At 39.2% G+C, this 72,089-nt stretch overlaps 1 protein-coding gene across 2 annotated transcripts; it reads right to left on the bottom strand.

Moving 5' to 3' along the window:
• Nucleotides 1–20,612: 20,612 nt before the first annotated feature.
• Tnfsf11 (TNF superfamily member 11) lies at nt 20,613–52,455 on the bottom strand. Of its 2 annotated transcripts, none has more exons than XM_076872666.1 (5): nt 52,225–52,455; nt 45,204–45,371; nt 26,892–26,937; nt 26,716–26,814; nt 20,613–21,034 (listed from the first exon to the last, which is right to left on the bottom strand). In XM_076872666.1, the coding sequence occupies exons 1-5, from the start codon at nt 52,453–52,455 to the stop codon at nt 20,613–20,615; spliced, it is 966 nt and encodes a 321-aa protein (XP_076728781.1). The 2 variants fall into 2 exon arrangements, with proteins under 2 accessions (XP_076728781.1, XP_076728782.1); XM_076872667.1 differs by having other exon boundaries at nt 26,716–26,832; nt 26,910–26,937.
• Between the last annotated feature and the right edge of the window lie 19,634 nt (nt 52,456–72,089).

Below are 72,089 nucleotides of genomic sequence, written 5' to 3'. Positions count from 1 at the left end.
TTTAAAGGACTCATCTTGTTTTAAGGAATTATTTGTGGGGACTGGGTGAGAATGGAAAAATTAGGCCAGAGTCCTTTAAAAGAATTTTAAGCCATATGTGTTTGTGTGTGGAACTTGTTTTTTAATTTAAAAAATAAATACAGTCTCCTGGGAAATTTGGAAAAAAAAAGAATAATAAAAAGGAGATTAGAATCACCCCTAATTATACTAGAATAGAAAATCACCTTGTACCATTTCATCATATGTTTGCCTACTCTTCTTATTAACTATGTATATTTACATTTATATTTATTTTTTATAAAATTGTTTTCTTGTTAAATATATATATATATATATCATTTCATATTCTTTCTTCTTCACTTAAAAATATATTTCTCATGAAATCCCTCAAAAATCTGTTTTAATGACTATATTATATGGCTACAATATAATCTAACGTTATTAAACACTTATTAAAATAGCAGCAGTTGAATTTAGTCCTTTTAAACACAATATAAGGTCAATATTATAACTTCTATGGTGGCAGATTTCATTATTGTACTTAATTCTTCATACACACACACACACACACACACACAGAGTGAGAGAGAGAGAGAGGGAGAGAGAGAGAGAGAGAGAGAGAGAGAAGAGTAGGGATCAATTCTTTGGAGCAAAGAATTTGTCAATGCCTAGAGATATCTTTGATTGTCACACTGCAGGGATGCTACTGACATCTGGTGTATAGAGAGAGGCCAGGGATGCTGCTAATGCACCGGACAGTTCCCCACCCCCACAATAAAGAATTCTCTAGATTCAGGGTCAAGAGTGCCAAGGTTGATAAACCCAGCTGCAGATCATGCCCTTTACCTGTGTACTTTCTCTTCTTTTTCTTTCACTCCTTGGCTTGGAGATTGGCCAGTGTGACTTTCTTCATCCAGTAAAATAAGGTGGAAATTTCAAAGTAACATTTTCTTATACATTTTCACTACACTCTTCTGGCTTTTCTATTACTGTGTAAAGAAGATGCTCATTCCACTCTCTAGCGTAAGAGAGGAGGGTGATTGACACATGAAGCAGGGCCACCCCTGCAGACACACAGTGTCTCTGCAATGAGATGCAAAGCTGCCCAGTTAACTTACACATGTATGATATATGATAATGATTGTTTTTTAGGCTAATGAATTTTGGAACAGGTTGTGTGTGTGTGTGTGTGTGTGTGTCTATGTGTGTAACTGATACATTCTATGTGAAAACCAACTTGTCCCACATCACAAAATTAGTAAGTAAAAGAGTTAGTTTTCAAGCTCAGACCTGGTTGATTAGAAAGCCTACTCTTAACCTTTGGACCATACAGTCAGCTCTGTATCCACAAGTTCTGCATTCTCAGATTCAACCAACTGCAACCAACTGAAAATATTCTGGGGGGAAAAATTGTGTCTGTACTGTGTCTATACATGCTCAGAATTTTTCTCTTGTCATTATTTCCTAAATAATATAGTATAGCAACTAATTGCATAGCATTTTTATTATATTAGATGATATAAGTCATCTAGAGATGATTTAAAGTATACAGAACAATGTGCATAGGTTAAATGCAAATATCATGCCATTTTCTACCAGGGATTGAGTATCTAGAAATTTCAGTATCTTAGTATCTGTTGAGGAGTGGGGATGAATCCAATAAGATGGAAATTTCAAAGTAACATTTTCTTATGTATTTTCACTACACTCTTCTGGAACCAATCCCACAGAGATAACAAGGGACAACTGTACTGTCTTTCTAACATCATCATTTAGGTAGCTCTTCTTCTGTTGAATACCTAAGGTGTTGCCTGCGTTTTGTCACCACGAATAAAGCGTTGGTAAACATTTTTTATGTAAGTGTTTATCTCCCATTCTGATTTTTCTAGGTTAGAATTTCTCCACCAAAGGGTATGGACTTTTTTAAAAAAATACATATTTTTTAAGAGAATTAATTATTCAAATAGTTTTACTAATTAACAAAAACTCAATTAGTTAATTAAGAGTTTAATGTGTCCTATAGTCAACATTATAATTTTATATAAGATAGACAATGTATCATAAATGTGCTCTTAGGCAATGTTCATAAAATTTAAACTGCATGTAGAAACTTTCTTACAGATAGCCAAGGGATTTTATGTAACATGCAATGTTTTGTGCTTCTGTAGTGTATGTCATTGGCTGCACTTATATTCAGTTATAAGTTATTTCTTAAAGAACACAGCCCACTTCTATAGCAATTCCTTTGGGGAAGCTATTTTTAGGAAGGAATCAGGTCCTAAAAAGTGAACCTGTCTAAACAAGAGACTTGCTGAAGGTGACAGGGTTAGCAGCTATTGTGTAGCAGTGGACAAGTTAAAGCTGGCTGGGGGGTGATGGTTTTTAGAGGGCCTATATCTAGTAAAAGGCATGTCTAACAGTGACATGTGAATAATGTTTTCACCTCAGTAAGCCTCAGTAAAAAAGAGAGAGAGAGATGCAAATGGCTCCCCAAAGCCAAGACCCCACTGCAGAAGGCAGGATTTATTTGTGTTGATTTTCACTTAGCATAACCACTTCAGCCCACAGAACATCACTGTCAAAACCCTCCTCCCAATGGGTGATGGTTAGCAGAAAACAATCCAGAGACCATCTATATTTTCCTAAAGGGAGGGTGAATGGAGAGGTAGACCTGAGGCAAGGAACCTAACCAGGACATTACTGTTGATGTTGCCCTTAGAAGACAACAGGTCTGAGCCAACACCAACTCCACCTCCAAGCCCCTTACCCTGGAGTATCAAACACTGGGACTCGCTGAGACCAGTGTGGTCACAGAGGGCCCTGCAAACAGAATGTCCCTGCGCTTGAAGATTAAGGCTCTGTCTTAGCTTACCTAAAATTCTCAGAAATTTGATATTTTAATTTGTGTTTTACAACTGAAGGCTGATAGGACAATGAAGCATTCACAGGGTTCTTGGCATAGGCTCCGCTCCTGGGATGAGTGCAGCCACAAACCTGAGGTGCTCACCCATCTCTCCTTTGGTCCATCCTTCCTTCTCCTCTTTTCAATATTCCTTGGGTAGCCCTTAGTAACTGCTCACTGTCCTGGGTACCATGAACACAAAGATGAATAAGACACCGTCCTCACACTAGTAAGGGAACAACAGGAAAATAAATACAACGGATGAGGCTGAACCAAAGTGCCACAGATGCCCAGAGGAGGGACTGACTGACAATAGCCATGAGAGTAAAGAAAGCTTTACAGGAAAGTCAATGCAGGAATGCAGGGGAGTACCTCAGATAAGAAGCAGAGAAAGGGGAAAGGCTGTCTGACTGGTATGCAGAATTATGGAGGTGTGCAATTGTACATGTGGTCCCTGAGGCAACAGGTGGCCCTGTGACATGACTGGGGCACAGTACACAGAGCTCTGCCAGGGGACAGAAATTTCAGGGAAAAAAAATTGCAAAAAGAGGCTGATGTTTTGCACTCAATCTGCTGGCATCAAGAAATGATGTGAGGTTCTGAAGAGAGTGAGTGACAAGCCAGTAACCCTATTTTAGAAAATTGTCCTGCTGAATGCAGTGAAGGCAGATTTCAGGAGCCTCACAGAGGCAAGAGTAAGGTGGGAAGAGCAGACTTGGGCTCGGCCACATCAACTGGCTGACACAAAATCAACGGTTGCCCAGTTCAAACATGTTTCTCAATCATCTTAACGACCAATTTCTGCAGCCATTTGGCCCAGTTGTACAGTTGATCTAAAGCAGTTGTTAAGTCATCTAGAAACTTGAAATGATTATTGATCTCTTTTTGAATGGTCAAACAAGTGGGGAAAAACAAGCCTTGAATGGGTTCCATCGGGCTAAGAGGGGCTGATATTAAAGAAATGAAAATTTTTTATCCCAGATTCTCAGTATATTGAAAAGGGCAAAAAAAAATTTTTGATTTCAGTAAATTCTACATGGGCTAGAAATTCAGCCCTAGAAGCATTGCTGGTAAGCCAGGTAAGTTGGGGGTGTAGGGGATCATGGAAGTTCACACCTCTGTGAGGGAATTAGTGTCCAGTAGGGTTTTGCTGCAGAGAAACCTCTCATTTATGTTCTGTACACAAAAGTGCCCTCGAAGTCCTTATCAGTATTGTTCTCTATAAGCTAAGCATATAGCTCCCTCTACTCACATTTGAATTCTGGCTGGAGGCAGGTTTGTGGGAATTGCAAAACATTCTTTTTGCCACTGGGAACCCTTCAGGGGTACTGTCCAAGCCTGGGCTAGTTTGTTTATTATCATTGAACAACATAAAGAGGCAACTTTTCAAGTTCAAGAGAAAAGGTAGCCCTCTATGTCTTTCTAGGTTGGTTCAGTTATGCTGCAACAACAGACAGCTCCAAAAAACAAGAGTTTATTTATTAAAAACAAGAGTTTATTTCCTGCTCACTCTACAGTTCCATTTGGGCATCAGTGGGAGTATTTGCCTCACCTGGTCCTTATTTTGCCTGCTACTCAATATGCCAAGCCCTGAAATGATGGGTCTTGCAAAAGAAAAATTTTTATTGATGAGGGGCCAAACATGAAGCGAGGCAGTCCCTGGTTCAAAACTGCCTCCCCAAGGACAGGGCTTAAGAGAATTTGTGAGATTAAGAAAACAAGGTGGTTTGAGGTATGGGGAACGGTGATTGGAAGTAGGGAAAGAGGAGTAAACAATGGTCTGAACATACATAAACAAATTTCATGTCTATAGGATGCATATTTTTTTTTAAAAAAATGTGGTATTAGTATGATCTACGGGTAAAATTTCCAGTCCTATGACATCTAAAGGTCACTCATCAGACAATTAAGCAGGCCCAAATGAAGGGTTCGTGGTTTCAATCAGATTGAGACAGCTTCTGAGTTTATGAAAAAGTAAAAAGTACTTAAACAATTGTTACCATAGTAACCATTCATCAGAGGAGTTACTGATAGCAAAGCTAATGGAAATATAACGCTAAGCAAAGTGACTTCTACCATTTGTGCTAAAAACAAACTAGTAAAAGCAAGTGAGGCTAGAGGGTTGATTCAGGTTTTTTCTCAATTTTACTTACTCTAGAACCCAAGATATTAGAAGATATGCCATATGGAAAGCTACTGATTTTGGTAACAAAGGAAAAAAAAAAAAACAGTAGAGGTTTTTGCACCAGGAATTAAATGCTTCTGTGTAGGTGTCACTTAGCCTGAAAACCATGGTCTAGAACTAGTTATATAAGCCCATCCGGTAATGAGGAGGTAGAGATATGTAATTCACCTTTAAGCTGGAAAGAAGCTAAGTGAATGTACAAGAAGTTTAATAGCTGCTATCACACCTTTCAAACGCAGATGTAGGTGCCTACTGCACTGAGCCCCTGGGAAAGCTTCTCACTGTGTCTTGCATTAAAAGAAACAGGTCTCAGAGGAACTGGGACCCAAAGACCTTGGATGTGACAGCTCCAGTTTGTGACCTGCACCTTCCAGTCCACACTCAGTTTCCACATGAGTATATGTCTTACCTTCTGCCAAAGAAATGAGGCAAGTTACCTTACTGAAGTTCAAAGGAAGCTCTTCTGCAGGGAAATGCATCACAGGACTGTACTTTTGACTATTAGGAAAGATGGAGAACTGCTATGCCCTATTATGGCAAGAATTGGGAAAACACTGCACCCACCATTAGTCCTTATCTCTTGCATCTGTGTTTGCACCCTGTCTTCTCCTCTCCACCTCTGTTGGGGCCTCCTTCCTCTCTTCAACTGCCCAATGGTTTTATATTCCTTCAATGTACTTCTCATCTTGCCAAATCTGTTCTATTTTCCCTGTTTCTCTCTCTGCTCCTTTACCTGATAAACTCATGCCCACACTTCAGGCATTATCTCAGCTCTCATCTCCTGGAAGTCTTCTCCAAACTTCCTGGATGGATACTGTACCTCTCTTCTATATTCCCAAAGCCTCACACGCATATTTTTATATTACCCTATGTGGAAATGTAGTCTCCTATTTAACATTTCTAGAAGTCGGGAATTCTTTTGTTCATCCTTTCCCCCACCACACTGTCTGTTTGGCCCTAATAGATGTTGAATAAATGGAGGACTAAATTGCCACAAAGCCAAGAGGCTCAGGATGGTGCCCACAGATGCCCTGAAGAGGCCCCTCTTGCTGCTTTTCTCTAGATGGAAATTTCAAACACTCCAGAGTCACAAGTTGCAAGCCTGACAAGGTTGTGGCATTTTGAAAATCTGGCAACCCATCTCTAATAACCTAGAGCAAGCAGTGGGCGAGAAGTGGGTATCTACACTAGGAAGACTATTTCTATCATGAGAATTGGGAGTTTCCTGAGCATAGCCAACAATGTTTATCATTCTATCCCAGACCTTTGTTCTGGTGTCAACTCATCATGTGCTAAATAAGAAGGAAAGGGGAAAGGAGCAAGTCGAACCTGGAATCCACTGTCAAAAGGAACTTTAGACTGTTGTGGTTTACATGAGTCCTGCCTGTGCACAGAGTAAGAAAATAACAAGAGGAAAAGAGATGCCTGCTCACAGAAGAGTTGATCTGTCTCAGTTTAAAGCGTGTGTCTCTTGTTGGAACTGTAAAATCAGCCAGAGCCCCAGTCATTAGGGGAGTGAAAGCTGCCCCCATGAGAATTCAGTCTCCTACGTGTCAAAGCTTCCACAGGTTCTTCTCATTAGCTAAGAAAGTCATTGTTGAGTATTTCAAGTCAGCAATAAGCCAATTTGTGGTTCACAGCAGATCCAAAATAACTCTTTGAAATAAGAAGGACATGAAGAAGAGGAGTTAACTCTCTTCTGCAAAACAGGATATATGTCAACTGTTCTAAAGGCAAGAATGTTTCCTACTCTATGATGAGAGAGTCTTGCTAGTCATCCAGACAGCTGGTAATGTGCTTCTGTTCTTCATATTGAACTTATTCTATATACTTCTATGACTTTGTCTTTGGAAGGTGTGTGGTTGATATGTGTGTATGTGTGCATGTGTGTGTTATTTAGTAGTTACTCACTGAAAAACTGATATACTATAGGGGGCTGCCTACAATTCCCCCTATGAAGAGATCTTGAAGGGAATTGGACTTGGTGTCCCATACTCCGGATCTCTCTGTAGAATTCAGAATACAAAGAACTTTCTGCTCATATTCGTGCCTCCACCAACAATTCTAAATTTGATTAAAGGATTTGCAATACCAGAGACTCAGGACTGCCTGGAGATGTGCTGCTTGTAAGCATGTTGCTAGGATGAGAGGTTGGTGTTTTCTTATAATGTGTGGGAGTGTTTCACTTATAAAGACTCAACTAAAAAGACACTCATGCTGAGGTATGCAAAACCCAGTATAGAGAAGTAACATTAGAAGTTGGGATCTTTATGAAAAAGACTTTAAAAAGGCTCAAACCTGAGTGCTTTTGCTTTGAAACATGGTGTATTAGTAGGACAATATTAGCTACGATGACAAAGAAATCCCCAATCATCAGTGGCTTAACACAATAGAAGTTTATTTCTCACTTATTTGGCAGGTTTTACTGACAAGGAACTGATTCTTCTCTACATGAAGACTGAGGGGTCCAGACTCCTCCGATCTTGTTTGCCAGGTTAAGTTCCTTAGACCATCAAAGTCTGCAACTGCCAGCCTACATAGAAAGGAAAGAAGGTTTCTTATCCCTCTTGTCTTGGCTGCTGGTGACATTTTATTTTTACTCAAATTCCACTGGTAAGAACTTGTCATGTGGCTCCATGACATGAGCCTTAGAAAATGGAATCCCTGGCAAGGCATCCACTTCCCAGAAAGAAGAAGCACAAACTTTTGATGGACAGGTAGGTATCTGTAGCCTGTGTCTGCTGGAGAAAATCTAAATATCTAGCCCTTACACAATGCTCTCAATGGTTTGATAAAAGTGTTTAAGGATATCTAGATGCAGGATATAGTGAATATCCTGAATAAATCAGCCAGAGCCCCAGACATTAGGGGAGACACTTAGGAGACTGAATTCTCATGGGGGCAGCTTTCGCTCCCCTAATGACTGAGGCTCTGGCTGATTTTACAGTTCCAACAAGAGACACACGCTTTAAACTGAGACAGATCAACTCTTCTGTGAGCAGGCATCTCTTTGAAATACAAATTGGTCATCAATATTGAGATCTTTTCCTAGAAATAAAGAATTTAAGATGTTGCATCTTGTCCTGTATTTTGAACTCCAGAAGTTTGATTCCTTGCACTAAGAATTTAAGAATGAACCTTTGATCTAAACCATAGCCAATCCTAGAAGGTGACCCATGTGATGCCTGAGGGCGGGGTATCCTTGCTTCTTAGAAAGGACTGAGAAGGGATGGTCCCTTTATTCCTCTGAAACCATCATATCTAGTTTTGATGGATGAAACTGCTATGATCATTTTGCTACCATCATGAAGGTGAAGCCAACACATGAATAAAAACAGAGCAGAGACAAAAATTCAGATCTGGTGCCCTGACACACTTCACCAGTAACCAGAGTTTCTGCAGGGCTTTTTATTATGTGAGAAAACCAACTTACTAATTTTCTCATGTTTGAAGTCACTTTGAGTTTTATATATTACCTAAAGATAAAATCATTCTAATCAATACCTTCCAAATACCTATGGACACACACACATACACACACACACTCACACACACACATGAATACACACACACACACACACACACACACACCATATCTATCTACTCTTACTAATCCTTGCTGTCTAAAATGCTACTCCATAGTGAACCATTTCTTTCACTGGGGAATTTTCTTTTCTACCATGGTGCACATATCACTGGGAGATTCTCTAGAAATGTTTTCTTTAATTTTTTTTTTAAAGTTTAAATTTTGTTCAGTATTTATTGAGTACTTATTAAATATTAGACACTCCAGGATAGGAAAAGTATAGCATAAAAGAAAGGATGTAGATGGTCTTTGAAGATGTCTTTTTTATGAGAAAGGAGGATTATATAGGCCCCCATCTTTTTGGACTCTTCTCACGTTCACCATGAGGCTTCCCACATACCAATCAGCTCCACCAGGCAGAGAACAGAGTATAGACAAGCTCAGCAGAGAGCAGAAAGATGGATTTGGCTCTGAGACTAATTCACTGATGCTTGGAGAACATTTTCACTTTGCCTGCAGGAGGGAGAAGATGATCCATTGCAACTGTGATTCATGAGTACTTCCCTTCCGCCTTTCCCCTTCTCTTCTACTTTAGTAATGGAAACGATGGATGATAGAGATAAAATAATTCTCAAGAAGGTGAGTCCAAAGCTCAACAGGAGAAAAAACATTTGAAATGTCAAATCCAAGTAGAATTAATTTTATTTTGTAGTTTCTTAATTAACTGGCAAAATTGCATGCATTTGTCCTATGCATCATGATGTTTTGAACTATAGGCTCACCTTTGGGGAGGTTAAATTTGGCTAATTAACAAATGCATCAACTCACATAGTTATCATTGTTTTGTGTGTGGTAACAAACCTTAGCAACTACTGTCTTAGCATTTTTCAAGAATACAATTTTTGGTCATTCACTATAGTCATCATACTATCAGTAAATTTCTTGAACTCATTCTTCCTATTTGAGATTGCATATTCTTTGTCCAACAGTCCACTTTGAATATTTGGGTCACTGGAGAAGCCAGGGCAAGAATTGATCACTCTGACTCTTTAAGTCTTCCCTGAAAATGATTGCCGGTCCAGGAAGCGGCATCAAATCCTCAGAAATAATTGCTGGCTCTCAAAGGAGGGGAACAAAGATGAAGAATGAGCAGGTACAGGAAAGCAGCTAAGGAAAGTTGCCAGAGGTCCATCAAGTCATACCATGTAGCTTGTCTTGTTAGGGGACAGACAGATATGAATGGTGGGAACACAGGGTTAAGAGAATAATTCTATAAAATGGGCCCACTGTGCTGACCCCCACATGCTTTCTTTGCCAAGAAGCAATTTGTCTTAATCTCTGCCTGACTTCAGTGGACAGGATATGTCACATCTCTCAGCAAACTACCTATTATCTGCAAGAAAAAGCAGGCAGGAAATAATGTTGTTAAAAGGAACCCAAGTTACTTTGAAGGAAGAGACTTTTGTGACCCTTTTCACAGACCAGATTCCAAAAAAATAAGGATAATTCCTCCTAAACATAAAATCTGTAAAAAATGATTAAGAATCCATTTAGAATCTGTCAGCATAGGTCAAAGTGATCCAGAGTTGTCATGGCAATGAGGACTTGAAAGTCAGATGTCATCTTGCTATCAGTCAAAATTCAAGAGGTGACGGGACTCTCTAAAACTTCCCTGGGATTTCCCAATAAAACTGAAGTGTTAGAGAGACACGTTGTCTCTCTCTTCTCTGAGATGAACTGCTCTCTTCCTTGAGAGTGTCCCCTTTCCCTTTTATTATTCCTGTGATAAACTCATTCCTGTTACTCTGAGCAACATATCTGAAATCTTTCTGACTTGAGAGCAAGAATTAAGGTTTGAAGGGGTTTTTCAGGCTACCTCAATTTCCTGAAAGGCCTAAGCTCTGTAACAGCCTGAGTAGCTTCGCAAATGGAGGCACTCTTCAATTCCCATTACATTGTGTTCTTTATGACATATTTGCACATTTATTATTTTACTTGAACCCTCACAACTCAAAAGGTAGGTGATGTGGTTATTATTTCAATTTTATGAAAAAAGAAGTGAAAGAAAGATTGTCTTATACAAAGTTAGGAAACGATAGGATTATATTTCTGATCTCCCAACAAAATGACTACTCTTTCCACTTGTCATATTTCCCTGTCATGAGATTACAGGTAAGGCACTACACCTGAGAAAGTTCTCAATACAAAAAAGGCCCCCTTGTCTACAGCCTTACCTCCACTATTTATCAAATTTTATTTAGTCCCAGTAAGAATTCCAAGGTGTCACACAACATAAAATGAGCTGTGATCACTCATGGTTGACAACGGATATGGGTGAATTCACCAATTATGTATTCAAGGAGCTTATACTGTGTTCTTCTTATTTGGGACTCAGCATCTTGGGAACACAAAAGAAGTACAGAGGACAGACTCTCCCAGTACTAAAGCAGTTCCTACTCCTCTTGAAAGCAAGAGGAAGACTCAGGAAACAACTATAAGGTGATAGAGATAAGACATGCCTTAGATTGTATGATTAGCTAACACAAACATTAGAATGGTAAGAACCTGGTCAGGTAAGAAGTGGGAAGACATTTCAGATAGAAAGAACTAGACCAATCACTTTGTCTGGATTGCAGGAGGAAACACTATTGTCTTATATTCACACTTCCACACACATTTCAGATGTTTCTTACCTTTTTTGAATCTGTAAAATGGTTTAATAACAGTTGCTGCAAGAAATATAGTGAGAACTAAGAAACATTATGTCTGAGAAGAGCCCTAGTGAAAAGCTCAGTACCTAGGAGTGACATGTCTTTCTTCTCCACAATCCCCAATGTTTAACCATGGACACATGCTGGCACTGATCTCCAAAATGGGAAGAAACAAGCCCAGTTATGCCTTAATCATTGATCCAGGCAAGTGAAAATACATTGCATTGCCGGGTTTCAGTTCTTGCGACTAAAAGGCTCAGGGATCACTCCAGTTAAATTGGGCTAACTGGGCTGCATGAAATAACCACACAAGAGACACAAATACCTTTTTCTTTGGGGTAGCTGTGACGGCTCCTCTGACCTTAAGGGTCTGCAGGAAGAGAGAGAGTGAGAGCACACACTGACCCCTTTTATTGAGGAGAAGCTATTCAAATGAGGCAAGGGGTCAGGTTTCAGGGGGCTGAGTCTATCTTCATGATGTCCACTGTCAGCAGGTTGACTGACACCTGGGTAGGCCACACCCAAAGGCACAGTAAGAGAAGGGGACACAACAAGGCACTTCCATGGAAGATTCTATCCTAAACAGGGCAAAGGGTTACATTACAAAGGAACAGGTGAGCATAGCTTCACCCACGGGGCTGTAGCAAGACACACCCATGCACGAGACTCTGACCCTTGAACCCAAGAAGGGTGGGGAAAGCTCTGCCACATTTCTGTGACTGAGCGCCTCAGCACCCACCTGGAAAGTGTGACTTGGTCAAGTGCAAGGTTGGTCTCCCACATTGCTTAAATCCTTTCTAGTAATAAGAGGAGAAATGTGGGGTCCTCTTGTTGTATGTGTGTGTACCTGTGAATGAAACCAGAATTTTGAGATCAGACTAGATTCCCTGCTTTGCCAATTTTCTTCTGGGTTCTTGTTGCACACATTTTGGAGAACAAAATCCACAGGCAAACACAGAAAGGAAAAGTAAATGCAATAGGATTTATTTAAGCGAGAAGAGAGAACTCAAGCTATGTGGGAGGGGAACTGATAGCAGAAAACCCCATTTTGGTGTGCTAGCTTAAGAGATTTTATAGTTCTGGGTAGAACATGGAGCAAAATCTATGTTAAACAGGCATTGAAAACAGGACCAAAATCATTTTCAAAATCTATGTAAAACAGACATTGAAAATAGTAACAAGACTATTGCCTTTGAGTTTTAACTCTCCCTATCCAACTTTCATCTGGGTTCACCTCCATTCCCTGTTGACTTTCATTCCCATTTTCCTTCCTCCACATTTGGTTTCTGCATTTGAACAAGACCACAATCAGGGCCCATCAATTATGATTGCTGACCTTTGATTATTCATATTCATTAAGACATAGGACAACTTTGCTACCTTTAATAGGGCCAAATTGAGTGGCCCAGAGAGGTGGGCCAGGAACTCAAAATGTAAGAAGTTGGAGATGGAGAAAATATATGCCCTTCTCCATAGGCTGGGAAGGAATTCATTTTTGGCCCTGAAGGGCACCCATAGGGGTCAAGCTCCTGACAGGAAACATAAGGGAGAAACAATAATCTCCATAGGTTCTTAGTTGGAATGAATCTCTGTTATATAAAAAAAAAAAATCATTAACAAGAGAAAAACAAACATAAGCTCATTAACTTGTATATTTTATATACACAAGTATATATACATACCTTGAGAACAAAGAGCTCTGAAAAGACAACTTTGAATTCCAGTTAACATAGCATCTTCCACTACAAAAACAAACAAACAAACAAACAAAAAACAAAACAACAACAACCACACACACACAAAAAAAAAAAAAAAAAAACAGTAAATTTTCACAGAAGTAACAAGGCAAAACCTTTCCTGCATCTTCTTCTTTGCAACTGCCTTCAACTTAACAATCCCCCATATTTTGGGAAGTCATATTCTGATCTCTCAGAGTATTTCCTGTAAAGAAAAGGAAGCTAGTCAACTATGCAGAGGGATTCTGATGAACTTCAGGAATCCTTTTGCTGACTGTGATATGCAAGTTTGGACCAGACCTGAACTGTTCATGACAGCCAAAAGGAGGCTTAATTCTGTTACCAGCAACTTTTTCTCTGCCCTTTCATATACATCATTCTCCTCTCTCCTAAATACATCTTGGACAGATATTTTTAAATATTCATTTAAAGTAGATTAAGCTGGTCTGCTCCATGTGGTTCAGGACCCACAGGCTGATAGACCCAGAACATTGAATGAGTCTTTCCTTTCAGGGATATCAATGACGACAAAAACCGACCTAAGTCCCTTGTTAAGATTGTGTCTGAAAAATTGCTTGATTTAATAATGTAAAGGCTATAGACATTAATAGTAGCAGAGAATTAATTCCAAGGGATTTTATTGTAAGTCACAAATAAAAAAGGTTTTCTAAATCATGTTTTATTCCTTCCCTGTGATGGTTAATTTTAGGTATCAATTTGACTGGATTAAGGATTACCTACCTAGCAAACTGGTAAGGCATTATCTTGGGGTGTGTCTGTAAGCATATTTCCAGGGGACCTTTGTATGTGTGTCTGAGTGGACTAAGCAGAGAAGATCTGCTCTCAATATGGAAGGGAATGACCCAATTGGCTGGGCACCAAGATGGAACAAAAACAGAAAAGGCAGACTGATCTCTTTCTTGGAGCTGAGATACATTCTTTTTCTCCTGCCCTGGCACATCAGAGCTCCAGAGTCTTCAATCTTTGGATTGCAGGACTTAAACTCATAGTCTCCCAGGTTCTCAGGTCTTCAGACTCAGACTGAGCTACCCTATTGGCAACCCAGGGTCTCCAGTTTGCAAATAACTGGTCTTGGGACTTCTCTCTTTCCACAATGGCATGAACCAATTCCTTTAAAAAATCCCCTCCCAGATAGATAGATAAATCCTTTGAGTCTGCCTCTCTGGAAAACCCTGATACATTCCCTTTAACCAGGTTTTTCTGATTAATTTTTTTTTTAATTTTGTAGTCCTGTTGGGCCCAAATCTTTACCATTTTCTTAGGTCAGTAGATACATTGCAGACAATAGCAGCCTGCAGGTCTGGGCTTCTCAGGGACAATATCTCAGGCTTTTATAGGAATCCTTAGGTTTGAGAGGTCAATGTTTCTAATTTAAAAGGAATCCTTTCTTATTATACTGCACATGTACACACACACACACACACACACACACACACACACATAAATATATCTGACTTTGAATTCCTTTCAACAATTCATTAAAAACACACATACCTGGTTAAACAGCTGTGCTGCAAGGATTCCATCTTTACCTAAGCACTTTACGTGCTCAGGGAACATTTCAATTAATTTATCTCTGCATACTCTGTTGTTAATGGCAGAAAACAAGTTATCAAGTCATTTTTTAAAAATTAATTCTGAGACTCTAGGCTTTGTTTAGGTATGCAGGAAAACAGCATACCTAAATGTGCATACCTTTGAAACTGCATTGCATATGATCCTTGGGTATATAAAATATACAAACTTGCGTATATAAAATATGCAATCTTCATCTTGTTTTCTAAAATCTGGAAGAACTGTGAGAAGTCAAGGGTTAGGAGGGAATGGCAGATATCAGATGCTAAACCAGGTTCCTGCAGGTTGCAATCTAAGGCAAAGGCTGTGAACAGCAAAAGGCAGCTCACAGGGAGAAGTCACTTCTCCCCACTCTGAAAAGCTGGCGCCTCATTCTTCCAGCTCATGTGCTTTTCCCAAGCCTCTAGGGCATTCCATTTCAAAAGCACACAGGCCCACTGCCCAGAGCCTACATTCATTCAGTGCCATAAGCTGCAATTTCTTTTATTCACTAAAAAGATCAGTTTCAATGTGCTTTATTATTGAAATCAATGGCAATGTAGCAACAGTAGGAAAATTTTGAAATGTAGAAAACACTCATAATTCCACCTCCCTAACACAACAACATACTCATGTTTATCTACTCCCTCTGGGATTGTCTCCATGTGTTCACACTTTTAGAAATTTGCAGATCTAGGAATTTGCATCATTCTGGATTTTACTTATTCATTGTTCTCCCCATCTCCATCTCTCCCTCCTAGGTTACCTGCCCCTCCCTAGAAGCTATGGCCCCAAAGATTGGATAGCAAGATGACTGGCCCAACAACAGTGGGGCTTAGACAATATCCCTTGGAAAGTATAGTGCACAGACCAGAGATACCCCCAAGAGGTATCTCTGGGTCCTAAACCCCAGAACTTGTGAACATAGTCTCATTTAGAAAAAGGTCTTTGCAGATATAATTCAGAATCTTAAGAGATCATCCAGGATGATCAGGGGGACACTGAATCCAATGACAAGTGTCCTTATGAGAAATAAAAGCAGAAAATGCACCAGGAGAAGAAGGGCAGGTAAGACAGAAGCAGACATTGTGACACAGCTACAAAGAACTCCGAGAGCCGCTGGAGCCTGCAGGAGGCAAAGGGCTGTGCTCCAGAGCCTCCAGAGAAACCATGGCCCTGCCAACGCCTTGATTCCAGACTCCCGACTCCAGGATTGAGAGGACACATTTCTGTTGTTTCAAGCCACCAATTTTGTGGTAATTTGTTATGGCACCCATAGCAAATTAATATGGAGTGCAAAAAGCTTTTCAGTTTCAAGGACAGGATTGCAATGAAGCTTCCAGAATCTGCTCCACAGGGGAACCTGTCTACCTATCTGGACCATTCAGCCAAGGATCATGAGCATCTGGGGTTTCTTCTTACACCCAGGGCTCCCTAGTGTCTTGGCAGAGTTTACCACTTGTAACCCTAGTCACCTGAAGTTCTGGTTCATTTCTGAGAATGTTAGCAGTCTCCTTCCACAACTGAATCCCTGTTTTTGAGCTGTTGCTCACATACTAAAATCATATCCATGTTAATGCCCTCAGGCCTGAATAGACATTGAGCCTCACCCCTTAAAAGATACACTCCCATCTCATTCCCATGGGCCAGGCACTCTCTACCACTCCTGTACTATTGACCTGGGTCTGAACTTAAGTGGGACTTACATTTTGGATTGTGAATCACCTGTGTTGGTGATGCAGAAGATAGAGGAATTGAAGGTGCTACACCTGTCCCTTGTACATATCTGATGTTCTTTAGGGGTTTTTCACCCCTGCTATTCAAGATGTGTCCCTGAACTTTAGACAAACTCATCTAAACTCCTATCCCTGTTTCATGATTTAATATCTAATTTAGATATTTTCAATAAGTCTTATGTATTATTTGTATTTTTCATGGAGTTGCATGTGAACTTTTCTCCTTTCATCTATTTATTTAGGATATTTTCCTTCTAAACTTAAATAAGCTACTTCATAACTGACTCAGATATCCCAGTGCAGCATGATGATCAACTTGACTGGGCTAAGGGATGCCCAGATAGTTGATAAAACATCATTTACGGACATGCCTTATGAAGGTGTTTCCAGAAGAAATTAGCATTTGACTCACCCTTACCAATGTAGGTGGGCATCATCCAACTCACTGAAAGATCTAAATAGTATAAAATATATAGTATAAAAATGTATAAGAAGAGCTTACTCACATTCTTTGCTTGAGCTGGGGCATCCATTTCCTGTCCTTAGACATCAGCACTCCTGGCTTTGTCCATATCTGATAATATCATAGAGATTTTTCCTACAACTATCCAGAATACACATAAGATGCAGTAGCAACAAGCCTCTGCAAAGAAAATGTGTCAACATAAAAAGAGGGGGGAGGGTAATGATTAAAAACTATAATTTTTAAATTACAAAAATGTAGAAGTATCATAAAAATCTTATTAATCAAAAGGGTAGTTTTCTGTTTTATAGATAAAACCCAACACTCACTGTATACATTTTATTATAAAAAGTGACACAAGGCTAAATCATCATAATGTGAATCAATAACTAATTAGCATTTATAAATGCAGCTACTGGGAAACATATTTCAATTTCATTGCAAGGAAGCTGGAGAATCAATTAATAAAGCCAAAGTGAAAGCGAGGACATGTGTGGCCTGCCTCTGCTGGCTCCACAGGCATGGTAGGTTTGCAAGTTGAGTCAATGCTGTGCCCACTAATGTACAAGTATAGCCTGATGCCACTCTCCCAAGCCAAGCCAATAAAATACACACACAAAAAAAAAAGATGAGGTCTGAGACCCTCAGCTTCCCACCAAAGTCATTGCGGAAATGGTCATTTTTCCAGATGGCCTCATGGAGATAAAGGAGACAGAAGGAAAGAGGAAAAGCAAGGACACTACACAAGAACTGCTGCTTACATAGAGTTTTGGAAAAAGGCAACAGTGCAGGGTCTGGTGCAGTCATAAAAAACTGATTCAAGAAGACAGATGGCTTTGAATTTGGCCTGCTTTTCTTCTTTCTTATTTGACATGCATTAAGATTGAAATGAGGAGTTAAAATGAGCAACAATTCAGTTCGCCATTGCAGCCGGTATTTGTTGGTTTCCTGGCATGATTTTGTCACAACTCAATATATTTACTTAGCTGTGGCTGAGTGATGACTTGATCTAGTTCCATCTCAATCAGATGCAGCAGCCTCTTTATACCCCAAAGGCTACCAGAGAGACTAATTGGTCCTCCAGTCAAGAGCCAAGCATAAGGGAGGTGGGGAGGATTGAAACACACACAGAAGAGTAAATGTGGAAAAAGGAATAAACGAAAAGAAAGAGCAGAAATGAAAAGTGGCCAAAGAGTGGGAAAATCAGGGTATTTCTTCCTGCATTTGAGACCCTATTGCTCAGAGCCTGGCATGAACGTGACAGAAAAGAAAAGTCTTTTCCATTCTTTCTGTCATATCCAATTGCTGTAGCTGCCTCCTTCCAGGTCAGGGTAATTCACACCAATATTTCATTAGTCATTATTCCAGCAAAGCTCTAAAACCCTGACCTACCCAGGTGATAATGTACAATAAAGTCTGGCTGAATTCACAAGGTCTACTCTCCAGTCTCTCCATTGGTGTCGCAGACCATCTGCCTTGCTAGCCATTTGGCTAGTGCCCAGAATATCCTGGGTGCTTTCTATTCCTGGACCTTGGGTTTCGTTCATCCTTGAGAGATTGCAAGTTGGTTGCCTCTAAGTTTAAAAAAAAAAATAAGCTAATGGATATTTCATATCCACTTTTGAAGCTTTTTATCCCACTTCCTATCCAACCTGCTTTTATTTTCAGACCTTCAAATTCCCAAGATTGGATTTAAGAGCCTCCATGCAGCCCACACCATGCAGCTTACCATGCCTTCCTAGGCTGGTACCCCACTGGAATGGAAACTCAGAGGCTGGGAGAGTGCCAAGGTGACCACAGTGGCTGATACTACAACTAGCATATAGTTGGTGTTCAATAAATGAGACAAATAAACAAATGGATGGATGTTATACATCTTTGGAAATGATAAATGGATATAAGAGCTACTTAACTAATGAGGCCATAAGAAAATTCTGCCAATGGAAAGTGGAGAAACTGTGATTGTAGCTCATCAAAATTAATTTTTTTCTGAAGCCAGGAAGCAGCGATTGGGGTATGCAACACAGCAGACATATTTTATACCCATCTATCTCAAATTTACTGACAGTCTTAAAGTAATAGGAGTATTTTGGCCAATCAGTGAGTCCCACCATTATGGCTCTGCTATTTAAAATTTGCAATTTCTATTTTGCAGTATCTGCTCTACCTTCTCAGCTTCTATTCTGTCATAACCATCAAGAAACATTGTGCCTTCCCAAGAGAATCATTTTCTCTTCTCTCTCTCACGAGTAGCCACCCTGGTTTAGGTAACCCACCCACATACATTTCCATGAGGACAAGTGTCCAGGCCACTGATCTTTACTGTGTGAAGGTAGAAAACATTTAGTTTTTCCTCCAGGCCAAACAGTTATTTTTCCAGGACATTATGAACTTGTACAAAACACCGTATTTTTCTCCTGAAGTAAACATAACATAAACTTTTCCTTTATGAGTGAAGAACACTGTTTTCTATCTGGCTACATCCTTGCATATAAATCCCTTGCAAATTAATTTTCAAATTCCAAGGTTCATTAATTTAATTGAATCTGTTTCTAGTTTTTAATTAAATCTGCATTTCTCCTAGTAACCTTCAGAAAAAGATAGGAGCCACATTATCATATTGGAGAGAACAGGATCACAGAGCAAGACAGACATAAAAGAGAAAAACAAAATCACAAGGCAGGTTTCATATAAATTTATTTTTGTACCAAAAAAATTAACTTTCAAAAGCAATGTTTTTATTGTACAGTATAAAATAATTCCCACTAACTTAAAACTTGGGTTATTCTTCGCTGATAAACCACTAGTAGCTTTTCTATTTAAAAAAAAATTTACAATTTGCAACGTTTGTAGAAAAAGACACCTGTTCAATAATTATATAAATACTCTTGACAGATTTCAGTAGCCTATTATGTATCCTTTTTGGCAATGTCAGCTTTCTAAAGTCAATTAGCTTCTAAATTTGAAAGGCACCTGGTAGCCAACATACCGCTTGTTATTCAAGGCATCCATTTTAATTTTTTTTTACACAGGTTTGACAAGTCTGAAAAAAATCTATTAAGTTAAAAAGAATGAAGAAATATACTACATTTGATATCAGGAAACAGTATTTTTCCCCCTTAGCTGCAAGTTTTCCCCAAGGGATTTACAAAGTGCACCAGTTAAATATGTCTGTACATTTAAAACATTAAATATGTCAACAGTGAGACATTTTTTAAATATTTTGAATCAAATACTATAGCACAAATATAATTTACAATACTTTGCACAGAAAACATTACATCTGAAATATAACTTTAGATATTATATAAAAATACATATATTTTCTCTCCTCACTAGAAAAAGTATTGTTTGCAGGTTCCAGCATGATGTAACAATTCAAAAGAACTTAACCCTTCAGAAGATCATCTGTTTACAATGAGATGATACCCTCTCCACTCGAGGTGCACAGTGGCCCATAAATCATGGGTTTGATCCAGAGAGCTCACCCCTCTTGGAGCCCAAAGAGCAACCATACTTGCTCCAATCTGGTTTAATTCTAGGAATTCATTACAAAATTGTAAAACCATTGTGTAACACGCCACCATAAGTCCAAGCTCACCCATTGGCTGTACATATGCATATTGTCTACAGGGTTGACAGCATGGAGAATGAGTTTGTACCATTGTGGGCCATGCCTCTTAGTAGTCTTACACACCTATATACATATTTCTTGGCTTGTTTAAGAGAAGTTTCCAAATATCTACGAAATATGTGATAATGCTCCACAGAATAGGTCTCAATCTATATCTCGAACTTTAAAAGCCCCAAAGTATGTTGCATCTTGATCTGGATCCAGTAGGGAAGGGTTGGACACTTCAATGCTTATTTCTTCACCAGACCGTAGCTTAAAAAATCCTCCAACATTTATGGAATAAAAATGGAACTCTGAATTCCCTGACCAGTATTTGGTGCTCCCTCCTTTCATCAGGGTGTGAGAACTCGGGATTTTGATGCTGGTTTTAGTGACATAGACCATCAGCTGAAGATACTCGGTTGCTAGATCTCCCGAGGTTTCATGATGTCGAAAGCAAATGTTGGCATACAGGTAATAGAAGCCATCTTGGTTAACCATTAGTTTTCCATTGCTCAAAGTCATATTGGAGATCTTGGCCCAACCCCGGTCATGGTACCAAGAGGACAGACTCACTTTGTGGGAACCTGTGGAGAGAGAGACGCCTGATTTACAATCCACTCCTGGAATGAGAAAGAGTCTCACAATTCCACGAAGTCAGAGCAGAAAACAGCTTAACTGTCATTGCTCCTAGGGGAGAATAACTTGTTGGAATTTATTTTTCTATACAGGGAGAAATAGATTCAGATGTATTTAGTGCTCTTTGGTAGGCACATTAGAGGGTACAAAGGCCAAAAATCTCACTTTTCCTGCCTCAAGGAAGCTGCGGTACATTAGAGTTAAGTATAAAATGGGCTCAGACAAGAGGCAAGGTGTTAGAACTGAAAGGAGAGGTACAGATAATTGCTTCGGGAATTCAAAGGGGAGAGAGATTATTTCCACCTAGAGGGATCAAAACTGACTTTGTGTTGTTGCTAACTGAGCCTGGGAACTTAAAAAGAGGAATAGGATTCAGCTCCACAGACAAGAGCAGACAGGTCATTCCAGATTGAAGGAAAAGGATTAGAAAGCCAACCACCACAGCAAAGCAAGAAGCTAGCAGAGAAGGAGAATCCTCCTACCTCACATGTTTCTGCCTTTTCTTTTATTCTATGGAGAGGGATATATAGGAGATGAAAATCTGGGTCACAGTAACTTGGAGCAAATGACCAAACTCCAAAAATCTATTCTTATCACCATTTATTTTCCCCACCTCTAAAAGCCCATATGTCTCTCAGGCTCACACAACTAAAAAGCTATTCTCAGAGCAGCTGGAAAAAAAAAACAACACTTCATAATCCATTGTGACCAAAGTATAGTAAAATTTCTCCCCAATGACCAAATGTTCCTTTAGTCCCTCCTCATTCCTGGAATGAGGTGGCAACTAATCCTCATGCTTTTACCAGAGCAGTGAAGAATTTCCAAAGAATATTCTAAATCAGGAGCAAGTCCAGTGCTTTTTTTTTTTTTTCATATTACAAGTCTCTAATGTATTTTTACTGGCTTTAAAAATTGGTAATACCTCTATGACATAATTAATTAATCAAAGATTTATATTTATGTGGATACTTATTATTCTACTGGAAAAGATGATAACTAATGAAACACTAAGTAGAAACACTATAGAAAGTCTAGAAACATTTCTATTTTCCTTCAGGGAATTTTGTACCTACTTAGGCTAACTGAAGGTCATCATCTCTCTGACATCAAAAGTCAAAACAGAGCTGAGTCTCAGATGGGTTGGGATTAGTTTCTGCAGCTCTGAGTTCCTGGCTATTTATTATGACTGCCCAACAACTTAAGTCAGGTCTTGAGACAGTGAGGTAAAGAAATTGGCCCAGGGTCTTAGTGGATCCTCCGGTTAGGTGGATTCTAGGAGATCCCTGCAGACTAAGACACCCACTCAAGGTACTTTCTCAGACTTGCCTCAGTCCTGGAGAACACTGAACATCTCATGCACCTTCCCCCAGAGAGCCACAAGTTGGAGAATGTTCTACTGTCTCTGGGGTATAGCCTGAAACCTCAAAAGCAGTCTATTCCAAAGGCCAAGCAGGAAGTAGGACAAATGGAGGGGAAAAAATGTGACTTGGTCAGTCTACAATGGGGCAACCCATCATTAGAAGACCAAGGACCCAGTGATTCCAATCCCCCGATGCAGAAACAGAAGTGTTCCTGAGCTCTGCAGCTATGCACAGAGGGGCCACCACAGTCACTGCAGCTTCAAGGGTTCTCCACAGCAAGCTCCCTTCTATTTTACATAGGAGGTCTTATTTCATGGTTCACTCCCAATGTACATATCATCCTACAGTCCCAAGGGAGTCATCATGAGACAATAGAACCATATTCACCACATTGTCATAAACACTAGTGAAATAATTCCTCCAGGCTGGTAAATAGCTGCCTAATTCATGGACAGAGTTAATGAAAGATGTTTCCCACCTCAAGCCAGGCATGGTGGTGCATGCCTATGATCCCTAAAGCTGAGGGAAGGTGAGGCAGGAGGATCTCAAGTTCAAAGCCAACCTCAGCAACTTAGCAAGGTCTTAGATAACTCAGTGAGACCCTGTCTCTAAATAAAATACAAAAAAAAGTGGCGGGGTGTGTGTGTGTGTGTGTGTGTGTGTGTGTGTGTGTGTGTGTGTGTGTCTGGGATGTGGCTATGTTATTTAAGCCCCCCTGGATTCCCTCCCCAGTACAAAAAAATAGTTTCCCACCTCAAATTATCCTATACTGCCTCCTACTTGTGTGCTGCATTCAATCCTTCAATTAATTATCTTATATCTCTTAACAGAGAGAAGCAGAATACTGACATGAAGTCTATCCATTCAATAGAAGGGACTAGTTCATGTTAGAGTGGGATATGGCCAGAGAAGGCAAGGAAGAAATCTGAAATAAGAACTTTAACATTATACCACTCTTATGATTAGGGAAGTCAAGTAGAACACGTTGTTCTTTTCTATGCAACATCTCTGTTTTTATCCATCTACTGACTCATGTACTCACAGATTCATTCTGTTGATCCGTCATGAAATAACAATGTGGTGCTTTCTATAGACATTCATTCTGTCCATAATTAAGAATTATATCAAGTCGTACACCATTATGACATGACTAATCATAGAGAAAATAAAAAAATGAACATACAAAACACGACATTTTCATTTCTGCTGTTGCAAAGCACAAGGTTGACATTTAGTGACAAGAAATTTCCAAGCAAAAGCTGCAGCAATTCACAGTGATTGGGAAAGCTGAGCTCAATGAGAGACAGAAGGGCTAGACAACAGGGAGGATTTGGGTCAAATCTGGACTGAGAAAAGGGAGTATATTGGTGAAGAAAAGTGTTTGAGTGTTCACAGCACCAACAGAAGAAAGTCAGGGAAGGTGGATATTAAGAAGAGAGAGCTCACATGTAGACAACAGTGGGGAAAAAACATGAGAAAAATATGCTGTGATTTGATTGGAGGGACTCCATATCACCCTTGGTTTCTGACACCCATGAGGTATGCTGGTAGCCTCCTACCCCAGGCTCCCCAGCTTCTTCAGCCCTATGCTATAGTCCCTGTTGGTAAATGTTACAGAAGAGACTTCTGCAAATAGTTAGCCTGAGCACCCTAAAGAAAGCTACATATTCTGACCCCACAAAATACTTCCCAATGCGTCTCATGCAAAAAGTTTTGAAATTGCACAGACCTTGTAAGGTAGATCCTAATTTCATATGTGTAAATAAATGTGGAAAAAAAAGTCATTAAAATGCAAAATTAAACCATCTTGCTTTGGCCAACACCGGGAGATCAATGGACTTAAGGGGTTGTTGGCCCACCAGAGCAACAAATTCTATTTTCTTACGCAGAAGCATATACTGACACATTTCCCTTAGTCACAAACCCAATAACTGTCAGAAAATAACCAGGAGTTCTTTCTTGTTATTTTGGCAATGGTTTGATTCTAGGTGCCTGCAGAGAGAGAGCGCTTTGCAACTAAAATATGCTTGCTATTGCCAAACAGACTTTGGCACACAGTCTAATGTAATATTTATCATATGCCATTTAAATGAACTGAAAAGATAAATGTAGGGTACATTCATAGCACATATGGCTGATACATAAGTATTAATTTGATTGCCTTTGCTAATGTGCAAAATAGTTTTCCACTCAGGGAAAATTAGTGTAACTCCATCATAAAGGACACACAGACAAAGAGACAAAATTTGTTTATGGAGCAAATATCTGGGACAGGAATAGGTAGAATAGAAAATCCTCTAAAAACCCAGGTGTTAGTTTCTTACTTTCTAATGTCTCCAATCAAGAAATAGCCCTCCATGGTCCACACTATGATAATGGCTTCAAAATCACTTACTAAAATCTGGTACTTTTAAAACTTAATTTAAAAAAAAAAAAAAAAAACTTGCCTTAAGTCATTTGTAAAACCAAGTGGAATAGTTATAATTATTTAAATAAACTCAAATAAAATAACAAATCCCAATCATGGAATGCTTTCCATATGCCACAATCACAGCTACCCCATGAAGCAAGCAACATCTATGCCCATTTTAGGCACGGCAAAGCCAAGGCAGAGTCTAGTAAATTGTGCATGATCCAGTAAGCAGGCCAGTGGCATTCAGATTTTAGAGTCCCTGTCATGAGATACTCCACTAATCTAATTCTTACAGGAAAAGAGAACCTAAGGGCTTTATTTTCCTGGGACAAAGCCAACTTGCTACAAGTACTATGTAGTCTGCTTATAGGATAACACATAGCATAAAAAACATAGATTTAAGGATTAACTGAGTGGAACTCAAATTCTAATCCTCCTACCTCTGTGACTTTGAGCAAATGACAAACTATATAAACCTCTGTTTCCCTCTCTGCAAATTCTGAATCACAGTCACTGTGCCTCAACATTAGAGCAAGGACTACAGATAATGAACATAGACCAAAACTTCTGATCCATAAGTGGATCAGACATATTCAATACGTGTTCAATAAGTGGCATCATAATAATTAACAATGGTGCTCAATTATCACTCTATCTAATGCTTCTTGTTACCTTTTGATCCTTACCTAGCCCAAGGTGATGAGCAGTAGGTAGGATGATGGAATGCCCAGGGCATTAAGGTAGCTACAAGCACAAAGCTCTGGGTTTTCTCACTTTCAAAGGGTAATCAGGTCTCGGCCATTGAGCTAAACCCTACCCAGAGGAAATGACTGGTCTCTGAAGAAGGGGGAGAATGTCTCATTTTCCAGAGGACCAGTGTCTCTTAAAGACCATGCTGTTGCGCTCCTCTGTGGATCTCTATAGCAAATGGCTGAGTAGTTAACTACCTGGAGGAACTCATCCACCTCAGAGGTCAACAATGGGGCTTTGTTACCTTAAGTGTGGGTAAAAACAGATGAGTACATCAAGGGACTGTCCTTCCCAATGATGTGTTCTCAACCAGCAGTCATTTGAAATAAACCGGGAGTCGGATGATCTGAAAATGAAGTCTGCTGCTCCAGAATGAGGATTAGGAAGAGCAGGAACCCTGGGGAGTGGTAATACTCGGAGATTCTCTGTTAACTGGAAGTCAAGGCGAGAGGGGAGAGAGCCAGAGGTCTTGCATGGCCAGACCTCTCTCACAAGTCTCAGAATGACAGCCCTTGGTGATGGGCTCACTCAATACCTTAGAATCCCTGGCTTAGGACTTTTCTTGAATGAAAACTGTGGGGTAACATAAGCAGCAGGGTCAGTCATTGACCGCCCACAAACACACACACACATAAAAGCAGATCCTCTTCTCTCCTGCTGTGGGGACTTGGAATCCCATATGACTGGCCCCAAAGGCCCTACCTATAGACACCAGGTGGCCAAGGCTGTCTCTGATGGCACAGAGGGAAGACCTGGGTACTGGCAGCAGCACAGGACACAGTGGTTCTGCCACACCATGTTTGCTTTAAATGGCAGCTGCCATTTAAAGGTCAAGGAATCCTCCTCTCCTGCTTCTACAAGGGAAGAAGTAGGAGACTTCACTTGTCCTCATCCTCTGGTCTTTCTGGGAAATTATAATGTCCATTTCCAAAACATGGATCAACTGAAGACTAATGTTTTTTGTGTTTGTTTTTTTTTTTTTTTTTTTTTTTTTCGCTCTTGAAAATTTCAGTAACAGGCTAATAATATTTTTGATTATGTGAATGGAATGATAAGTGATTCTCGAGATAGTTTTATAATTAAAATAGATATAATTAAAACTTACCTGATGGGATGTTGGTGGCATTAATAGTGAGATGAGCAAAAGGCTGAGTTTCAGGCTTGCCCCTCTTGGCCAGATCAAACCAGGAACCTTCCATCATAGCTGGAGATGAGAGAAAGCACATTAACTCAAGGCTAGTGACCCTATGGGATCTCAAATAATCACAGATTCATGATTACCTTTCTCTGCTCGGATGTGCTGTGACCCAACAATATGTTGTAACTCCTGAAAGAAAAAGGAAAAAGAGTTTCATTTATAAGCTTATTCTTTCTGTAAAGCAGTAGGACAATTCAGGAGTGTTAGATATGTGATCAATGAACCCTCTTTTCCTTCAAAAGATGCCAGAAGTGCAGAGACAGTGAAGTTTCTGGATTATCTCATTAGCTATCAAAGGAGGTTCACCCCTAAATAATTGGATGTCATTGTGCTTAAAAAGTCAACTATGCACACCATCCAACAAAACTCTCTGGACAATAGGAGGAAATAGAAGACAATGTAAATTACAAAACACAAAATAATTGAGCATAATTAAAAACTTGTAGCAGGTACACAAATGGAGATGAAGTTAACTAGGAACGTCACAATTACAGGGAATATATGACCCTCTTAAATCCTCAGGGAGCCTCTATTTATGTCTGTTTCATTAGTGAATTCCTGTTACAATGCTGAAGCTCAGCCCACAGGAAAGAGAATGATGCCTGGCTCCCAGTGGTTAATTTTTTTATTTTAAAGTCACAGTGTATTTAAAGTACTATATGGAAGTCTAAGAGCTTTTAGAGTACCAATAATTAACTCTAAATATTGCTCCAAATAGAGGTCTAGAAGCATAAGCCAGAAAACGAACAAACACGAATGCATAAAGAGTTTAGGTAATTGCACATCTCAATTTGAGCCCTCAGAATCAAGGCACCAAGAGGTAACACATGCCCACCTGAAGCCAGACATTAGCTAGCATTAAATGTGCCATCATGGAACCTAATAGGGTGGAGTGGATGAGAGCCCAGGCTTTCACACGGTTCAAATCATTCATAAACTAGGATATTAACAGCCCTTCTATCATCAGGTGGTTAAGAAGATTAAATGAGATAATGCAGGTAGGCACTTAGCTGAGTGCCCAGTAAATTCAGATATATAGATACTAGAAATGCTAGAGAGATTCCTAACTTCTGTTACTAGGATAACCATTCACGCTAGCCCCAGCTACGATGTTTAAAGGACAGACCATATATAGCTTCAGTTTTTTGAGTGTCTGGGTAGGAGGGCTTTGAATAGATTAGACAGATAGGCAAACAGATAAATGTAAACAGATGGATTCAAATAGATACAATAATACAGCTTCAATTGTTATAAGCTGGAAGTGTAATGGAGATAATATTTATTCCTTTCTGTACCTTCAGGACGTTCCCCTCCCAGAGACAGGAGAAACCTATTCTGTTTTTAATGACCACTGGAGGACACAACTCAGCTGTCTTCACTTACCTACTTGAAAGTCCTAAAATCATTGTGTAGTAACTTTGTGAAAGGAATCCTAGGGTTTATCTAAAGTCATCTTCTGCCCTGCCCTAGACTCAGGACACTGCACGGCCTTGGAGAAGTCATTTGCAGGACATTCTATAGGCCAATCCTTTTGAATTGAACAATACAGTTGGCTTCTTTCTGCTATTCACCTCCAGCCTCCCAAGTCCCTTCTCAAGATCTTTGGATTCCCAATAGTCCCCCAGTGTTTGGAATTTCCTGGTTTGAGCTCCTCAGCATTCACAATGGAGATCATGATTTTAAACACACACACACACTGAATATTTTCACACATTTAAATACACCATGAACACCGTGTATATTTATACATTGTATATATTTTTATACATTTACATAGATATAGTGTATCTTCATTCTGTATGAATTTATGCAATTTATATAAATGTATCTTTATGTGTTCTCTCATATGTATACATTGTATCACACTATACATTCATATATATACAGGATTGTATCTTTATCCATTGTGTATATTGTTACACATTCATAAATACACAAAGCTTCTTTTTACCTGATTACTAGCTCTTAAAAGATTGGAATAGGAACCTTGGAGAGTTAAAGCTACCCTCTCATTTTCCCTCTAGCACTGATCTGCCTCACCATCAGAGGAGAAAGGAAGGAGTGCCGAATGAAGCAGAGCTAAGTATGGCATATGCCTGCAAATGCCAGTTTCATGATTTTTCTCTGCAAACACCCTTATTATCTAGACAAACAAGGAAAGATCCTTTGTCCCTGCTCAGTGGCTTTCAAACTTGAGTGTGTATGGCCACCTCAGGGAGGATGATGGAAAACAGATTGCAGGGCCAGCCCAGAGTTTCTGATCCAGATCTGAGGTGGGACCTGAGAATTTGTATTTCTAATAGGTGAGCTGGTGCTGTTGGCCTGGGACATCATTTGAGTATGACAACCCCTTTCACATCCCCAAACATTCACAGATGTGCACATGGGGAGGTTATCATGAAGCTTGAGACTTGGGCAGAAGCAGCAGAAGATTCAAGCCACTGATTAAACAGGCAGGAATTAGTTTGTTCATTCTCACCTCAGAACAAATACTTCTCACCCATGTAATCAGTGACTTCTAGGTCAGAGCTGCTTCAGACCCATTTAGTTACAAGAAAATTCAATAAATAGCACCTCTCAGAAGCACTTTCAATGCCTGCTTGTAAAGAAAAAAAAAAAAGCTGCATGCCCCAGGATGAATGAAATCTCTAGAGACTCAAAAGGTAATGCTGCTATTATGTTATATCTCTCAGGGATCCGGGAACTGCAATTTCTCTTAGAAATTCTAAAGGAAATTTTCAATTAAAAATAAAAAAAGAAAGAGGGGGCTTGTAATATTTCTACAACTTTGAGTTACAAAAAATGTAGCCCCAATATGTGAATCACCACCCCACATTTTTTAGTTCTAAAATCATTGTTATTTATGTACAAGCATAATATAGCATCCTCTAAGAGAACACTTTTAGGGTGTTTGGTGGTTGAGCACTGTAACAAAAATAAAATAAAATAAAGTTAACATGGGAATTCCAGTGAGGAACCCGGCTGTACTTTAAGGGAAGCTTTTGGGTTGCCTTGGCCCCATCCACAGCCAGTCTAACTCAATTAACCTGATAGTACTTGATATTTTTTTAAAAAATGCTCCCAGGTGATTCTAATATGCAGCAGGTGTTAGGAAACATTATTGCTAATTGAGTGTTCCCATGAAGAGCTGTTTGGTGACACCTCTGTTTAGTCAAAGGTTTATTATAATCTCACAAATTATTTTTCCATTCCATGTACTGAAAGTTAAATAACTTCTTACATTTGTAGCCAACCAACTGTTTCCTTGTAGGATCACATTTTACTCTTATGAGAATCAGAGCCTGGATACCTATTATTAACCTCATTTTTCAGACTGAGAAATGGAGCTAGAGAGAGAGTAAGGTCTCATCTAATAAAACTGGGGCTTGAACCTCTGTCTTCCAGAGCTACACCCATGCCCCTTTAGAAGGATCATAACGAATGCTCTTGAGAGCCCCAAGAATCCTCAGAGCATGGTTGTTTCTCTGCAGTAGTTAACTCTGAGGAGGAGGCACACCTCGACTGGGCATCTGGCTTCTGGGTTCCCGGGTGTTACAAGGCAGAGGCCTGCCACAAAACTGAGGCAGCCTCAGAGGCCCCTTCTTCAAACGCTGATTCTGGCAATCATGCCAGGAAGATTTCAGACAAGTTGCTCGGAGTGACGGGCATGAGTTTATTAGAAGGGATAAGAAAGGGGAAAGGGGGCACTCTCAAAGGAGAGAGTGGGCCCTCTTGGAGAAAAGGATGACATGACCCTCCTGCCCTCCAGTTTTATTGGGGGTCCCAGGGAGGTTTCTAGAGAGTCCCACCCAGGCTCACTTTTTGACTTTTGACTAACAGGAGAAGAATAACATCAGACTTCTGAGTCTCTACTGCCCACAACAACTCTGGGTCACTTTGGCCTATGTTAACCAGCTCTAATTGGAACCTGTTCTTACCGATTTTGTGGCTAGAGGGAATTATCCTTATCTCCCTGAGTTCTGGGATCTAGTCTATGTAAGGGTCACAACAGTCCCCCTCTTCACTGTAACTTGTGTTCTTCTTATCAACATTTCAGGCCTTTGCAACATTGCAGATAACAGGTCGGATCACAGAGAAATGTAATATGTCCTGTGAACTTATGCCAGAAAGAAAGAAAGAAAAAAAAGAAAGAAAGCATGTGTGGCTCATCACAGTGGGCCCAGATTATAGAATTATTCCCTTAACCTTATGTCCCCACCACTTGAATCTGTTCCCTATCACTGGAGATTGACAAAAGGACCCCAAACCTCAGGAAACACGATCCCAGACTTTTAAGAGGCTTCAGAATACAACTGACTCAGAACTGGTCAAATATGTTCTGGGCTAAACTGACAAATCCCCCAAACTAAGGCCTGCAGGCCCTATGGATAAGGGGCAGAACATCTGCTAACACGACAGTGTCAAGTCCATTCCACAGAACAGAGCCACCCTACTTGGTCACCTCTTCAAGGATCAGACACTTTGCTACACGTATTCCAAGCACAGATCTTTCTTGAATGTTCCCCAATATTTTTGTTTTTTAATATTATAGAAACCCTCCCAAAAAAAGTACCCAAACTTCACCTCAACTAATAGTTTCATTTATTTCCTAAGCTTCACATTTATACTGATTTTCATCCACATTAGTCCTATATATCTCAAGTTAATGAGAGTGTTTTTAAATATGTAGAGTTCTTTATTCCTAAATCTTATTCAGACATTGCTTCTGGTTTCTTTGAATTCACAAAGTTCTAATAATCTAATTTGGGGAAAACACTACAAAGAGCATCCTAACTCCTTTTTTTTTTCTGAACAAATTATTCAGATGAAAGAGATCTTTAAAAATATATATATGCGTTTTATCTTACTTTAAGCCAGCTATAAATTAATAAAACCAGTTAAGTCTCTGGATAAACATCTAATGCAATCACATTACCTACACTAACAGAATGCCCACAGATTTGCATAAAGAAGTTCAGGTGGCTTTGACACATCTCCCAGAAAATAGCCTGAGAAGAAGCTCTGCAGGAACAGCTTTCAGTGTGAGCACGCTGGGCAAAGGGCACTCCCAGCCTTCTTTTGGCTTCAAGCCACTATTGAGTTATCTTCAAGAGAACTTAATGTTCTGCACCGCCCGCCTCCCCAAAGCTCAGCTATCGGCTTTCTCTGAATTCGGCAGAGTTATTATCTGCTACTTACAAAAAGCAAAAAGAATTGGCTCTTGATTACTATAAACTATCCACGATGACTAGGATCATTACCTACAATAAGTTACTAAGAAAGTTCCATGAATGAATGAATGTATTTGTGGTCACTGTAAAAAGTAGCCTTTTCAGAAAATTGATTCATTATTAAATAAGCATAATTTGGACTTAGTTATTTATGATCATTTCCTCTAACCCTTCAAAATAGGACCAAAAAAAAAAAAAAGGAAAACTCAACTACTGCAGGCAACCAGAGAAATCAGCTGCCAATTCAAGGATAAAAGAAACCCTCTGACACACTGCCACCTAGTGGACAATGTCCAAAATTGACAGGCCTGGGACAACACCCGTTTTTAAAACAATAAAGAGGAAGTTTCTGGATGTTTAAAAAATCTTTTCATTGTAATGTCTTTCTATTTAAACTGCATAACTTTTCATCTTTGCTGTCAAAGTATATTTGAACAGACAGGAAAACAACTGATATATATTTTTTTTTCTTTCAAACCTCAACTTTCACTTAACTCATAGAAAAAAAATGTTGAGATTTCACAATTTCTCCTCCAGGAAACAAAGTACACAACAGATCAATGTGATTGTGTAACTGTGGTCTCTAGTTCTGCCTCTCTTCAACTCTTCTTGAACTCAACATCCAAGAAACACAATTCCCATGAGTGTGATAGCAAAATTTACTCCAGTCTGTTAGGACCCGGCTCTCTTCAGAACCTTGAACATCTTTTAATACATTTTTAGGATCTCTTGCCAAACACAAGGAGGAAGGAGACATCCCAAAGCTGGCTCCATCTTGATTAAGTCAAGACCCCTTTGGGGAGGCTGCACTCTATAAGAATAAATATAAACACTTATGAGTACTTTTAAGTCCTTGGAGTAGTTATAGGAATTTTGCTCCAGGTAATGTAAACATTTACAACAAACTCTAAGCCTGCTTTGCAAACTCATCTGAATAACTGCCCCAAACAAGACTTTGGCAACATTTCAATTCAGGAGTGAATGTTATTAAATTGGTCTTAAGTTTGTTTGACTGCATTTTTTGCATCCTATGAAATAATATAAACAGATTTAAGTTCCAACTGGAGACATCCCCAGCTGCAAAGATCCCCTGAAAAGGTCAAGTTACTGGAGTTTGGGTTTATCTGGACTAAAAATCCACCTGTGCAATGTGATGTAAACTCTGTGTTCCGTGTGGTACTTGTCAATCAGAGCACAGAAGAAGCAATTTGTACAGCCAGATGCTTTGGAAACCACTGGTTCCAGTCCATAGCTGGGGTCTCAGGTGGCTGCTTCCCTCTGCAATACCAGTAGCAGCTGCAGGGACATCTGGCTGGTTGAACAAGGATTTAACACCCCGTTTGCCAGATATAATGCAGGGTTCATACACTTGTTAACATATGTAATGCTTTCATTTTAATATCTTAATGATACCCTTCATGTAATTCTTCTCCAACCTAGTTACAAGAATAGTGCATTCATCAGTGAGTTAACACATGAATACCACACATGGGTTGTTTCTGAAAATGAATAGCCAGTTTCCTATTCCTGCAGAGGAGTCCTGCAGTCTTCCACCTGGTAAGGAGCTCAGCAATTCATCCCCTCCTCTCCAGCTACCACTGCTTTCAAGCTTCAAGCTTTGATCCCTTCTCGAATTATAATAACAGCCTCCTACCTCCTTGCCCTGTCTCCTGCCCTCCTCAGACTGATCCATTGCTACTAGAATGAGCATCCTAAAGTACAGGTAGAAGCAAGTCCCTTCTCTTCTTAAAATCCTCCAAGAACAGCTTGCACACCTCAGGAATAAGTCCATATCCCTCACTAGGGTTTATGAAACTCTGAATGACTGAGCCTATGTGATATTGTGATATAAAAAGAAATAACATCATTGGTCTTCATCTCAGGTTCCTGGCACAGAACTCCTAAAATTATTGTAATTTCCTGACAGGTAGGAGTGATGAAAGCATCTTTTGTTGTTTATAAGTATCTTGCAACCGGATCTGAATTTATGCTAATGAGGTCACTATTAGAGAAACCAAACAGAAGATATTAGAGGATTAGAGCTTTAGCTCCACCCTCTGACCTTCAGGGAGGGAGAGGGGCTGGAGATTGAGTTCAATCACAAATAGTCAAAGATTTAATCAATCATGCCTACCTAACATACCCTCCACCAAAATACTATGTAATAGGATTGTGTTCTTTATAATACATTGGTAATAGTAACTAAAGTGCTTCCCTGAAATCTGAAAACTGTTCAAGCAAACTACTGCACCTGAGAAGGGGGTCACCTGAAAAACCCCCTCCCCGCACACACATGCATTTGTAACTGGCTGGTCAGAAGTACAGGTAACAGCTAGTCTCAGTTGTGGTGGTCCAGGCCTGTAATCCTAGCAACTGTGGAGGCTGAGGCGGGAGGATCACAAATTTGAGGTCAGTCTCAGCAACTTAGCAAGGCCCTCAGCAATTTAGTGAGACCCTGCCTCAAAATAAAAATGGCAGGGGTTATAGCTCACTGGTTAAGTGCTCCTGGGTTCAAATCCCAGTTCCAAAAAGAAGAAGAAAAAAGAAGAAGGAGTTGGAGAAAGAGAAGAAAGAGGAGAAGAAGGAGGAGGAGCAGCAGTTATTGTCTAGAGAACTAGAAACCACTTAAGGTGATAAAAACTTCAAACATTTAGTGTGAAGAGTGTTGTGCATGTAGAGAACACAGCAGCTTTTCCTTTAGCCTGGTTAGACTCCAGGCTCTCCTGCTAGTCCTCCCCTGCACCACCACCCTCAGCCTCTTAGAACTACTGACAGCTCTACTGCAAGACCCCTGGCTCCTGTCACGCAGACCTCACACAGCTGACGTCACCAGCTCTTCCTTAATCACAGAGCTGCCATCTCCAAGTGTTCTTAGTTTACACAGAAAAAGCAGCCACCCCATGAGGGACAGCAACTAAAGAGACAGGATTTGGAATCTCTCTCTCAGCTTTCCTCCCTCCCCCTAAAACTCATACTGACCTTTTAATCCATAGGGCCTGGGAGGAGGGAGGATATGATATAGGACCTGGAAGGAGCAGGTGACCCCTCAGGTCTTTATGGCAAAGTCAGTGGAAACAGTTCAAAAACATCCTAAAACAAAGAACTTTAAGAGGAGAATCCATTGAGTAGTGAGCTGCCTAAACTAAAGCAGATTGCAAACTGTGCTTCTAACCCATTTCCTTAGAGTATAGCCCACAAGATATCTGAAAGTGGGGAGCCCGGAGCATGGAGGAAGGGGTCAGGGAGTGAGGTGGGTGAGGGCTCCCGCAGCCCAGGAAGAATAGGGGAGGGGGGAAGCTAGATGGGGTGTAGATCCCACTAATCCTGAAGGTAGAAAACATATCCAACCTAAATTTCTAACTTTTATTGATCCCTAGAAATCTTTACTCTTCAATATAAAACTACCGCCTATAAAATAATTCTCCCAATGCCAGTATCTCAACCAGATTCTTCACCTCCTACCTCATCAGCCACCACCATCTGACAGCTGTCTATGAAAATTCTCAGTGAAGAACTTGACCAAGATATGGGTTGAGCTCCTCCCCCTGCCCAAATACAGTCACCAGGGCATCTTTTCTGCCAAGAGAAGTCTGAAAAGTAGAAGAGACATGTCTTCACAAATGGCTAATGAACCCTATCCACTGAGGGGCTGAGGAATATTGTGGCCTTGTTTTCATAAAGCAGAGCGATGCTTTTCCTGGCAGTGTGATGGGTATGCTGGGAATAGAAAATTAGTTTTTATTGTTTAACCTTCATGGTTTAAATGAGGAAGCTTCTGCTACAGTTAAAGGTCCCCTTGGGCATTCATAAAGGAGCTGTAAGACAGCAATATTAGTCTTCATAAAGAGCCCAATTTTAAAATGTCTGACACCATGCTACTTGTTAAAAAAGTTTAATCAAGGGGTTTGGCAGAGTTACTGCAACGTGGCATCTTGGGCTAACTGTGCTGTTTACCATGTCCCTGCTTTCTTTTGCCAATCGAAAAATAACAACGCCACCCTTTTACCTTGGCAGTGAAAAAAAAAAAAGGCTTACTCACACACTTTCCCCCAAAAAGTGTTTCTCACTGCTAGGAAGCAAAGTCAAAGGGGTGCAGAGAAGCTGGGCCACCCATTAGAGACAGGAGAGGCCAGGAAGGGAAGAGGCCATGCCCACCAGGGAAGAAGAGCCCCAGCCTCAAGGTCCCTAATATGTAGAAGCCACAAGGAGGGAGGAAGCTCCCCTTTCAAAGAAGCAGGACAACATTGTACTTGGGAGTGACCTCCAGCCCTCCATGAATCTTATGATTTACAATGTGCCTAGCTTATGATAACAGTAACCAATTAGATACCCAATTACACCTACAGCAGGGGTGGGCATAGATTATTCATTTATTAAATTTGTTCTTTAAACTTTCATTAGGCATCTACTTTATACTTGCCACTGGGGACAGAAATGACACATTACATGGTCCCTGTCCTTGGAATGCTCACATTGGAGTGAGTCAGAGCAATCCCAGCTCACATGATTAGTGAAGAGCAACTAAACCACAGGCAGTTGGGCAGGTATCAGTGGGAGCCTCCTTTGGGACATAATGCCTAAGTTGAGAGACAGGAAGAGAGATGATCACACAAGAAGGGCCCTGGGTTCAATCCCTGGTACCAAAAAAAAAAAAAAAAAAAAAAAAAGAAAAAAGAAAAAGAAAAGAAAAAAAAAAAAAAAGAAAAGAAAAAGAATGGGGGTGCAGGGGACTGGAATGGAATTTAAAGACCAGGCTCCAGGCTCCTAATTCATTCATACATTCATTCAACAAAGTTTGGTGATGGCTCGAAGAGATCAGCCTCCAGTAGGTCATAAGAATACTGTGGTCAGAGGACAGATACCTCTTTATCCTTGCTGTGGAAAGGTAAAAGAATGCAGCCAGGTGAGGAAAGGTCAAGCACTTTAGTATGGGGGTAGGGGGCAGTGGGTACAAGTTGAGGTGTGTCTGATGAGATGGAGCAATCAAGGTAATGAGCTTGGGAAAGCAGAGCTTAATGAAGGTTTTCAGAACACAGAGGACTCATGGTACTTGCTCAGCAGCTCAGATTTTTATCCTGACTACAGGGATCCCCTGAAGGGTATTTTAACCAGGAAAGTAAGTGATATGTTCAGATGCATTTTAGAAGTCACTCAGCCTTGGAGAGGGTGGATAAGGCAATGAGGACATGGACAGAGAGGTTATTTGCAATGATCTAGGCAAGAAATGATAATGGCCTATATTTACATGAACAGAGTAGAGAGAAGAACATGAATGCAGTGTTAGGAGATAGAATTCACAGGATGGGGAAGGGGAAGTTAGTTAGTAAAAGCATAAGGACCACCTTTTGGCTCCTGGACTGAGTGATGGAGATGACATTACTGACTTACGTCCTTCACCATGGAAAGGGGGAACAGATAAGCAGCAGCATCATGGGCATGAGGACAAGGGCTCCAATTCACCAAAACATTGATGAGTATGAGCTTTTGAGGGTATAATTAGTATTTTCACTGTTGTCACTGCTACCTCCTAAACCTTAGCATTCTCAAAAGCCAAAGATTGTAGGCTGGGGTAGCACCCCAGGATGTTCCACGAGAATGGTACTTTCCCGGAATGGAACTCTAGACTTCAAAAAGTTCCAGCCACATTATTCATCTGATCACCTCAGATACAGACAGCTCCCTACAATACCCAGGGCCACCTTTCCCACACCACGCAGCCTCGATTCAAGTTCACAGCAGACACTTTATTCACAAATGGCTTGTCTGTCCCGTGGCTCTCGCCTCTCCTTAGGATGCTTTGAAGAAGTGACAGGAGCACCCCCAGCCCACCAAATCAGAATCTCCAGTGATGGATCATCATCATTATTAACATGGGCCTCTAGTAAATCTTAAGATTCAGCAAGCTAGGGAAGCACTGCTCTGGGACACCACTTTTTCCCTGATTGCAGAGGTTTTCCCTCTCCTGGGATGACCCCTGCCTGGCAAAACAAGCCAATCTATCCCTCACCAGTGAAAGGCCCTCAGTCCCATTTACTTCTAGAATCAGCCCAAGATCTCAGGCCACATAACAAATGCTCCCCTTTCATGCACATCCTTTCAGTTCTATGTTTCTTTAAAGATGTCTACCTAGAATACCTTTTCTTCTCCCCTGGGGTACATGTAGCACAAATATAAGCCCATCTCTGACAATGTCATGCACCAGTTATTTCTCTCTTGCAAACCTCCTAACTCCTGCCTTCTTCCCTGGGTCTCCCCTGAGATCGAACACACTGCCAAAAGCCTATTGTTGGGCAAAAGGCAGTAGATGGCCTTGGTTTTATAGGAAAACTCTGTGGGTCTGACTTCAAACTTCCCATAAAGACAGCTTTTATAAATGCAAAATATGATTGGGGTTGAATTGCAGTTCCCAAAACTGTATGGCAAACAGAGATGAAATCCTATTGGAAAACCACTACATGACTAACATCTTGATTTGGGAACATCGATGCCCCAAAACTCAAGTTTCCTTGTGGGTTTATGAGAAAATTTCTTATATACAAAGGCAAAGAGACAATGAATAGGGTTTAATTTTTCCCTTTGTCTTTCTTTTTGTTAACCAAAAAGCAAATGAGAAATAATGGCTATAAAACAAGTCTATGCATTACAATTTTACAAGCAGATACAATCTATTTAAATTTTAATTGATTTCTTATTTACTTGAGCTTAAAATTAGGAATGGCTTCTTACAATAATCAAGACTGAAATTCTGAGGGATTCACTTTATATATGGCGAAAACACAATCACTTCATCTATGAGCTTTTTGGTTTTAAATTAATGCTCTTGAATTCACAAAACCTAGCAAAAAAATGTTAGGTTTATTCAACATCACAAATGTATTTAAATGAACATCCATAAACCTTCCTCCAAAAGATAAAGGCTGTTTAAAAAAGGAAGAAAGGAAGGAAGGAGGAAAGGAAGGGAGGGAGGGAAGGAGGGAGGAAGAAAAGAAAATGTTGACTATGGAAACTTTTTATAGACCTGTGTATTCAGAGTTAACTCTTGCTTGTCCATTTTCCTAACTATGCAGGGTCTAGTGAATGTCAGAGTCTCCTCATTCTTCCCTTACACCCATGCTCTCCTTTTCCCTATTAGTTATAGGCAATCTGCTTCCTTAAGGTTTATGGACAAATGAGCTATCTGCTAGAGACAACATTGTCCAGCATCCTCTGAAGCAAGGTATGGCCAATAGGATGCTATTAGTAGTAATGTCTCAACTCCTAGGTACCACACTGACTTTTTCTTTAATCCCTTCCCTGTCTAGAGGATAATGAATAAAAGGAGGAGAGTATGGGGGTGTGAAGGACGGTGGAATGAGACAGAAATTATTACCCTTTGTACGTGTAGGATTGCACGAATGGTGTCACGCTGCATTGAGTTCAACCAGAGAAATGAAAAGTTGTGCTCCACTTATGTACAATGAGTTGAAATGCATTCTGCTGTCATGTACAACTAATTAGAACAAATAATTTTTAAAAATTTTGTATTAATGTCATCAAAAAGAAAAATAAAAACCACAGGTTATACAAAAAGAAAGAGGGGGCTGGGGTTGTGGCTTAGTGGTAGAGTGTCTGCCTCACACATGTGAGGCACTGGGTTTGATCCTCAGTACCACATAAAAATAAATAAATAAAACAAAGTTATTGTGTCTATCAAAATATTTTTAAAAAAAGAAAGGAAGAAATGACAACAAATGGAAATATAAACTTGGACACAGAATGATGGGACATATTGAGGATGGAGAGGCATCCCTACTAATCCTGGGTGGCTTACCTCTGGATTCTTCAGGGGATACTGTGCATTTACATTTGGAATCCTGAAGGAGTTGAGGCCAAATCTATACCACTGATCTCCCCAGGAATCAAGAAAGAACTGGAGGTAAGAATGACTTGTTCAACAACTATGGCTCCCTGATCATTCTCTAATAAGTCGTTTGTTAGAGGTTCAGAGACCTACACTCTGAGAAATGCCTAAGAGATGACTGATTGGTAATCATTATCATCATTGGCTTTTCATATTCTGGAGTGCAGTTACAAAGCTTGATAGAACCCTACTTACATAAGAAGCCAGAGTCAAGTTTTTAGTTCCCATTGCAGGCCTGCCTCTACATTGTGAGCAAGCCAAGGAGAGGTGAGCAGACCTGAGAAGAATGTGGCTCAAATGACAAGTCCAGCTGGATACAGCATCTAACATAAATTAACCTGTTCTATCACTGTATGAAGCATTACTATCTTGGCCTATGATATTCATAGTTATCAGTTTTAGCTCTGATGAAGCAGCAGGTAAGAACCAGGTTTATAACATTCTTGAATGGCTTTATGAGTTGATGAGTTGGTAGAAGTCCTCATACATTCAAAACTATTCCTTTCTGAAGTTCAATAAGTCATCCATCACTTACTTGTTCTTATTTAAGTTCATTCCTGAAAATACATTAGGGACAATGTACCCAAATGTGTGCAAACTGACTACAGCCGTGTCCTGATGGATCTTGAAGTTTTGTTCCATAGTCACCAAACATTTCTAATGATTTAGCTCTAACCAGGGAAAATATTTTAATGCTCCCAAATATACACAGATATTTACTTAAAATATTAAATAAAAACACTCCTGGATTTTATGCACATCACAAAATATTCACCATCCAACACCCATCTTTTAAAAGTTAATACCAAATAATAAATATACTGATAAGTGCTCATGCTTCCTCTCTACCTCCTAGGAGATAATCTTGAATTCACTGGACATCTCACTTTGGAGAGCAAGGTGATTTGTGTCATCTGTATATTGATCTTCTACACATCATTCTTTCAAATACTTTTGCAAGTAGGTTTCAGAGAGTTTTTCAGAAACAAGCCAATGTGCAATCAACAACCTGGCACACTAAAGTCAGGCAGAGTCAGGGCCTCACCGGAGGGCACAGAATGTATAGTAGGCACATAAACAGATGGCTCTCCACTGAGACTGGCCAGGAGGTAGGAGGGCCCAGTGCCCTTCTTGCCACGCAGGGCAGTCCTCATTAAGGCCTGAGCTCACCACTCTCCCCACCCCCACCGTGGCTAGCAGAGGCCAAAGAGACGGCCAAAACTGAAAACAAGAATCGCTTTACAAATCAGACACCATATTTATACCAGTGTTTTCTTTATTGTCATAGACTGTTATGACAGACTTTATAAACTGTGGTTGGTAGAATTGGATCACTGAGAGGCTCTCAGAGCTCTGTGCTAAATGGGGGGGGGGGGGGGGAAGCCAAGAAAACTCAGCCACAAACAAAAAAAGAGGAAAAAAACTGCATTACTTGTCTGACCAAAGACAGGCTGGGTAAACACCACTTTTTGCACACATATAATGTGATATTGTGCTTATGTCTGGTATTTGTTACCACTGGATGGGTGGGTTGATCTCTCAATAATGACTGCAGCCACACATGTAATTTTGCTTTATGGGTTCACTTGATATCTAAGTTAGAACTAAGAGTAAGTTACAAACCTACTAATAAATGCCTAATACATCATCCTATTTTTAGCAGTGTCAAGAAAAATAAGAAATCTGATTATATTGGCAAGTTGTACAGAATATCATATTAACCAATAATCCTCATCAAAGGATAATTCATTTGACATATAATTAATTTGGCTAGGATAAGAGAAAAGTAAAACCTTGGATATATATAAGAAAAGGTGTGGCATCGTGCCTGGAACAGCATGCATACTTAACAGATGCTGGTTGATTTTAATGATAAGATATGGATAGCACTCATCTCCTCCCTGGTCTAGGGAAAAGAAATGGTATCTTATATCCAGTACACATTAGTTTATTATAATTTGCACATTACACCAATATGCATTAGTATATTATAGCAGGTTTTAAAAGGATTACTGTGTATATTATTATCTATGTGAAAAAGTTAAAATCCAATGGCACAACAAAAACAAATACGAAATAAATGAAATAAAGTTCTACTCATCCTGTTAGTCTTAATAACCTATTACTATAATTAAAACAATAACAAAAGAAGTTGATTAATTTTGCCTGCCCCAAAATCTTTGTCCTTCTGGTTTTCCGGGCACTGAATCGCTCATAATTAATGTTACTCATTTGGAATACTGAAACATATCTCCAAAAGCCTCCCAAAATAGTAAAAATTCTGCCATTTTTTGCTTATCAACACCTTTAAGTACAAGTTGGCTTTTTATACTATCTAAGCAGTCACTTAGTAATCTTGAAGGAAATTGATAAGTTCTGATGGGGCAGGTAGTGGAAGAAAATTCCATAAACAACAGAGAATGTTAGAGAGCCATCAGATGGTCTGCATTTGCTTTCCCTTAGGACAAGATAAAAGGCTAAAATTTTTTTTAAAAAGTAAACAAATTGTTCCAATCCCACTTTTTAATATCTAAACTATGTCCACTTATGGAATACAATTATATACTAAATTATATACACACCAACACCCACATATACAGATACACAATAAGATCTACTCGAAGGTGTTTGTTCTTTTCTATGAATTTGTCTGGTATCCTTTACCCAAGATATACTGCAATAATTACTATGCCTATACATAGTTATGTCTGTATATTATCTAATTCTATTTTAAATGTCTCTGTAGAGTTTTCTAGTTTTATTTATATAGGCCTTGGACGTTTCTTATTACATTTATTTTTAGGGCATTTATTTTACAAATTACATATGGAATTGTTAATTCATATTTTGTAATTATTGTTGGAAAATGGGACAACTAGTGATTATTACTTATTCATTCTTATAAACAGATTTGTTTTGTTTTGCCTGTAGCCTTTCAGTTACATTTGAATTTTCCTAAGTACATAATCATGCCACATGCAAATTATGCCTTATCCTCTCTTCTATTTTTTTATTTTACTGTTTGTTATAATTGCATTTCCTAGTACCTCCAGAAACAATGTTAAATATTGTGGGGACAGTGTGCCTCTTTCTTGTGTTCCTCGCTTTAAGATAAATACTCCTAATTTTCATCCTTAGCTAACTTGCAGTTTGAGATATTTCTGAAACATGAAGAATCCATATAACTGTATTTTCAAATGGAATAGATGCAAAATGTTTTCAGTCACATCTCAGGCTCTAGGAAATAACATGTTTTTCTTCTTTGACCTATTGTTAAGATACATTCTTGGATTCTTATAGTAAATGTTCATGGTATCTACTCTTAATATTATTTATTTCCAAAATTATGTTGGCTGGTCTTGAATACTATTTCTCCCACAATAAACTAAAAAGATACTTTTTTTAGGAACAAGAGCATCAAGGAAATTAAAAGTTTATCTCTTTGTTTTAAGGAGATAAAATATGGGTTGATATAAACAGAAAATTAAGACACAATAATTTACCTAACTAAAATCATTTGAATAAGGAATTCAGCTTTCAATTAAAGATTATTCCCGCGGGCGTGGTGGCCCATGCCTGTAATCCCAGTGGTTCGAGACTGAGACAGGAGGACCTCTAGTTCAGAGCCAGCCTCAGCAACTTCGAGGCACTAAGCAACTCAGTTGAGACCATTCTCTAAATATAATACAAAATAGGGCTGAGGTTGTGGCTCAGTGATTGAGTGCCCCTGAGGTCAATCCCCAGTACTCCCCCCAGATAAAAAGAGAGAGATTATTCCTAGTACATGTATATAGCTGTTTGTAGATTGATCACCCAGTATTTGAGAGAGAAGCTTCACAGAATAAAAAATAATGACATGAAACATAACAATGAAAATGTATAGATTAGCAGAATTGCTATTGCTGTAGCTTAAAAATTATAACGTAAGACAAAAAGAACAATGAAATTAAACTACATTTTATACATCTATTGCATAAAGTTAAGCACTTACTAATTATAATGAAAAACTAATTTTCATAAGCAACGTACTTTTATACATATCAGAATATGTATGTTATTCTAAGATACACATTTTCTACAGTATAATATTCCTGAAATTAAGACGCAACTAGAATCTCTGATGATCGTGTTCAATTTTTTAATCAATAACTTTTCTTTCTTAGTTAGCATGAAATAAAGAAGCTGAAAGTAGGTGGTATCTTAAATTTGATAAAATCCAAAGCAAACCTAAACTCTACATGGGTTACAGACATTTACCTCTGTTAGTTAGTTTTACCAAAAACAGCTTCATCTCCCTACCTTTACTCTGATTGATAGATACACGCATAAAAGTATGCTATTGCTCTATATAGATTTTTTAAAAATAAACTAAAATTATATTTAGATTTAATGGTTTTGAGGACTCCAGAATTTACTCTGAGATGATAAGAAATAATCCAGGCAGTTGCAAAATAGAAGTTGGGATGTATAGATGGATGCATATGTGGTGCCGAAAAGCAATGTGCATTCTTTTGTTGTTATTGTTGTTGTTTTGTTTTGCATAGAAGTCACTATTTGGGTTCTACCCAGTTTTTGGTGCAGCCAATAGGTAAAATAATTCTGAGCTACAGAATTCTTAGGTGTTTTTTTTCTAGGAAATAAAACAGGCAGCTATTATAGTATTCCTCAATTGAAGCTGTTGGTGTAATAGGAACCATTGGTCTTCTCTGTCCCCATCTCTCTTGTTGTCCATCAGTCCCATAAAATGAAGAAACAGACAGAATTTCCATTTCTACCACCACATCATTTTCTGCTGTGCATGCTTATCTCCTCACATGCACTACAACAAAGGTCCAGTTACAATTGCTTTTCCATCAGAGCCCCGGATCTCAGATGTAGAAGAGGGGATTCTACCATTTCAAAACTAACGTAAAGGAAATAGCTACCAGGAAATCCTGTGAATCTGGGGAATGGTTTCTATCTTCAGGAATTCAAACTAGCAACCACAGGGCACCTTTGTGCTCTTTCCAAGTACAAATTTAAATCCCTCCTCTTAAATAGAAAGGAAAGAAAAGAATTTTGCATGAATGTCTCTGTATGCCATAATTAACCACTACCGACTTCTGCTGAAGAATTCTGCTAATCTCTTTAAAACATTCTCTTTAACTCTTTTACAAATCACTAAAATAAAAAGAACAGAGTCAATAGCACTTGGCAAGTTTTAATATTTGCTAATTGTAGAATCAGCAAGGGCCCTTAACTTATTAACCTCAGTGTGGACTTACCTTTTGCACGGCTCCTTGAAAGGCCTGTTTAATTCTCCTACACGAATCAGGTATTAATTTTGTGTCTTCATTCTCCAGAGTTGTGTCTTGCAAGTCTGCATTTTCGTGGAGTCTCAAAATTCTATAAATGCAGTGAGTGCCATCTTCAGATAGTCTATTCGGATCCATCTGAGCAGGGAGAAAGTAAGGACATTAGGAGGGGTTACTATTAATTATTCTGCTGTTTAATAAAGTGTGACTTGAGAACAAAAAAGTTCATTCTTGCAAGAGTTTTTATGTCCCCAATGATTAACAGTTAATATAATTACCCTTCAGTTGATGAAAACATTGACTTCTAATTCATTTTGATGAGAGCTAACTATCATCCACAACCAAAGTGAAGTTGGGTGGTAGATTTTCATAATCAGAAATGTGTGATTCACAGGAAGCTTCTCAAGACTAATAACCTGAAAGTCCTCAGAGGGAGGGCATCAAGGAAATCACCTGTGACCAGTAGAGGTAGAAAAAGGTTTTGTCTCTAAGACATATGCAGCAGGCTGGATGGGATTTTGAAGCATACATAAATCAGGGGAAATTAACACCATCTCTAACCCCCATACCTGCCTGGTCTTTTGCCTTAATTAATGACTATTTTAATCATCCAAAGGGAGAGAGAAATCTATTTCATAACTCTAAACCAAACCTGAAGCTGTAAGTATAATTCCTCTTTTAGTTGAAACTCTCTTCAGTATTTCTCAAATTGGAGTAGTACATCTATCAGAGGGTGTTTGGAAATATATGTGGGATATATTTGGTGTCACATTAGGGTGGGGAGGGCTGTATAAGCATCACCTTGGAACAAGGTGTATACTAGGGAATGCTAAAATTTGTGTAATGTAAGGGATTGTACCACCTACATTATTCTCTGGGCTTATTAGTTGATCATTTGGTTAAAACAGGTATCTAGCACCAGCACTTCTTTAAGCACTGCTATACATTGCCTGTCAGCTCCTGACAGGCAAGCTTCCAGTGGTTTCTGGCAAGGGCTCAGGCAAACTTTTGCAGTGGTTTTAACTGCTAAATAAAGAAAACTGATAATCAGCCATAGATATTTTAATAATAATAGTTTCACTTGTCCTTCCTTTTAAAAAATTCAAGGTACTTTATGTGCATTTGCTTATTAGTAGATACAAACTAGACCCCAAAAAATTGGAAAAAAAAAAAAAGGAAGAACTGTACAAGTTTACATTAACCAAAGCTCAGTCAGAATTAATACTAAGTCACTCCTTCAGTCAGGTGCCGTGGTGCATGCTTGTAATCCCAGTGACTTGGGAGGCTGAGGTGGAAGGATGGCAAGTTCAAAGCCAGTCTCAGCAATGGCAAGGTTCTAAGCAACTCAATGAGACCCTGTCTCTAAAGAAAACACAAAAAAAATATGGCTGGGGATGTGGCCCAGTGGTTGAGTGCCCCTGGGTTCAATTTCCAGTACCAAAAAAGGGGAGGGGGGAGTCACTCTTCCTCTGATTTAATTAGTTTTTTAAAAATATATGAAAATATGTACAGGTTTATTAACCAACCATCAGAAATAAACTGGAAAGTATTCCATCTATATCTGAAATTCCCCAAAATGAAATGACAGCCTTTTAAAAGTATGCACTCACGAAGGCAAATTTTATTATTCCAGTCTTGCAAATATAAGGATGATCTATAATCAAGAAGTACCACCATAAAGCAAAACTATTTGCAAACTATGTTTATTTCTCCTATTTTCTTTAGAATAATTAATGTGAATCAGAATGTGTGAGTGTTTATAGAAGAACAGCCTCCAATCACATCATTTTTTTCTTTTTAAGGCTCATGTTATGGTTTAGATATGAGGTGTTCCCCAAAAGCTCCTGTGTGAGACAATACAAGACCTTTCAGAGGTGAAATAATTGGGTTATGAGAGCTTTAACCTAATCAGTGCATTAATTCAGGTGAATAGATTAACTAGGTGGCTGAAGGAGATTGGTCCCTGAGGGCATGATTTTGGGGCGTAGATTGTGTTCTAGTTGAGTAGAATCTCTCTCTGCTTCCTGATTATCATGTGCTGAGCTTTTTCCCTCTGCCATGCCCTCCTGCCATGATGTTATGCCTCCCCTCCAGAACAGAGCAACAGAGTTGGCCATCTATGGACTGAGACCTCTGAATCTGTGAGCCCCAAATAAACTTTTCTTCCTCTAAAGTTGTTATTGTCAGGTCATTTGGTCACAGCAACACACACACACACACACACACTCTCACAAAAGCTGACTAAAACTGCTCACTTATGCCTAACAGTATTCTACAAAATCAGGAAAGCTTGGGCAACCAATATGAAGGGTCACCAAGTTCAGACCTCAGAAAAGAAAGCAGAATCATGCAAAGACCTCAGTTGGCTTAGCACCAGAAAAGTGTGGAGCTGAAGGAACAATGTGTCATTCATAGAGCAATGCCTGGGAACCCTACCATTGGTTAAGCTTGAGTCTTAATGACAAACTAAGCTGTGTGACAGGAGCAGTGGTCCCCTGCATTCTCAGTACTCTCTCAGTGGAGTCCAAGCAGCCCCAGAAACATGGGATCACCAGAAGCTTGTCAGAAATTCAGAATCTTAGACTCCACTCGGGCACACTACCTATATTAAAATTAGAGAAATGATGTCTTAAAATGTCAAGTACACAAACCTATAGATTTCTGCTCTTAAAATGACATCAAATTTCTCTGGACACCAGTTTTAAAATCAGTATCACTAATTAGTATGAAAATACTGACTCATTAATAATGGTTTGATGATTTGATACAAATAAATAGAATGCAAAGATCTTCTCCTTTATCTCTTAAAAAAATGCCTGAGCCCAGATCTTACTCCCAACCCTGGGCCAATTTCATCAAGATCTCTAAAAATAGAGTCCAGTTGTTGAATCTTTTCCCCAAGTACTTGGAAAATGTAGTTCAGATCCACTGTTTGCAACTCAAGTATGTTTAAAATCTCAATTGTTTTTCCCCAAAGAAATCTTAATTGCATGTTATAATTAATTTTGATATACTCATTTATTTTGTTTATTTAAGGATCACTTGTTAGAAATCATTTTTAAGCTACAACTAAATGTCTTTCTCCTTCCAGTGTACAGGAGGAAAGAGGTGAATAGAGGTTTGGGGCATATGAGGCCAAGCACATACACAGGTCAACTTCTATGTGAAGGAAATGCAAAGCAGGGAGCAGGATTAATGACAGAGACACAGCAAGCACTCATTAAACAACTAAATGAAGGTATCTCCTACCCAACACCCTATTTCTTGGCACACAACAATCTAGATAGAGGATTGGAATGACTGAAAACTTGTACTATTTTAGCTAGTAACTAGATTATATGCACATTATAAATTAGAAATGAACAAATGTGGTGCAAATCACTGATAGCATCTTGAGTAAATTAAATATGCCAGGTACTATGCTAGGTACCACAACAACAACAACAACAAAAAGTGAGCAAAACAGGCAGTCTCTATCTTCATGGAAATTACACTCAACTGAAGAACACAACAATTCCACAAAAGATCTGAGCAAACTGAGTTACAAATGAAGTCACTGTACCTAGGCGTGTCTGAAAACACTATATCTTGAATATCTGATTTTAAAAAGGAGTTTTAAAATGCACTTATCAGATGAAGTGGTACCTGTGAAACAAACTTTTTAAAATATAAACTTCTTTGAAACTTAATCATTTGTTGGGTTCAATGAGGCAGGATGCTTGACATTTGTGCTACTTCGTTATCTTTTTTTTTTTTTCCCAAACAGGCAGCTAGCACATCTCCACATCAGATTTTCAGCGGGGAGGTTTGTCCTGGGTAAAAAGCAGCCAAAGAGGTTGGTATGCGCATTTTGAGAAGTTGAGGGGAGGAGTTAAAAGGGCCAAGGAGCTTGAGTTTTCTGAAAAACTTATCTTACAGCTGAACTCTAAACTTTGAATTCGTTATATGCATGTTTAAAAAAATGCACAAATATTACAAGCAACATTTTAGAAGATTTTTTCTTTGTAAACCAAAGTATGAATACTATGTGTTAAATATATAGCACAAACCACATGCTATTTTCTCTTTGGCAGGGTTGGTAGGGGAAAAGCCAATCTACATTGGATCTAGTACATATATTTAAAACAAGATAAACTAGGCATAGGCAATATAAAACAGTCAGAGAGACTAATTCATTGTTAACTATTGAAACATGAACTGAAAATGGGAAAAAAGTTTTCGAAGTTGCTAATTTTTATACTTCTCTGAGCATCTTTCTAAATGCACCTAAAGCTTAAAAAAAACTTGTTTGTTTCTTAAGAGTTTGCATAACTTCTTTCCCCTACTTTTATACTAAAACAATAAAATTGGATTCCTTTATCATTTTTAACTGCAGTCTATAAACATATTCCCTGATACTAGATGATGTCATTTTCTTCAGATGAATTCAGAAATCCCGAGTACTTGGTCCACAGCTTTCAAAAAACTTCTGTAATTTGGCACCAAGTTCTGATTCAAAGGACCCGATAACAGCAAAAACGTTGTCAGTGACAACATTTTGTTTCTTAGCCAGAACTGTGAAAGAAGACCTTCAAAATAAATAAAGGTGAAAAAAAAAAAAACTGTAGATCAACCCCTATTTACCCATAACCCAGCTACTACAATTACAACACATGGCCAATCTTATTTCATTTACAAGCAATCACTTTGCTACCTCCCCCCACCATCAATTATTTTGAAATAAGTTCCAGATACCAAGCATTTCATTTGTAACTATTTCAGAACCTTTTCCTAAGTGATTAGGATTTCTTTAGGAATCAAATGTAGACACTAAACTCAATAAAATGCTATGAGAGCTGATGGTGTATTCATATGAACACCTTACTTCTAATACCAGTTCTTTACTAAAGGAGATGACCTTTTAAAATGTAGTGCAGAATTGGGTGCAGAATAATGTTTTCATAAGTCTTAAGAGAAACCCAATCTTCGCAGCAGTTAGGGAAATTGTACTCAGAAATCTGATGACATTAAAGTCTCCTAAAGAAAAACTTAGAGCTAAGCTTACTAACTCACAATTGTGCTTTGGGGAAAGGTTTTGAATGTTTTGCTGTTATTCCTGTGCTATCCAGATGATGATAGGTGACCATCAGGACAGATCTCTCAGCCCACTCCAATACTGGAATTGCTTTGTGAAAGCTGAACAACTGGAACAAGAACTCAGCTGGTCACTCTTTTCTACAGAGCCAAGCCAATTTCCATCATGGTCCCTAGAATTCATCCATTGCCCACTTGCTTCACTATTTCAGCTGGGGAAATGCCATGTCCCTGAGGTGGTAAAAAAAAGATAAGAGAAGGGTAGTATCATTATTGGAGATATCCTCTGGTATATGGCACCATGCATATAGTAAATAGACATTGTGTATTGAAATAATTGATTCTGAAGTCACATTCCATAGCACAATTTAGGCTCTCAATACACAAGCATTAAATGAAGGTTGTTAACAAAATGCAGGATGGGAAAAATGGATAAACCATTCATTTGTTTTTACCTTTATTTTATTTATTTATTTTTATGTGGTGCTGAGAATAGAACCCAGTGCTTCAATGTTCTAGTCAAGTACTCTACCACTGAGCCACAATCCCAGCCCCCAAACCATTCATACTTGACTGCAAAGCATTCCAATGAAGTTTAAAAAGTTGTCATTTTCATATGAATTTGTGTAATCCATGTCACAAGCAAACCACTCCAAAAAATTGTGTTTTAGAAAAAAATCTCATCAGGGAAAAATTATGTTTATTAACACGAAATTACAAATTTTCTGAAGGATTGCTCATAGCATTTCTATTTTTGTTTTCGTACATAATTACACTAGTGCTATAAAATGCATACTAATGAATAATGAATGCTTATCAGAAAACCTGTGAATGAAAGTGGGAGTTCAAGATGCTGGCACATGTCAAAAACCCATGCAATCCAAGCAATGCATTGTTTTGATGCATTCAATTTGGTTTAGTAATCACCTTTGAGTCTGAAAACCAATGAAGTCCAAACCCAACTTTCTTTTCCCATAAAAAAAAAAAAAAAAAAAATGCACAGTCAGCCCTCCACTTCCTCTGAGAAAGAGTTCACAGCACTAGACAAGAATATTTGAATGAATCCAACCAACTGCACTGCAATTTCCAAGAAAACACAAGAGCATAAACCACCAGAAAGCATAATATTACAAATTTACCCCTTCCTTTCTACTATCTCCCTGCAGTTCTAAGCCCTCCTGCACAGCCTCTTCATCTTTTCGAGGGTTGGTTACCCGCTAGATTGAAGCGAGGCTGTGCCAGCACACACACCTTGCTTCCTTCCTCCGCCCACCTCACTGTCAGGCACGTGGGGCTGTCCCTCTTGCCTCGCCCCTTAGAGCTGAGCCCCACAGGACAGCCAGGCAGCAGCACAGCTCCCGTCCAGGCGACTCCAGCAGCGCTGTCGTTCTCACTGCTCCTGCCCTGGGCTTCGCCCCCAGGACTTCAAAGGCTGCGGGCACCTCGCGGCCCTCCAGCACTGGGGCCGGAGGATACCTGCAAAGCAACCAATCCCAGGAACTGGGTGGTGGGCGGGAAGCGAAAAGGTCAAAGCCCACCTGAAGGCGCTCATTTTCCCCCCTTAAGTGGACTCCAGTTGATCCTTAACTCCAAGTGAGAAATGGAAGGGAGAGAAAGTGTGCAATGACTTCCAGGAGAGGTGAGCGGCCCACGCTATTTCCGGAGACTGGAGCGGGGGGCGGGGGGGGATTCAAACCCAACATCTGGCCCGACGCGCGCAGCCTCTGGGCGCTGCAGGACACGGGTGTGGATAAGGAGAATCCGGCAGGTGCGCCCGCGGTCTTTTGGAGTCACTTTCCCCTCCTGAAGTGGCAAGATCAGGGGAGCCAAGCCTGGTCGCCGGACTCAGTTTCCCTCCACTGCTAGACGGAAAAGGTGACGGCGCGGACCACGCGCACCTGGGGAAGGCGTCACTCACCTGAGCTCTGAAGTAAAGGAACAGGGCGACGCTGCAGACCACCTGGCCCAATCCCAGCCCCAAGAGAGCCACGAACATGGAGCGTGAGGCCGCAGGAGGCGAGTGCGACGCAGCGGGTGCGGGCGGCGACGGGGCGTGCAGTGGGCCCTCGTGCGGGGCGCCGGGGCCGCCGCTGCCCATCTCCTCCGAGCCGCGCAGGTACTTGGTGTAGTCTCGGCTGGCACGGCGCATGGCGCTCGGCCCGCTCTCTCGGGCGCTGTCCTCCCTCTACCGCTCCCTCCCTTTCTCTTCTGCCCACCGCCAACTCCAAAGGCAGCCTCGAAGCAGGCTCGGGGCCAAGCGGGACCTCAACGTGGAGCGCACTCTGGGAGCCCGGTGGTGGCTCCTGGATCGCGGGGAACCGGCAGGGCGCCCTGGGCAGCCCCAACTCTTATAAACCGCATGGAGAGGGCTGGCCTCCGGAGCCAATCAGCCCTGGCGAGGCTGCCTCTTCCACTCCCACCTCTGGCTCCCCTTCCTTCCTCTTGCCCTCCCTCTCTTCCTCACTCTCTTACTAGAAGGCCTCCTCCCCATCTGGGCCCACAGAAGAGGCTATGAGTGGTTCCAGGGGTTACTGACTCCCTTGCCCATCCTCAGCTGCCCTTCTGGAGACCCCAAATGTGGTCCGGAGAAGATGTAAAAGAGTCCTTTGGGTAAAGAAGGAGGGGCACATCATGGATATTTCTCAAGAGCAGTTCTTATCTCTGAGCCTTGGTTTCCTGCATAGGATTTAAAAAGTTAATTTGATTATCTCCCAAGACCCTTTTTGGATCTTTCCCAAAAATTCAGCAAGGAACATCCTCAAGGATCTTAACTATTTAGCCTCTAACATGGTTCCAAATATAGCTACATAGATTCCCAGTTTGGGGAACACTTAGAAGATTCCAGAATTCCCTTCCCAAAACACTGTTTCTGCATCTTCAAAGTAACTTTGAGAGAGGCAGGTTGTGTGAATGTGGTAGCAATGAGCCTATAAACACCAACACAGAAAGAAAACGCAAAGAATAGAGCATAGGGGTGCGTGCACAGCCAGAAGCAGGCAGTCCAGGAGGGCTCACGCAACAGGAAGAAGTGTTACACAAATCTGGTAATAGAGCTGAATGTTAGTTTCGTTGTTAAAGAAAAGTTGGTCCGCTTGGTGAAAAAAATGAAAATATTAGCATAGCTCACAATTGTTCTGATACATCGTCAAAGGAAAGGAGAAAGGTGCTGGACAATTTAAACACCTATAAAACTTAGGATATTTCCACTTTTAAAATGATACTTGTTTTGCATCTTTTTTTCTGCCTAGTTCTCTAGTGGGTATTTTTATTATGCAACATGTATCACAAATGACACATCATTGAATTATTAAAAACAATTTTTCTAAATTGAACATTTAGAGCTCAGTGTTTGTTAAAGAAGAGTGACTGAGGGCTGGGGTTGTAGCTCAGTGGTAGGGCATTTGTCTGGCATGTGTAAGGCATTGGGTTAGACTCTCAGCACCACATATAAATAAAATAAAAGTCCATTGACAATTAAAATTTTTTAAATAAAATAAAGAGTGACTGAGTTGTATTTTTTAAAAAAGTGTCCATACAAATGAAATGATTATGTGTCTGTTTATCTAAATGCCTCTAACATCAATGTGTGTGTGGGTGTGTGTGTGTTTGATAGGGAAAGTGGAAAAAAATATTTTAACTCCAGCAGAGAAATAATTAACATCAATCTTCTATTCCATGCAATCTTGGCTTCTTTCTACTTTTCATTTATTAGCTTTGGGAAGTAGGTTTATTTCCTCCTTCTCCTCCTCCTCCCTCTTATTTTTCTTCCTTATTTGGAAAACAATTCTGTATTTCATTCTTCTTATAAGTCTTTATTAAAATCAAATATTTTTCAATCTGTTATAACAACTAAATCCATAATGATACTCTTCCATTTTTAACAAGTTTTAATGTAACAATGTTTTATACATTTTTTTGTACATGTTTTTTCATTCTTTTCAATCTTGATTTTCAGGTTACTAGAAGATCCTTCAAATTTCTGATTCATATCAGGTATGTTTGACCAAGTATCTTTATTTTGGGGACATGTTACATCCCTAAGAGTTCTTCATATGTCATTCCTATTGCTTGGCTATTATTTTCCATTATTATTCAAAAGAGGTCATCCCATTGTACTCTGTCTTCTAGAGGCTGGGTTGGAAACTCTACTGTCAATCTACTGACTGCTTCTTCCAAGGTAATGTCTTTCTCAGCTATTTATTTATTCATTTGCCAACATTCCACTCCCCAATGATTGTGTCAACCCCAAATGTTCAAGGACGTTTTATTATTCACCTCAATAATATTCATCATTTCCTAGAATATTGCCTCATATTATAGGCACACAGTAAATATTTGTCGGATTAAAAATGAGTGAAGGAACCCTCAATGCCTTTGCCTATCTCCATGTTCAAGTCACACCATTTCTCCCTGAATTAATCACATCTCCTCACTGATCCTGCTACCTTTATTCTTGCTTGCCCTGAACAGTTCTGTACACACCGATAAGGACTTCCTTTTAAAAAGCAAAAATATGTATCATCTCTATATTCATAATAGCTTCTAAGTATTGTCTGTATAAAGTCTAAAGTCTTGAGATTAAAAATCCATAAATAGCACTTCCTAAACTGGATCAAGACTCAGCTTCAAATGCTTCCCCCAGTTGGGGTCTACTCTCCATTCCCCCATCTAATGACTCTCCTGCTCACTCATCCTGTCTCATTCAAGTGAGAGACTTCTCCAGGAGTCCTCCTCTGCTCCCCTAGCCCAGGGCGGTGCCCTTTGGTTTTTGGTCCCCAGCACCCTTTACTTCTCCTACATGACACTTGTGCATTCACTTATTCACTCCATAGTTATGTTAGTGAGAATCCACTATGTTCAAGCATTGAGCTGAAACCTGGTAACTCGGTCATCAAGATAGAATATGAGGCTTGACCTCTGATGAGAAAAAAATACTGAATAAATGATTACCAGATAATTAGCAAGACCCTGGTGATTGCTTCAAAGGCAAAGTGCAAGTACAATGACAACTAATGACAGTGGGGTCTAAACATATTCTGGAGAGTCAGAGAAGGCTCATAGATAAAGATGGTAATTACAACTGATCCATCCTAGAGTAACAGCCTCCCAGGGAGAAAGTGACCAGGGGCCTATCTTAGTCAAGGGATGGCTGTATTGTTATAATTACTTTTAAAATATGTCTTACTCATTGCATATGCCTGTCTTATTTAGCATAGATTCATTAATATTTGTTCACATATAAATATATCAACTGATTAATTTATTTTCAAGCTAATAAAGTGATTAAGCTGAAGCCTAGTGAAATGATAGGTATTAAGAGATGGCCAGGACCCAGAACATAATTGAAGATTCAAAGTATATGTCAGTACTGAACTATAAACAACACGATGATTAGATTAACATACTCAAGCTATATTTCCTTGTACCTTGGAAAATCTAAGACAGGATTCTTATAGACGTAAGTGACAATTTGTTAGTTCATATAGTTGAAAATGTAGGATTTGGTCTGCATTCAGGCATGGTTGGATATAGGACTGAATCAAACAAATAAGTCAGAAGATTAAGTTAACCCAATGCAGATCTCATGGGCTAAGAAGAGGGGACAAATAGTTTTCAAAGGAAAATTAATGTGCAGATGTGAGAAAGGTAAGGAATTGATGCTACTCTGCTAGTCAAGTGAAAGTAGCAGTTGTTCACAATCAGTAATTCTGCTAGGTCAGCAATTTTCAAACTTTTTGGTCTCAGCACCTCTTTACATTTTTAAAAATTACTGCAGACCCCAAAGAGCTTTCATTTATGTGAGTTATGATTATAAATATTTGATACTTTAGAAATCCAAACGGAAATTTTTAACATATTGACATGTTAATATAATGTCACTTTGTTTTTAGAAACCCAGACTTAAAATGAAAAAAGTGGCACTGTTTTACATCTTTTCAAATTTCTTCACTATTTGGCTTAGTAGATCTTCCTATCCATTTCTGTACTGACTCTGTTACAACGTTGTACATTGTTTTAGTTAGATTTTTAGTTTCTGTGAACAAAATATCCCATCAAAACAACCTGGAGAAGGAAAAGTTTATTTGGGGCTCAGAGTTTCAGAGGTCTCAGTCTGAAAAATGAACAACTCCCTTGCTCCGAGCCCAAGTTGAGGCAGCACATCATGGGGGAAGGGCCCAGTGGAGGAAAGCTGCTCAGCTCATGGCAGGGTCAGGCAGCAGAGATAGAGCAGGGGAAACAGTTCACTGGGCAAATGCACCCTTCCAGGCCACACCCTAGTGACCCACCCCCTCCAACTATATCTCACCTGCCTACAGTTGTCACCCAGTCAGTTCATTAAAAGTAGGATGGACTAATTAGGTTACAGCTCTCATACCCTAATCATTTCATTTCTGAATACTTCTGCATAACAAGAGCTGTTGTGACATATCTCATATCCAAACCATAACATTCCTTCCCTGGGCCCCAAAAGTTCTTCTCCATCTCACAAAGCAAAATGCATTTAGTTCATCCCTAAGAGTTCTGTATTTTTAACAACTTCAGCATTACCCAAAAGTCTAAGTCCAAAGTCTTTTCTGAGACTCAAGGCAAACACTCAGCTGTGAACCCCTGTAAAAATCAAAAGCAAATGACATATATTCAATATAAAGTGGTTCAGTGTAAACATTCCTATTTCAAGGATTAGAGGCATAGGAAGAAGAGGTGATGCCAAAGCAAGACCAAAACCCAGACAGGCAAATAGTTCCTGTAATTCTGTGTACAATATCTATGACACATGACTGTGCAATGTGCTCTCCAAAGGGCTTGGACAGGCCAAACTCTTTGGCCTTGCTATCTGTAGCCCACATGTCTTCTCTTTTCACCTGTTTCTCTCTGCAACCAACAAATTTTCTCGGTAGACCATCCATACTGGCATCTCTTAACTCTTGGGATCTCCATTCCAGCTTTGGCTTGACCTTCATGGCTTCATATATCACCCTCCCAGGAGGAACCGGCAAGGATTTCAACCCTGCTGCACTTTGCATGGCTCCCAGACCCTTCTTTGAAATCTCAGTGGAAGTCTCCATCCCCTTAACTCAAGCAACCTGCAGTCCTGCAGAACCAGCACCACACAGATGACACTAGGGCTTGCTGCCATATCTGAGTTGTGCAATACCTGGGCTCCCTGTGATCATAGCTGCTGAGGTCTCTGAGTGCCTGCATGACTGAGCATAGTGAAACAACTTTTTAGGCCCCCATATGCAAGCAAGGTGCCCCATGATCTCTTCTCAAAAAATTTTCCCTTCTATATCTTGGACCCTGCAATGATCTTATAAATTCCTGAGATACCCTCACACCATCTTTCTCATTGACTATATGCAAACTGCTTAACATCTCTTTAGGGACTATAATCTCTTCAAAGAGCACAATTTCCTTAGCCCCAGATTTACATGTACTTTTCTGGCCAAACTTCAGCTTTTAAAAATCCTTTTGCTCTATTTCTATTCCTGTTTCTCAAAGAAAACCTGGCTAAAAGCTGCCAGCCATGTCACTGACTGAATGCCATACTGCCTGGAAATTTTCTTTGCCAGATTAATTAGTCCATCTCTTACCAAGCTGGGGCCTTCTGAGAAACTGAGGCAGCATGAAGACCCCTTCTTCAAGCCCCTATTCTTGGAATCAAGTCAGGAAGATTTCAGACATGTTGCTCAGAGTAACAGGAAAGGAGAAAGGGATACTTTCAAGAGAGAGAGTGTGTCTGTCAGAGAGGAGAGACACAATGTGCCTCTCCTGTACTCCAGTTTTATTGGGGGGGGGGGTCCCAGAGAAGTTTCTAGAGGCCCACCCAGGTCCACCTCATGGCTTTTTACTGACAACAAGGTAACATCAGACTTTCAAGTTCCCACACTCACAGCAACTCTAGATCACATGGGCCCAGGCTAACTAGTTCTAGTTGGATTCTTAACTTTACATTCTTATAGATTTTATGGTTAGGAGGAACTATCAGGATCTGGTCAAAAAAGTCTCCTTCAGAGTAACTTGGGTTTCTCTTATCAGCATTATTTTGGGCCTACATTTCTTCTGCAGTGAACAGGTATTTTTCTGAGGAACATGACATATCCTGTTCTCAGAGGCAGGGCTGTAGGTAAATCGCTTCTTGGAAAAGAAAGCATGTGAGAGTCAGCACAGTGGGCCCATTTTATATAATTATTCTCTTAACCTTGTGTTCTCACTATCCTCATATGTCTGTTCCCTAACACTTTTAATTCAGCCTCACACCGAGTCTCAAGACATGCGTAAAATCTATCCAAGTTCTCTGCCAGAATATAATACCAATGGCCTCTATTCCAATTCCCAAAGGTCCTCATTCCCACTGAAACCTTATCAGTGGCATTAATGTCCAAATGTATATTGTAATTTTTTTTGAAAAAGGATTTAGTGTTCAGAATTCTAAAAATCTTTTAATACTTTTTCTTCACACATCAAGGGTTTAAGGAACGCGATTTGGATAAAAAAGAAGAACCTAAATGACAGAGACCTATTGGACATGAATGGACAGTACAACACAAATGAGCTAAGTAGCAGTATAATTATCATTGGTCAGGAGGCACACAGAAAAGGAGAGGCAAGGGACATGGAGAATGTTGAAGACTGAAAAATTGGAGAAAAGCATTTGAAATTCATTCTAAAGTATTAGAATAAAGTATTACATTCGGTTAGGCCTTTTATCTTTTAAGAAGCTTTTCTTGATACCTTTTTTCCTAGGTTGAGTATCACTTTTCTGTGATTCTTTACTACACTATATACCTATGTTTATCATATCTCTGAAGACTTATTTTATCTTCTTATTTATTTATCTGTCTCACCTACTAGACTCTAAGCTCTTTGAGGACAGAGCTTACATGTTTTCTGAAGGCCCATGTGTTTAACACTTTGTGCCCAGTGTGTGGCGCTATTGGGGATGTGGTAGAACTTTAGGAGGTGGAACCTGGTGAGCGGAAGGTAGGTCATGGGGGAGGATAAGCCTGTGACAGGAATATCTGGACACCATTCTCTTCTATTTTTCTTTTTTCACTTCCCAGCTCCCACGAGCAGATTTACTCCACTATGTGGGTCTACTATGATGTTCTGCCTCACCACAGGCACCAAAGCAATGGAACCAACCAACCATAGACTGAAACCATGGGCCAAAATAAACTTTTTCTCCTTTAGATTGATTTACCTCAGGAATTTTGTCACAGTAATAGATACCTAACACAGGCGGTCATTATCTTTGTACTACTACTACATTAACCAGTGCTTTGTGAGTTTTGGTAAAATGAATGAACAAGTTAAAATTTTACAAAATTTCCTAGCATTCCAATAAGATGGCTGGCCTGGGAAAAAGACAAAGTTTGAGTGCCAATATATAATATCACTCTCCAAATATAATAATAACCTAACTTAAGGAGGAAAGCATATAGCAAACTTACAGGTATAATATGCCCTTGCCTAGATAATAAGGAGAAATGAATACATATATTTTATGCCAGTTATGTAGAATTTTAATGCCAGGCTATAAACTTAAGAAAACATGAACTTGAGTGACTTTCAGATTTTATGTAATTACGTATTGCAGCAGTTCTCAAACATTTTAGTCTTATATTAAAATGTTCAAAAAGTGGAAACCCCTAAAAGCTTTTAAAATATGGTTGTATCTATCCATATTTTCCATTTTAGGAATTCAAACATAATTATTTTTATTTGACATAATGTGTAATATATTTTATGAAAAATTGTTATATTTTGAAAAACAAAAATGCATTAGTGAAAAGATCACATTGTCTGTTTTGCAAACCCCTTTAATAGGGGGATACTGTTCAGCTATCTACTTCTATACTCAATCTATTGTGATTCATTGTTTTTCTTGAAGTATATGATGAAAATATAGCCTCACATAATATATATATAGTTAGAAAATAAAGGAATAATTATTGTCTTTTCTACTACATCAAAACTCAACAGTATCATTTAATAACTATTAGTTACACTATAAAATCTAAAATCATTAGTGATATTTTCCTACTCTGTGATAACAGTATCCATTGTTTTCTCTTGCCTCTTTGATTTAATCTTTTATCCAGGGATGATTTTGAACTTTAGGCATTAGTCACTCAGAAAATATTGATTCATTGAATTCCACAGATCTTCTAAATGCTGATATATTACATTAAACACAATCAAATACCTGAGTCCACTTATATCATCACTGACCTCATCAGAAAATTTTCAGTATAGAGAAGCCAAGTTCACAAGAGGCAAAAATTTCCAAAAGTTCCTATTTTTCCTTGAAAGCTAGAATTGTATTACTGGCAACCAAGACTGTCAGTTGTCTTTCCTAAGTTGAAAGCCTCATTATGTTCGTTTTCCTGATAGTGTCTTCCAAGTACCCAAACCTAAAAAAGCATAGTTTATCTGTCTTTTTTTTTTTTCAGTTTGCAGCTCAATCACAAGAGCTTCTTCATGACACATCACAATCATGTGGCAGAAGTGCTTTAATGCATACTTCCTATTGTGCCCCACAGAATATTTTTTAAATGTGTATTTGAATGTCAAAGTATAACAAAAATAATTTTCCCTGCTCCACCAAGGACATCCTTAGGTGAAACTGGTCTTTTCATTTTGAAGCATGAAGTATGTACCAGTTATGAACACAGTGACAATAAAGATAGTTTTCATGTCGGCTATGTTTGATTTGTGATATGACTGCAGTGTTTTATCACCAGTACAAATCTCTACATAGTTTTTAAAATAAAGCAAATCATGATCTTGATATTATAAAGATAGCTTCGATCTTGGGATCTCCGAATGGGTCTCAAGAATCCTAAGGGTGTGAGAACCACACTTGGAAAACCATTGATCTATTGGATGGAGACATAGTTTAATAAAAAGCTGTGCATAGTACAGGCTAGTTTTAGTACATATGGTAAATACACAGTCAAAAAAGTTCTTGGAGTCATTAAAATCTAGGTATCTGAAGCAAGAAAGAAATTTCTATCTTTCAGAAAGGAAACAGGTAAAGGGGAAAGGAAGACATTTGAGTTAAGAAACACCAACCAATGGGCCTCTGCTGGAGTAGCACCACTTTCTTTAGCAATGAGTTGTGTCAATCATCCCCTTAGGCCTCCAGTATGACTTCCCACCTGTTTAGCTGATGCCAGAACTAGTGGCCTAACTTTCTCATATACCACTTACACTGCTTTCAGCTCTCCACTAAAGAATTCATCAGAGTCCGGCACTTCTTCAACCATGGGACTCTCACAAGAATAAGGTTGCTGTTTATACCCCTGATTCAGTCTGAGCCAGCCAAATTCCATCTTTTATATGTTGTGCTACTTATTAAGTTTTCATATGAAGAAAAGTTTCTGTGACCAAAATAAACAAGCATAATATTTCCAGCAACACCAAAATTAAAGACAAGTTCAAATAAGAAACTGCTGTTGAGTTTTAAGTATGAAAGTTGTATTGGATAGATAATTTAAATATATCATTCTGGGGGCTGAGTTGAGGTTGGATTTGAGAGGTGATTGCCTGAAGGCAGGTAGTCCTGCTAGACATAGGAGTAGGCCTCTACTAAGGGATGATATTAATTGAGACACAGAGGGAAGGACCCTATTAAATGGCCCACAGCCTGAGTAAAGACAGTCAAATGCAATGTTAAACCTAACAATTAAACCCAGTCTGTTTAGGCTTGAAATACAGTTCCACTACTTCTTATCTATCTAATCAGGGACAATTTACTCTCTGAGCCCTCACTGATAAAACAGAGAGGGGGGCAGCATTATCCACATCATAGGGTTATAGGAAGAACTAATAGTTGATTTAGATAAAGTACTTTGAATAGTGCCTCACAGAGTTGATAATATTAGCGGTTATTATTTTGTTTTAAATAGGCAGAATTTGATGGGTGGGCAAGAAAGGTAGCAGGTGGGAGAGTTAATAGACTTTTGATTTGGGTGGCTAGTTGGATTATGACACCATAAATCAAGACAAAAGCACAGAAAGGTTTGGTAATGTTAACAGGATGAAGTCATTCATGAAAGATCACACTTTATTTATCATTTCAAATGTTGACTTACTTCTATACAATCCATTCATCTCACCACTTCTACACGTCTCCTCAGTTTTATAAGTCTTTGATATTCCATCTTTACCTTGCATCATTTGAATGAACACACATGCTATTTTTGCAATAAAGAGTAAACAAGTATTTTATACAAACACGAATATACATGGAGACAGAGAGAACGAGAGATTATAAGTCTTTGGCTCACATGATTATGGAGGCTAACAAATTCCATGATCTGCTGTCTGCAGGATGGAGACCTGCGGTATATAGTTTGAAGGTCTAAGAGCCACAGAGGTGTACAGATTCCCATCTGAAGGCCTGAGAACTGGGAGCACCAAGGACAGGAGAAGACAGATGTCCCAGCTCAAACAGTCAAGCAAAGAATGAATTTACCTTCCTCAACCTTTTGGGTGTATCCAGGCCCTCAATTGTTTGGATGAGGTCTACTCACATTGGGGAGGTTCTGCTTTTCTCAGTTTCTCCAATTCAAAGTCTACTCTCTTCTAGAAATACCTTCACAGACATACCCAGAAAAAAATGTTTAGTCAGATACTGGGTACCCCCAGCCCAGCCCTCTTGACACATAAAATTAACCATCATTCTTTCTTTACAGAAAAGAGTAAATAAATGTTTTGTGGTCTTAATCTGGTGATTTAAAAAGTCCAACATTCATGATATTCTCCTAATAGACAATTTAAACAAAATGCTCCATAAATATTTGGTCATTACTTTACAAATCTTCCCTTTCTATATTTCTACCCATTCAGTTGATTTAAGAGCAACTTTTCTTCTTCAGAGGTAAAGTTTTTGACTGGATTACAAGGATTTTCCTATCATTATATCCTACTAAAAATCCAGATTTAGCTTCCCATATCTTGCCACTTTACTTTCCTCTGAATATGTACAGGAAAAACTAGGATTCTGAGTCTTATCTTCATTGAAAAGATAGTAGTCAACTTTAACTTTTGGTACCAGGTATTGAACCCAGGGGCACTTAACCAATTGGCCACATCGCCAGCCATTTTTCATTTTTTATTTTTAGGCAGGGTCTCATTAAATTCCTTAGGATCTCACCAAGTTGCTGAGTCTGGCTTTGAACTTGTGATCCTCCTACCTCAGCTTCTTGAGCCACCGGGATTACAGGCAGATGCCACAGCACCTGGCATTTTTTTTTCCAACTTCTGATTCTGAAAATTCACATTGTCAATATTTCCATAATACACTTACCATTACTATTCACATCTTTATAGAAAAGGCTTCTGTGAGATACTTTCAATTTAGATTCAGTATCTTCAAATTTAACATTTATGACATAATATTTAAATCATATTATCTAACTTTTTGGTTAGATATTACATGTTTTGAGAGTGATATCCAGGCTTAGAATTCTCTGACAACTAAAAGTTGGTGAAGGCCTCCAAAAAACCGATTGTGGGATGTGTTTGTTACTCTAGAAACAATTATGGGATCACACCATTCAAAATTATGACTTCTGTGTATACTATTTTTCTTTATTTTGTTGATACTACAGTAGTAATTTCTGGTTAAAGAAGAAAAAGAAAAAAATACAATGATATCCCAAACTCTAATAAATGGGTGGAAATATATTATGATACAAACTTTTCCATATGATGTCTTAATAAGGATTACTATAATGACAAGGATGGCATATTTCAAGAACCTTGCTTTTCTCTTTATTCTCCATTCCTCAGTTCCTCTCTCCTCACTGACTTATGCTCTGCCCTCTGTTCTTCTCTGTGCCTAGAAGGCTGACCTTCATTGCCTGCATCACCTGAGCTCTCCTGTTCTATGACCGAGCAAGCTCCAGTGGGAGGCATGGGTAGTGATCTATTGATAAAGGCAGAAGAAGAGAGAAACCAATGTCTTGATTCTCTCCCATCCCAGACCCTAGCCTCATTGAGATGTTAGTCATGGCTACACACTGTGGCCACAGCCCCCACCTGGCTTTTCGTCTTCCACAGATAAAGCTTTGTCTGGGCTCTGGTAACACCTTCCTCTCTCCTTATCCCTTGGCACCAAGGAGTATCTATTAGCTTCTTGTTGGTGCTGTAACAAATTATTACAAATTTAGTGAACTAAAAGAAAACAAATATATTATCTTACAGTTTTGGAGGTTAGAAATCTAAAATGTGTCTGCAGGGCTGCTCTTTTGGTCGGTTGTTGTTGTTGTTGTTGTTGTTGTTTTGGAGTTCCGTGGGGAGTTTCTGCTCCCTTTCCCAGGTTCTAGAAACCACCTATATTCCTTTGCTTGCAGCTCCTTCATCTTCAAAGCTTATCGCTCCCATCTCTGACCTCAGTTTCTGTCCAGACATCTCTCTTTCACTCTACTATCTCCTCTCAATAGAAGACTTGTGATGGCATAGGACCTATTAAGGTAATCCATGATGTGGACTGGGGCTGGGGCTCAGCCGTAGCACACTTGCCTGGCACAGGTGAGGCACTGGGTTTGATTCTTAGCACCACACATAAAAAAATAAAATAAACATCTAACAACAACTGAAAAATATTTTTAAAAAATGATAATCCATGATTATCTTTTCCCCCTAAGATCCTTACCTTAATCACATATGCAAAGTTCCTTTTGCCATATAGGGTAACAGATTCACATGTTCTGGTGTTTAGAGCACAGACATCCTTGGGAGGGCATTAGTCAGCCTTCTACGGTGTAAGAAAGCATCCTACTTTTTCTAGCCCCAGGGTTTTTCATCATTTCTTATTAATTTGTCCAACCCTGACCACAACTCTTCAAAGTCTCTTCACTTCGGATTTGTCACTTACTTCCTGCCAGGACTCTGTGTAATATACAGTCATCCCTCTGTAGGGGTTTTGCATCTGTGCAGTCAACCAAATGTGGATGGAAACATTTAGGAAAAAAAATTGCAGAATGTTCCAAAAATAAAAAGTTAAATTACTACACACCAAATACTGTTCAAATAAAGTGATCTGTAGGCTTTGTATTCAGCATTATAAGAAATCTAGGGATGATTTAAAATATGCAGGAGTATGTGCATAGGTTATATGCAAATACCATATCATTTTGTATGAGGGACTTGAATATCCCTGGATACTCAAGGCAGATTCTACTTGCCAAATCTGAAACCAATTAACTAATTTATAAGCATGATCATGATAAAATATTTATACATCCCTTCATACTAGTGACAATATTTTAAATGTGAATTACTGGAATGAATAATAAGTACATAAAAATATCTTGCCCTGGAGATGGGGTCAACTCAAGTAACCCTACCCAACTGGTATGCTTTGTCTTTTTTACTGTGATCACTTTTTCTCCTCTGTGTTTCTACCTCATCTGATTTCAGGTCAAGGTTGATTTTGTTCTCTGTAGACTCAATGAAATCTCTCACCTAAATCTGGCTTCCATAAAAATCTAACCCAGCATGCCTATTACCCTTTTTACAAGCAACCTGTCCTCATCACATTCCCTTAAGTTCACAAATTAACTACTAAACAATAACAAATTAACATTGACTTGGTCAGTGAACAGTTGAAGTAAAGTGTTACATTAGTAAGTCTCTGAAAATATACTAACTTACTCCTAAAGGTGTGCATTTCTTTTAATGGTAAATTACTGAACATCAGGAAAAATTTGATGGGAAATAGAGGAAGACAAAAAATATTCTTGTAGTTTTTGAAAGAAATGCACCTGACAATAGTTGTCTATCTCTTTTATGCACAGTGCTAGAAATATTTATAGTAATTTTTACATCTAATTTTCTAGGAAGGAACTTTGATAGGTTTTTAATTAGTTAGTATTATCTCAAACTTTGCCCCAAAATAAAGTTATATAAAGTATTATATCTTTGAAATAAGATGTCTATGTGATGAAATAAAGTGAGGTGAATGATGTAGGAACTGAGATATACTGTTAGGCTACTACGTAAGTGTTAAGCACTGTGATACTGTGATAGTCAATCTCATGACAAAAATGATTACTAAGTAACTAGTGGGTGGGTAGCATATACAGCATGGATATGCTGAACAAAGAAATGGTTCACCTCTTGGCAACTCAAGATTTTGTTATGATACTGAGAAGACTGTAATTTTCAAATTATGGATTGTTTATTTCTGAAATTTTCCACTTAGCATTTTTAGGCCATGTCTGACTGCAGGTAACTGAAATTGTGGAAAGCAACAAAATGGATAAAAGGACTATTGTATCTGAAATTAAGAATTCACTAGATAAACTTAATAGCAGACTGGGTATCATAAAACAAAAATCAGCGAATTCAAAGGAAATTCAAACTTCAAAATTGAAGCAAATAAAGGAAGAATAATTAGAAAATAAATCAAAATAGAACATGAGAAATACGTGGAACATTATCAAGTAGTCTAATGTATGTGTAATTGGGAGTTCCAGAAGGAAAGGAAAAGATGGAAAAGAAACAACATCTGAGTAATTACAGTGAGCATTTTCCAAACTTGAACTCATAGATTGAAAGGTCAGAAATTCCCAAACAGTGATCCCACTTAGGTGCACGTTAATCAAACTGCCAAAATCCAAAGACAAAGACCTTAGAACGATTCAACCATCTTTATTTTTCCTGTTTCTTTGGCTGGAAATCTCAAGCAGGTCTCATAATTTTTTTTTTCACACTTAAGAAATGCTCTGAACACTTTTAATCTTGAAAACACATTCAGTTCAATAATTCAAAGAAGTTATCGGTTTAATAATAAAAACATTATTCCATTTAAAGGTAAAAGTTCTTCTCTGCCACAGTTCAGAATTATCAGTCTAGAAAAGTTTTGATGGTGAGAGGGGCTGTTTTGGACAGGTTGGGGTAAGGAATAACAAAGAACAAATGGGGTTTTATTATGTTTTAATTTAATTTAATTTTTTTTTATTCATACAACCAACATTTATTATGTTTTCTGTGTGCAAGATTCTTTTTTTTCCACACAACAGCAGTGGAAAGCATTACAATTCTTATTGCACATATAGGGCACAATTTTTCATATCTCTGAATATAAAAAGTATGTTCACACCAATTTATGCCTTTATACATGTACTTTGTTTTTGGTTTTTTTTTTTTTTTTTTGCATTACTATTCTTAATACACAAATATACCACAATTTTTATATCTCTTTTGTATATAAAGTATGTTGATACCTAATCCAAGTCTTCATACAAATGGGGTTTTACTTGACTGATAAAGTTATAATCTGACCCAAGGCTCCCTGGGCTTGGTGAGGTGTTCAGATCTAACTCTTTCAAAGGGCACTTTCATGCTTTCCTTGAAGCTTTTCCCTCTAGAAACATCTGGCTAAAGCTCCCTCTCCCTGGCCAACTCCTACAATTCCTTCCCTACTCCTCAATTTCTGAAACTATTAGTACAACTCATTTTTTTTTTCTTTCTGGACACAGCCTGCCTCACAGGAAGCCTTCTTGGATCCAGTCCCTCAGACTGTCCCCTCCCTGGCTGCCCACATCGTGTCCCTGGTACACATTTCAGCCCTGTTGTCAATGAAAACATAGATTGTTTTCATTATGTGAAGCTTCATCTTAGCTCTGCCACCAAACAGGCAGCTCCAGCCACAACCAAGTACTTTTAGACTTCTTAGACATGGAACGAATTCCACTCTGTCACCTTGAACTTCACAACAAATTCCAACTTCCAACCACTTACCTTAAAGCCCCTCTCAAGTTATTTCCTGATTACTTCAAGTTCAATCATGTACATCTTTAACTTCTGTGCAAGCATCTTTCTCTGAAATATGGAAGCTTTTACCACCTAGTCTTTGGTTCCCACTTTAACATGCTGTTACACAAGCAAACAGCCACTTACCATACAGTATAATCAGTGAGATGTGTCTTGGGAGCACATGAGAGAAAAAATTCTTAACCTAGACCTAAAGACTCGGGAGTCCAGAAGAGACTTCTTGGAGGAAGCCATATTTAAAATGAGACTTGTGGGATGAGTAATAGTTATCCAAGCAAAGTGGGAAAACACACATATCAAGGCCAAGGAACAAAACAGGGTGTTTTCAAGGAACTGAAAATTTAATATAACTCAACTGAGGGCGAGGAAGGAAGAGGAGAAGACATGACCCGAAAAATAAGCAGGGATCAAGTCATATAAAGCCTTTGTCTCTTGTGATAAAAATTTGCATTTTATTCAAAGAGCAATGGAGTGTCATTGAAAGCACCCTTTCCCCTCAGGAAAAAAAGCATGTTTTGGTTTGCAACTTAGAACATGCTTAGGCTGCAGTGTGGAGAATGGATCAGGGGAGGGTAAAAGAAGGACAGAGCAAGCCTGGAGTGGAGAGTCAGTTATAGGTCACTGCCAAATCAGGCATGGAACACATGGTGGGCAAAAGGGGTAGAGAGCTGTGATGGATCTCAGAGTCACTCTGGTGCAGAATCCCATTGAGTTTGGTGACAGACTGGCAATGGGAAGGTGGGGAAAAAAGAAGGAATCAAAGATGGCCCACGGGTTGCTGCCAGTCCCTGTATGAGAACCCAGGAATAGAGCAGCCTGGATGAGCTCCACCTCACATTTGCAGGTGTGAGAATCCCGTGAAGTCTCCTGCTTCTGTTGATTGAATCACCTCCTGTTCAACCTGGTCTTTGCCCAGGTTCTACCTCCTTTTGGCTTTCCCCAAATCCCTAGAATTTCCCAAGAGCCCTCTCTCTTTGACCTTTCCTCACCTTTACCCTATCACTTTCAGTGACTTTATTTGTATAGTCATCTTCCCCAGCAGACTTGGATAAGAGTCATTAAGATATGGAATCTATATTATTCACTATTTGTACCTTCAATGCTTAGCAAATTCCAGACTCCTAGTAGGTACTTAAATCAATGTTGTTGAATGAAGTGGATCCTTCTGAATCTTAAAATACTGAAGCTGCAATGCATATGTCAAAATAGTCATGAGATATTTCTGAGTAAACACATTTTAGAAATAACCAGTGTGGCAGATATTATCACAACAAACAGATATCAGGTACACACATGCAAACAAGGCACTGTTAGCCTTCTGGGAATGGTAGAAGAAAAGACCAAAATTGAGATATTCTAATGGAACTTTGTTCATACATGTTGCATTGGTTGCCTGAGGAGAGGCCCTCTTAGTGCTAACTACAGATCCTATGTTCTTTCTGCAAATTACAACTGGCCTCTCATGAAACAGCACACAGGCTGTACTGGAGGTCCCTGTGCAAAAGAGAGAATAGAAAAAAAGGGATTGTTTTAAGCATGTGAATATTCAAGCTCTACTACAGAATGAAAAATTTGGAAATCTGCCCTAAAACAAAGAGGTTAAAAATGGGGACTCTGAGGCCACATGTTCTGTGATCAAATCCGGGCTATGTTGGACTCTGTTGGCTGCATGGACTCTATGTAATGTTTTCTTTCATGCAGCCAGTGTGTTTCAGTGGTGGGATGAAACTCACGAGGTTGTTATGAGTTTAATATAAGTTAATATATATGAACTCCTTAGATTTTTTTCTTAAAGGAGGTGGAGTCTCCCTGTTTTCCAGGCTGGCCTTAAACTCCTAAGCTCAAGGAATCCTCCCACCTCAGCCTCTCAAATAGCTGGGACAACTAGTGTGCACCCCTGTGCTAACATCAGTCAGTACTGACGACACTGAGGAAAGACGCTATCACAAAGTTTATGCACTTTACTTAGTGAGAGTAATTACAAGTCTAAGTAGAAGAGTCATTCAGCTTCTTGTCTTTGAACATAAAACCAGTGTATATGAAGAGAGAACAGTTGAAGCCATGAGATGGTCCTCCCAGTAGTAAAGGTTGTTTACCAACGGCAGTTAGAATTGGTAGGGGGAACAGAGGAGGAGCCGAGAGAGTTATCAAGGGAAGTAAGGAAAATAGAAGTCACAAGCCAGTATGCCACAGTAGGATGATGCTGAGACCTAGTGCATGAAGCCGACAGTGCCAGACCTTGAGAAAACGTTGGAATACATCAGTACACTTACTTTCTCTAGCACAGACAGCCTGTAAGGACATTTATATCATGACTGAACAGAATTCTCAAGACACAAAAGTTAAGTTTAATTTTTTTGTTTTTGGAAAATTCATTTTTCAATTGTAAATTATTTTTGAAATAAAAATTGTAAAATCTTTGAGAAAGACATAGATCAATATTAATAATCAGCCAACTGTTCAGCTATGTTAGCATATCAGAACTTATTTTTTCATTCTTATCAGCATATGAGAGGAAACCTCAGGACAAGTGGGCAGACGACCGCAAAACCTCACTTTATTTTTGACATTTGCATTCACATTTGACATTTACTCTTTTTATATGTGATTTTGATGGAAATTGTGTGACTCATCTATTTGTAAGACTATGGAATTCCTTCATATTTAAAAAAAATGAGCATTTCTCAGAACTCTGTACTGAATTATTTCAACCATTTGGGGACTATAAGGGATTCCCTGATAAAAAACCAAACTGCCTTGAAAGGCACTGTCTGTTGTTGGAATTGTAAAACTCATCATGGACAGAGGCTGCATGGAAATAATGTAGAGTGGGTTAGTCATCAGATGGGCAGTTAATCTGGGTAATCTGTGAGGTTGTATCCTGTCCTGACATACAAACTGCCCATCTTAATTGCCCTTCAGGTGTCTTTGAAGTTTGCAAAACATTTTAAATGGAAAAAAAAAAAATCAGGGATTCAACCCAGGGTGCTCTACCACTGAGTTACATCTATAGCACTTTTTATTTTTTATTTTGAGTCTGGGTCTTGCTAAATTGCCCAAGCTGATCTTGAACATGATCCACCTGCCTCAGCCTTCAGACTAGCTGTGATTATAGGTGTTTGCTACCATAGTGGTATGAAAAATATTCTTAAGAGGTCCTATTCAGGAGCTGGGGTTGTGACTCAGGGGTAGAGCACTTGCTTTGTGTGTGTGAGGCACTGGGTTCGATTCTCAGCACCACATACAAATAAAGGAGTAAAATAAAGGTCCATCAACAACAAAAAATAAGGGCTGGGGATGTGGCTCAAGCGGTAGTGCGCTCGCCTGGCATGCATCCAGCCCGGGTTCGATCCTCAGAACTACGTACAAACAAAGATGTTGTGTCCGCCAAAAACTGAAAAAAAAAAAAATTAAAATTCTCTCTCTCTCTCTCTCTCCCTCTCCCTCTCACTCTGTCTTTAAAAAAATAAAATTTAATTTAAAAAAATAAAAAATAAAAATAAAAAATTTAAAAGAGGTCCTATTCAGATCTTCCTATCAGCCTGGCTATTCATTATCTGTATCCAGTAGAACATTCTGCAATGACAAGGTGCTCTATATCTGTGCTGCTAAATATGAAAGCCTTTAGATACATATGCCTGAGAATACTGGACATTTGACAAGTAAAACCAAAGTGCTAAGTTTCCCCAGTTCCTCACCAATCATGGCCTGAAGTTGCCACATTGGAGAGGACAGATCTATACTGGCTTTTCAAAATCTCTGATTAACATCTGCTGATTAATATCTTGCATTGAAAGTATTACATTTCAGATACATTGAAGATCAATGATTCAACCATTCTGGAGATAGTCTAAGAGGAAATTAGAACTCAGAGGAAATTAAATTTTATTTTTTCTTAGAGCCTATTACAGGGGCTGGCACAGAGTAGCCTTCAATGAATATTGTATACATTTTTCTTTAATCCCTTGAACTTCTTTCTCCAAAGGTATACCA

The sequence above is a fragment of the Callospermophilus lateralis genome, chromosome 12, assembly GCF_048772815.1.
Source record: "Callospermophilus lateralis isolate mCalLat2 chromosome 12, mCalLat2.hap1, whole genome shotgun sequence".
NCBI classification, from domain to species: domain Eukaryota; kingdom Metazoa; phylum Chordata; class Mammalia; order Rodentia; family Sciuridae; genus Callospermophilus; species Callospermophilus lateralis.
This window is presented reverse-complemented; position numbering and strand designations above follow the sequence as displayed.

Bases quoted from the DNA above. Each gene is read 5' to 3' on its own strand.
- Tnfsf11 (XM_076872666.1), bottom strand. From the start codon at position 52,455: ATGCGCCGTGCCAGCCGAGACTACACCAAGTACCTGCGCGGCTCGGAG. The intron at 26,815-26,891 runs GTAATCATGAAT...TCTCATCTCCAG, and splicing joins GCACATCCGAGCAGAGAAAG to CTATGATGGAAGGTTCCTGG. The intron at 21,035-26,715 runs GTAAGTTTTAAT...CTCTCTCCACAG, and splicing joins TGCCACCAACATCCCATCAG to GTTCCCACAAAGTGAGTCTG.